Below are 60,948 nucleotides of genomic sequence, written 5' to 3'. Positions count from 1 at the left end.
CCGTCCATGCTTTTGTTCCGGCCCTCCGGTCCAGTTTAAGAACCCATTGTGGCCCTCGAGTCAAAAAGTTTCCCACCCCTGGCTAGGTTTTAACTATGAAAATAGCTCTTCCAAGTTGTTTTGACAGGGCACTAGTGCCACCTCTGCAAAGGGCCAGAGGCACCTTTGGGATTCCTGGCCCTCCTCTAGGCAGTTATTTTTGAAATCATGGTTCTTTCATATATTTAAGTACTGTATATGTATATGTATATATATAGATATATACACACATATATATAACATTTTATAAACATTTTCTGTTTTATACATATGTATTTTAAATACTTACATTGCCTGTACCACTGGCTGGCTCTCCTGATTGGCTCTTCTGCCCCTCTTCTCTGAGATGCCCCTTTCCTTCTGCAAATGGCCATTACACTGTCCACCCTCAAGAGTGTATAATGTGATGGGGGGAGGGGAGTAGAAAAATACAAATGACTATAAATGTTCATAGTCATTATGTTTATTGAGCACCTATTACATGCTCTGTGCTCTACATGTAAAATTTCATTTCATTCTTACAAGCCTTCAAGATGGTGGCATCATCCCCCATTTTATAGCTTGTTGAGAAACCTCCTTAGGGTTATACAGCTATGACAGAGCTGGGCTTCAAGCCTTGGGATTCTTCCAGAATCCATGAGCCTCCCTACAGTTCCAGAAGGCTTCCCAGTGCAGACAAAAAGTCAGACGCCATCGAAGTGACGTGAAGTTCCTAGAGGCGCTGGATCGAGAAAGGCTTTGGAAACACATCTGAGATAGGTGCACTGGTTTACGTCCTCTGAGCAGTGGCAGATAAGATGGAATTAAATGTGCAAGAGATGATTGAGGATATGCCTGTGGTGGGCAAAGGAGAAAAGGCAGGAGAAGCTTCAGATTTTGATACAGGAAGGAGGCAAGATTGGTACAAGGAGTCTCAGGTGAGATGCAGTTGTAAGAAAGTGTCGGCCAGGCGGAAGCCAAGGTCACCTGTTGAAGGAGTCCTGTGTTTTGCAGGGATGGGCCTGCAGGAGGACCCCCGCCATGCTCAGCATCCACTGGGAGCAGCCTGTGTGGCTTTCCTGGGTCCAGGGACACAGCCGGAGTGGTGGGTGTGGTGTGCTCCTCACAGCAGCGGGTGTGAACATTGCATTTTCCTGGCTGCCATAATAGGCTTAGAAGAACGGATTAAATTTCAGGGTGGCCATATTGAGAATGACATTTGGGCTAGCACACTTTCTATGGAGCACTTGTCTCGAGATCCATCTTGAAAAAATTGGAGCATATTGCATTCTCCTCTCAGAGATTATCCCTGGACAATAATTCAAAGCTCTGAGAAGTTCCCCTTAAAGAAACGGGTTAGCCTTGGTTTAACCCAACAGTTCCCGGACCTATTTGATTATAGAGCTCCTTCTATACATGTGAATTCTACTAATGCCCTATGGCCCAGTGGTCGGCAAACTCATTAGTCAACAGAGCCAAATATCAACAGTACGACGACTGAAATTTCTTTTGAGAGCCAAATTTTTTAAACTTAAACTATATAGGTAGGTACATTGTTATTCACTTAATTAGGGTCCTCCTAAGGCTTAGGAAGAGCCACACTCAAGGGGCCAAAGAGCCGCATGTGGCTCGTGAGCCGGAGTTTGCCAACCACGGCCCTATGCAATCAGTATTCAGTAAAACTCTGTGCTTAGAACATTGGGTTTAGGCCCTACTGTGGGGGCTTTAACCGGTATTTAACCTGGTGCATGGGTTGCTTTATGGAGGGTTCTGAAGAGGGGAGCCATGCACTCAGCGTTGTGCTCTCTGGCAGTGATGCGTCGTGGAGATTGGAGCAAGAGCGTGCCCCTCAAAGTTAATCACTAATTACTTGCAGCCATAACCAGCCCTCGGATTGCCCCAAGCTCCAGATATTGCATATGAATCATTTGAAAACCAACTGCTTGACTTCCAACTAAGGTCCAGGAGAATTTCAGTTTCTGGGAGCGATGATAGGTCACCCCGTATCAAACTGACCACCTCCTACAGCCAGAAACAATGGCCTGTTGTCCCTCTGGCTTCCTCATCAGCTTCCCTCTGTACTGAGTGTCCAGGTGGCTGCCGGCCAAGCTGCCCTTGTGACTTCCCAGGCCTCAGAACTCTCCCGCTCCCTCCTTCCACCGACTCCCACACCGGCCCAGAGACAGGGCAGCCGCACAGCAGACGCAGGCAGCCCTGGGATGTGCGTCATGAGACATTCTCAGCTGTGACCTGGTGACGAGTCTGGAGAAGCCAGCTTCCCTCCCCTCATTTACCTGCATTGTGGAGGCTCATGCCCTCACCACAAGCTCACGGGGAAAAGTTCTGAAGTTCTCTGCTAATGGGCCATGACAAGAATGGTTCAAAGCAGGAGACTCTGTGAATGGTCCATAAATATGATTAGTCACCCTCAAGGCTCAATGGGGAGGCAATGTGAATGGTGGGGAAGAGCTTGTGCCCTAGACTCAGACAAAGCTGGGTTTCCATGTTTTCTCCGCCACTTAAAGAACTAGCTGTGCATCCCGGGCCAGTCACCTAATCTTCGTAGGCTCGAATTTCTTATCCAACAGGTATAACAGGTATCTTTATAGTAACTGTTTCATAGGATTGTTATAAGGATTAAATAAAGCAGATGAAGCGTTTAGAGCAGTGCCTGGTGTGTGTGAGCCAAGATTATTTGTATTGTGTTTGTCATCACCAGTGGCATCATTGTTAGATACTGTGTGGGGAGGGGGGTGGGGGTAGAAATGGTTCTCACAATTAAGAATTTGAGCCCTGGATGGTGTAGCTCAGTGGGTTGGGCAGGTTGCCAGTTCAATGCCCCGTCAGGGCACAAGCCTGGGTTTCAGGCTGGATTCCCGGTGGGGAGCATGCAGTGTTTTGTGTTCATGTGGGTGTTTCTCCCTCTTCCTTTCTCTCTCTCTCTCTCCCTCAAAATCAATAAAAAAAAATCTTTAAAAAAAAAGAAAGTTTGATAGAGAAGGTAGAAGGCTTTTTTAAAAAAACATATGTTTCTCGTTCTCTCTACCTCTCTCAAATCATTAAGAAACAAAAACATGACATGTATGTAAATTTTACTTTAAAAAACATAAATATTGAGCTTTAGTTAATGATAGCCATGCTGAAGTATTTAGGGGTGAAGTGTACTGATATCTGTGACTAGCTTTGAAATGCATCAAAAAAGTAAGATGGATTGATGAATGGATACATAGATAAATATGGGATAAAGCAAATATAGAAAAATGGTAATTATTGAATCTACTTAGTAGATATATGAGTGTTCATTACACAAGTCTTTCAACTTTTCTGTATATTTGAAAATTGTTGTAAGAAAACATTGGGAAAATAGGAAATAAACCCCATAAAGTAACAAATGCCATAGAAGTTCAGAGGCAGTAGAATGACTGTGCAGCTGGTGAGTCAGAACAAACTGTGGTGGGAGTACATTTCAGATGGGATTTAAAAGGATTCAGAGGACTTAGCTCAAAGCGATGGGGTGGGTGGCATTCTAGGTGGGAGGAGCGGCACAGGCAGAGGCAGGGACACCAACTGCCTGGGGGTTGGGACTAGTCTGTGAGTCGACTTAGCACAGGTGGCAAGAGGGAAGCATGGCTGAGATGGCAGGCAGCGGAGGGTCATGGGCCATCTTCCTTTTATCAGGGACCTTGTCCTGTGAGCAAATGGGAGCCACTGAAGTTTCCTGAGCAGGAGCTTCTCTGCATTTTCCTCATCACTTTGGGCTAAGCTTTCCCATAGAGGGAGGTGTGAGCTTCTTCAAGGAACAAAGCCACGTTTCACCAGTGTTGTTACAGGTGACTAGACGATAAATAGCTTTATCTCAGAATCTGCATCAGCCCAGAATCACTCCACTGGATTATCAATTGAAAGGAACTGCATGGCGCTTGCACTTCATTTGTGTCCTGTTAAAGTCTAACTCCACTATAGGCTTTAATCATCACATACAGGGTGTCCCCCAAAATGCATACATGCTTTAGCAGCTGACAGCTCCATTGGTGTTTCTTCCTTTTCAGATTTAACCCATTGGAATTAATAAGTGTTTATACATTTTTGGGGACACCCTGTATTAAATACTAAATCAGAACGGAGTCCACCCTGCATGTGATCTGGAGAGCTTTAAATGCTCCTCCTTTTCCCTGGTCACCGCTGGGGTTTGACAGTCTAGAGCCGTGGTTTTCATGCTTCCTGTTCCGAAGAACGACAGCTCAAAGTTGCACGCGCACAGCCAGGCGCATTGTCCTTTATGCATAATTTGAGGGATTTTTCACTGGTACTGGCTTGATTTTTGAATCCAGTTAATCCTTGGATGCCTCCCACCCCCCAGCCAGGAGTCCTAACTCCCCCAAATACAGTTTAAGTCCCTGAATTCATCTGTGCTCTTCTTAGCTTTCACCCCAATGCAGTCTGTGCTTCCTTCTCCCTGGGTTGTCCTCCTGCCGCCCTTCCTGCCACCCCGTCCTACGGTGCCTCTAGAACCTCATTGTATTGTAAACAAACTACCCCACGTTTCACCACTGAATGCTCTTCCACTCTCCTCACCTTCCCAACAACTACCTCCCCCTGTGGATATGGGATCCCAGGGAAGACTGGTCATTCTCCACGGCCTCCCCAACACCAAGGCTGGACCTGGGAATGGGAAGGGTGGCTGCTTTCACTCCTCCACGCTCCTATAAAGTCACTTCCTCTGAGGTTCATGCCATCCGTTCTCCCATCCTCTGCTTCAGGGGTGGGGAGTATCTGGCCCACGGGCTGTATAAAGCCCATAAAATCATTTGGTCTGGGCCTGCCCAGGCACTAGGGGTGAATTCGTTAAATGTTTGACCCCATAAAGCAGGCTAATTTTTAAGTTGATTATTTTGTGTGGCTCCAGAATGAGGTTATAAATATCCAAATGGCCCTTGGCAGGAAAAAGGTTCCCCAGTCCTTGTTGTCCTCCTTTATGACTAGCTTCCTGGTCACTCCTGTTCCCTGGGGACTTTGGCACCTGACTCACAGTTTTCCTGTCTACCTGTTATCTTAGTGACTGCAGTATCCCTGGAAACAACCAGGGCCTATCCCACCAATGTACGTGCAGGAGGCTGCTGCAATAGCCTAGCCTCACCTGTCGTCCTTGAGCATTTCAATTCCAGTGAACCTCACTTCGCCTCCACCCTTCCATGGTCACTCACCACCCAGAATGCTCCACTGCTAAATCTTACATCCCAGCACATTCTAACCATAACCATGGCTTACAGTCCCCTCGCTCTCATCCCATCTGAATGTTTGTTTCATTTGCATGAAGATTCCCAGGCCCTAGATCCAGTATTGCCCTTAGACCTGGGCAAGAGAATTAGAGGGCCCCACTTTAACTCTTCTCAGACTTTGCCTATTCCTACAGGGTGAGGAGTCTGCAGGGCCAAGGGAACCTACACTCCAAGGCCCATGCCCACCTCTCCATATCTGGATGTAGAAGATCTGTCTCCCCTTTTGAAGCAGTTCTTAAATATATATATTTATACTAGAGGCCCAGTGCATGCATTCATGCACCGGTGGGGTCCCTTGGCCTGGCCTGTGCCCTCTCACAATCCGGGACCCCTTGGGGGATGTCAGAGAGCTGGTTTCAACCTGATCGCCGCAGGCCAGGCTGAGGGACCCCACAGGAGCATGAATCCGTGCACCAGGCCTCTAGTATGCATATAAGATCTTTGGTTAATTTCTTCCCATCCTCCCCCCTCTCCCCTTCCCTCTGAGATTCATCAGTCTGTTCCATGTTCCATGTCTGTGCATTGAGCGTCTGCACCCTGGTGGTCAGTACGCATCATAGCTACTGGTCACATGGTCACTTGGGCTTTTATATATATGTTGTGCAGGAGGCAGCCAATTGGTGATTCTCTCTCCTCATTGATGTTTCTCTCTCTCTCTCCCTCTCCCTTCCTCTCTGAGATCAATTTTTTTTTAAAGGAACTACACCTGAGAAGCCTCTTGCTGATGCTATAAAGGCTGGAGGTTTTGGGAGAGAGTTAGTGTATTTTGGGAGAAATGTAAATAATGTGACTAGAGAGCACCGACTGTGGTGATTTAAAATACATCCACAAATTCTTTGACACTCCTTTCAAAAGGCAGAGCCTAATTCCTCTCCTCTCGAATGCGGGCTGGCTTTAGTAACTCACTTCTTACCTGTGGAATGAGGCAGAAATGCTTTCTGAGGCTGGAACATAGGAGACATTATGGCTTCAGTCTCCCTCTGGGTCACCTGGTCTGGGAGAAGCCAGCTGCCATGTCCTGAGGACCCTCCAGCAGCCCTCTGGGGAGAGCCACGTGGTGAGGAACTGCAGCTCCTTGCCAGGAGCCATGTCGGGGAGCCACCTTGGATGTGGACCCTTCAGCACAGGTGACTGACCCTCCAGAAGACTACAACCTCGGCCAACATCTTGACTGCAGCCTCGTGGGAGGCCCTGGGCCAGAGTACCCAGCTAAGCCACACCCTAATTTTTGGACCCACAGAAACTTTCAGATAATAAAATATTTGTTGTTTTAAGCTATTAACTAACAGTGACTAATACGCTGTCATGACCTCACTTGACCGCTCCTCAGGATGTGACGCTGTTGACACCCTCCTCCACCCCCTGCGCTGCCCCTTTGGCTTCCAGGAAAGTACTTCCTCCTGAGCTTTCTTTCAGCCTGGGGCCCGTCTGTCAGTTTTCTTCCTTAGCTCCTCTGCTGCTTGCCCCTAAAACACCAATGCTCCTAAGGCTTCTACTCGTTTTCCTACCCCATCTCCATCGACGTCAATCAGACCCATTCGTCATAATTAAAACTAAAATTTCTATGCCAGTGTCTCCCACCCAGACCTTTCTCTTAGGTGTTATAACTGCCTATTGGACAACTCCATTTAGATTTGGTCCTGGCTCCTCATACTTACCTGAAATGGAATCATCCTCTTGACCCCACACCTGTTCCTCTTCTGGTGGCCCTTCCCACAGTGAGTGGAACCTTTGTCCTCCCAGTAGCTCAAGTTAAAAATGTTGCTAAAAAAAACAAAAACAAAAACAAAAAACAAAAAAAGAAAGAAAACCAAATAAGCCAACAAAAAACAAAAGAGAAAATGTTGCTCCCAGCCATCCCAGACTCCCCCTCACTTGCTATTTTCAGGACCTTCAGGATCTGACTCCAGTCAACATCTTTAGACTAATCTCTCAACTTTTTCTATAGGTTTTTCCATCTTAGTCACTCGTGGTTTCCAAATGATTCTTGCCACTTCAAGCTCTGCATGTGCCTTTTTCTAGGATGTTGGCTTTCCATCCTGGACCTGTTGCCTTTTTCGTTTTGGCAAGTCCTTCTTTCAAACAGTAGTGCAAGTGTCTCCTCATTCTGATCGTGCCTACATTTAGCGTTGTACTGGCAACTCATGAATTCCCCATCCTTTGCTGGTGGACAATTCTCCATGGTGTTTCTGCAGGTCTTGTCAGTTTTGATCTCAAACTGTCTTAGGAGCTAGGGGCAGTGTCTCCTCTGGGGCAAAGGGCAGATTTTATTTCCTGACAAGTATACGGCTGTCTCCCTCTGAGTCACAGGCTGGCCTGCATCCCCCTTCTGGGACACAGAGGACAAGGGGAGCTGCTTTGAACATGAAGCTTATGCTCTCTGCTAGTAATACAGTCACTGGTGCCACTAGTAATACAGTCCTTTGTCTCTGACCTTCCAGTCTCATATCTTCTGCCATAAAATCTATGAGCCTGTGAAACCACGGCAGGCTTCCTTGCTAGCTTGCAAGCAGCGTAAAATCTTAGGCCCTTCCAAGTTCTTGACACCACACAGTTGAGTGTAAGTGCCTTGAGAGCAGGAACTGAATCTGAATGGACTTGGCTTCCCCTGTGGGTGATGCAGATAATGCTGCATTGGTCTAAGGGCTTTGGCGATATTATATATATATGCACACATATATATTCCAACTTTGAAATAAATTGCCATGATTCTTTTCCTGGTTATTAGGAATTATGTAATTATGTACATTCCTTGGGTTTGTGGAGGGTGAAGCCTCAGATCAGTGTTCTGTGGCAAAGTGAACTTCTCTGGGGTTTAAAAATGCTACAGATAGCCGGCATGGCTCTGGTTGAGCGTCAACCTATGAACCAGGAGGTCATGGTTCGATTCCTGGTCAGGGCACATGCCCAGTTTACAGGCTCGATCTGTACAGGAGGCAGCAGATCAATGAATGATTCCCTCTCATTGCTGATGTTTCTATCTCTTTCTCTCCCTTCCTCTCTGAAATGAATAAAAAATATACATATAAAAAATGCTACAGATACAGTAGTCCCGCCTGTTGACTAAGAACTTCCAAACCTGTAGTGAATTTTTATGAATTTATTTGAGCAAAAACTGATGACAATGACTAGGAAGCAAGACCTCAAATGCTCTGGAGAATAACAGTTTTGCAGTCTCTTTTAGGTATTTGAAGTTAAGGAGAATTTAATAAATTTTTTAATATATATTTTTATTGATTTCAGAGATGGAAGGGAGACAGAAACATCAATAATGGGAGAGAATGATTGCTTGGCTGCCTCCTGCACGCCCCCTACTGGGGGTCGGGCCCACAATCCAGGCATGTGTCCTTGACTGGAATGGAACCTGGGACCCTTCAGTCTGCAGGGCGACACTCAAGGATAGAATTTAAGAAAGATGACATGAAGGTGGGAGGAAGTAAGGCGGGGATTGGGTTACGGGCGAGTTCATCTCTTGAAGGCGGTTACTTCTCTTGAGGATTATTGCTTCGGACATTGCACAGGTGTGGTAACCTAGATGTGTGAGAACAATGGACAAGGCTTGCCGAGGCAAAGATAAACCGTTTCCTCGGGAATTTATGATCAGATCACCCTGCGAGGTCACTTCCCAGAGAACCCCTTTTTCCTCCACACCCCGTACCCACAGGGGATACGTTCCAAGGCCCCCGGTGGATGCCTGGAGCCACAGGAAGCGCTGGGCCCCACAGACTTTTTATCCCACACAGACGCCCATTTTACAGCTTCTCTTCGGCATAACCGAGTTGCCAGCACCACTCCTGTAGTGCTTTGGGGTCATTATTAAGTAGAATAAGGGCGACTTGAATGCCAGCACTGCTCCGCCCTGGCAGTCTATCTGGTAACCAAGAAACTAAGCATGACCAGGCAGGAATAGAGGATGCACACCCAGGGTGGGGGTGAGCGAGAAAGGAGCCCGATTTCATCATCGCACTTAGAACAGCACACAGTTTAAAACACGTTTATTCCTGGGACTTTCCATTTAGTATTTTCGGACCGCGCTGGACCACAGGTAACTGAACCCAGAGAGCGAAGCCGCGGATAAGGGGGCACCTGAGTTCGCAGTGCGAGTCCTCCTGCAGGTGGTGGGGGCGGAGGTGGTGCTGATGCTGCGGTTCGATGGGAGGCTCATCTCTGCTGTTGGCCTCACCGTAGCATCCAACACCGGCCAGGCTGATTCAGACCCACCTGTCGGAGCCTGAACCAGAATTAGGGCTCCCGGTGCCTGCACTCTGACCCTCTACCTGGGTAATCCCTACCCTGACAGGCCGGATGGCGGGCGGGCTCGCGAGGGCGGGAACCCGCCCTGGCCGCTGCCACGGTTTGGATGGCGGAACCCCGGCGGCATGAGCAGCGGTGGCTTTCAGGCGGAGGAAATGGAGGAGGAAATGGGGGATCTTTCCTGGGCCCCGGCTGAATGGCTATTAGAAACCACTGCACCTCGGGGCAAGGAGGGGAAATGGGAGGCATCTGTAACACTGTCAACAGTAAATAAAATGAAAACCACTTCATCTCCTGTGAAGTTGTCATGGTGTAGACGAGAAAACTGGGGCCCGGAGAGGATGAACTGCCGGGATTGGAGGTGGACTCTGGAGCCTCGCGGACCCCACTTCTCTCCCCTTGGAAGGCTCGGTGGTTCCGGTCCCCCGGCCCCGCCCTCCTCCGCACACCGCGCGGCGGAGGCAGCCTTCCCCGGCCCGGGCCGCGGGATCCGTTCTGCAGCCGGCGTGGCTCCCCAAGACCGCTCCGCCTCGTCCGCGCGCAGAGCAGTCCCCTCGCTAGACGGAGAGGCGGCGGCAGAAGAGGAGCCCCGCGGCGGGAGCCAGAAAAGGGGGCGGGGCACCCCGAGACGCGCCCCAGTTTGTTCAGGGAGGGGCAGCCCCGGAGAGCCTCTCCCGCGGAGTCCGGCCGGGCGCCGGCAATTGCAGCGCCTGGGGAGGCGGAGGAAGGGATGGCGGGCGCCAGGGGCTGGGACGACGTCCCGGCGCCCACTCGCTTCTCCCGTGGTCTGCACAGAGAGGCTGTTTCAGAAGCGCACGTCGCCCTCGCTTGCCTCAGGGCCATGGGGACCAAGCTCATTGACCCCCGGCTGACGCCCTACCCGGGGGCGGGCTGCAGGGTTTGGGAGCCACCGCCCGGAAAGGGAGCTGGGGAGCGTACGTGACCCGCAGGGTGTGCAGCCGCGCCCAGTCGTTCCCGCGCGCACACGCGCCAGGCGCCCCGCCCCCGTGACGAGCGCGCGCGGGGCCTTCGCCCCTCCCCCCCCGCGCGGCGCCCGCCGCGTTACACCCGCCGTTCCCCGCCCCCTCGCGTCGGGGGCTGCCCGCGCAGCTGCCTGACCGGAGGGCCCGCGGCGTCTGCCTTTCCGGCCCCCGCCGACGGATCGAGGCGGCCCACCCAGGGGGCGGGGGTGCCGTTGGTGCCCGTGGCCGTTGCGGAGCAGGTTGGAGCGGGCGGCGGGCGGCGCCGTGGGGACAGGCGCGGCAGACAGCCCGGGGCTGGCGGCGGGGGCCTGGAGGGGGAGGACTGGGTTGCGGCGGGCGGAACGGTGTCTCCTTCACTTCGCCCTCCACCGCGGCAGCCGCAGCCCGACGCCGAGCGAGCCAAGCGGCCTCAGCTGCGAGCGGAGCGGCGAGACGGCCCCCCCAGGAGATCACTAGGTACCGCGGCGCCCGCCTCACTCCGACCGGGGGCCTCGGCGCCCAAACGGGAGGCCCGAGCGGGGCGGGGGTCGGCCCGGCTCCCTAAGATGGCCGCGCGGCCCCGCGGCCCCTCTCGGTCTGAGCCCCTCTGGCCCCTCCGCCCCCTTGTTACTCCCGCTGACTGCACTTCTTGTCCTTCCGCAGACCACCTCTTCCCGCGGCCTCGCCATGGCGACCTACGGACAGAGCTGCGCGCGGCGTACGTAGAGCGGGCTGGGGCGGTGGGTTCTGGGAGCCGAAGCCTGCGGGCCAGATAACCGCAACTCCTCCGTCCCCCCGCTCCCCGTTTCCCCGGGGCCTTGGGAACTCGCCCTTTGCGGTAGCCACTCCACGGGCCCAGACCCCCGGCTCCGCGGAGGAGGGGCAGGGCTGCTGGGCTTCGGATAAAGGGACTAGGCCGGGGGAGCCGGTGTGTGGCTGCATTCACCTGCAGTTTTGGGGTGTGCCTTAGACGAACTCCAAGGCAAAAAGTTATTGTGGGGTTCGGGTTTTGGGGGGACCGGATCAGTCACTTTTCTAGAGGAAGTAGTAACTCCCTGCGAGAGCGCAAGGTCATCACACGTGCTCCTAAGGGCGTGGGCGCCCCTTGCAGAATGAATGAGCTGGTGTTCGCTCCCGTTGCCTGCCCTTAAATCGCGTGGCGTTGGCCGAGGAGTATCACATGAATGTGTTTAAAATGCCACTTAATACTTAGTGTAGACAGTTTTGACTGGAACATAGACGGCTGTATTATTTCTAAGTTAAGTTTTTAAATTCCCAAAGTATAATGCACCTTCCTCTTCCCACTCCAGAATGTGTTGATCTCGGCCAGGATACTGAGGGACACGTGGAGGGGAGGACCTTGTCTTAGGTTTTCACTCTGTCTCGTTTGGTTAAATAAATGAGCCCATTGCAGTGAGTTTTAGCAGATACATCTGTAAGGATCGACGTATATGTATATGTGTTTGATTGTACTGGTCCTGTCCTAGGAGGGGAGGCTGTAGGCACTGCAAATTTAGGAATAGAAAGTCTGTGTTTCTTTCGGAAGGAATTTCCCAATTTGTATAGTCACTTACTGTGGTTATCCATTTTAGAAATAAGCTTTTGTTGGAGATTCCTCTTTATTAGAGCTAGAGGGTAGTTTATTGTAACTTCTGGTGGTGTCAAACCGCCGCTAGGATCGCGGGAGTAGGGAGACTTCACTGTCCTCTTTTTATATTTATCTACTTAATTTATTTTGTCTTTGTTTTAATGTTTGAATAAAGCTGTTGGTCTAACTCAGAAAATACCCCACATAAACAAATTAGACTGCTTCAATGTATTTTCCGTATTTTTTTATTGGACTGTTTGAATTTAAAATAGCAGTGGGTCATAAGCTAGTTCTTGGGCAGAAGTGGAGAACAGAAACATTAACACTAATGTTTTCTTCCACCAGCAATGTGTATTCCTCCATCATATGTTGACCTTGGGAAAGCTGCCAGAGATATTTTCAACAAAGGATTTGGTAAGAACTTAAAATTGTTTTTTAATTGGAGGTGAAAATGTGTGTTTGGATTGCTTCGTGAAATTATTAATTTCTACAAATTGTAAATATCTTGCTGCATTAATTATTCTTTGGATACATTTTAGATAAAATTTCTGTTAAAATAGTTCTGTAACAGTCCACATCCCCCTCCACCCCAATTTCCACCAATATTCTTAAACTGTAGTTCAAGGATTTTTCCTTTAAGAAAAAAACAGCTGTGTTTTCATTTCTTTCAGATGTAGTTTAAACCTTGGTTGACTAGAATTATTCTTGTTATTATATATTACTGTTTTGGACTTTTTCAAGGGAATTTGTTAAGTGAATTTGTGTTGTGTTTTTTTGTTTTTTTTTTTCTCTTGAAGAGTTGGGTCCACAACCCTCCTCCCCCCCTTTCTACTTTAGATTATCCCCCCAGTTATTTGGATTATTAATCCCAAGGGGGGAGATAGCCCCTTTGCCATAAAAGTTCTAAATGTTTATTGTAATAAACTATTGGCTATTCTGAGATTTGAATTAATTCTCATTTTAGGTTTTAAAATGGTTTGAAAACTTTTTGTGTGTGTGTGCCAGATAATACACCAAACACTAGGCAAAGATGCAGAGATGTTCCGTTCTTTACATGTCAGTTTACATAGAATAATTTAAAATTTTTCCTGAAGTGTTGTGTTTCAACGTATATTTTTATCCCTCCCAATATGTGAATTCTTGATTCCTTTTTTAATGTATAGTCAACTATTGTTATAATTTGCTCTCCACTTTAAGGTTTTGGGTTGGTGAAACTGGACGTGAAAACAAAGTCATGCAGTGGCGTGGTGAGTGTTAGATATCCAAATCTAAGTTCTGATGAGCATTTATATAATTTTGTATCCATAATATATTCAAAACAAAAATGTCTACCCATTTTATTATAAAGGAAAGGCAGAAGTTAATTGTATTTAAAGGGATTTATTTTGGCTTTGGCCTTTTTTCATGTGGTCTTTTGCGATACTACTTTGTATGCACAAGGAACTCAGTAAATACTGACACTGGCCATGTGGGACTCTATGCAGTAAGATTACAAGCTTGAAGACCGGGAACCTGTTAAGCATTTTCATAACCCTTTCTTTCAATACCTATTAAAAGCATTAAGAATTCTGGGCATAAAAGTGTATTCAGTGACTTAAATTGAGTGTACTAATTCTCTCCTTTGGGGATATTTTCACATGTATTTTATGAATTCAGAGAATCTTGATTTGAATATTTTAAAAAAATACATATTTTTATTGATTTCAGAGAGGAAGGGAGAGTTAGAGATAGAAACATCAGTGATGAGAGAGAATCATTGATCGGCTGCCTCCTGCACACCCCCTACCTGGAGATCCAGCCCACAACCCAGGCATGTACCCTGACCGGGAATTTAACAGTGACCTTGATGTTCACCCACTGAACCACACTGGCCAGGCTTGGTTTGAATATTTTTAAAGAGGCTAATATTTTGGTACTTAATGTCTTGATTCTGCCTAACAAATTCCCTCAAAGGGAGAAAGGTAAAATTTTGTGTAATTTTTTTTTCTCCCTCTAAAATTTGTTTTGAGATTGTTTAGGGGATGGGGTATAGTGTGCATATTGAAATTATTGGTCATTTTGATGAATTCTTGGTGTACGTATTAATTATCTTAGTTCATGTAGCTGGTTTTGAAATTAACTGTGTTATAGTTTCTTAATGCCTAGACTTGAGTTTCTGGAGTTTTATATTTGTCATGTCTGTCAATTGGTTTCTTTGGTTTGAAAAGAAGCCTGAGTATTCAGTGTGGTTCAGTGACTTATTTGTTTAAGATAACCTGTTTCAGAGCAATGACTTAGGGTTTATTTTCTTGTTTTTCCACTCTTAACCTCTTATAAACACTTGCTGCGTATTTGTTGAAACACAAAAGGCCTCCTCAAAAAAAAAAAAGTAAAGACAGTCTTTGTGTTTAAAAGCCTATTTGCTTTTTAAAGAAACAATAAACTTTAAATTGGGGAACAATTAGAGAAGTATATCTAGTACTAGATTGTTTGATATATAAAACTCTTTGTTGGAAAGGAAGGGCTTACTGTGGACAGGGTTAAGGAAAGTTTTATGAAATTAGGTTTAAGATCATGAATATAATGGAGCTGGATTATATACAGTATACTATAGTATGTTTCTGTTTCCATTTACTGTATGTAATTCAACAAGTATGGTACTGATCTTGTACTCTGTACTTGGCTCCAAACAAGTCCCATTAATGGCTGGTTCTGTTTTCTCACCTGAACTGCAGAAATGTCCAGGCCACCCCAGAACGTAGAAGCCTAACTATCTGGTGATGAAGTGAAGGGTCTAAGCTCACCAGTGGTGTCACATCTGGCCCAGTTTTGGTTCCACAGTGTGCTCTTGGTTTTGTGTCTTGAGCTCTTAATCTATGGATTGATGGATGGTAGTGGGTGGGGCCTCAAGAATCATTAATCATTGTCACTCAGGAGTAAAAATAGCTACTCATACACATTCCCCATTTCAGGTACCTGCTACAAGAACTTGCTCCATATAGTTTGAATAATGCTTTCCTTTTGTGTAGAGCATGTGAAAATGCAAAGTTTTCACAGTGTCAGTTCAGTTTAATCCTCCAGAGGATTATATTGTAACTATTGGCCAATGCACGAAATTCGTGCAAGGGGCTTGGCCCTTCGGGCTTCGTCATCAGGAAGGTCGTCTAGCTGTTTGGTCTAATTAGCATATTAGCTCTTTAGATAGGACTGAGGAAGCTGAGTCCCAGAAAAGTTAAATGTCTTCCTCAGTGTTTCATTTAGTGAGCAACAAATGCATGCTGGGCCTCCTAATTTTGCAGCCAGTGTTCTTTCCTAACTTACCAGTGTTTTTTTAGCATGGACATTGAGTACCAAGCTTTGACTTGAAATTCCTGTTTATGAAGACATTTAATTTCAGGAGATTGTGTACAAGACCTAAGGCTTTTGAGTCTATTTTACTGCAGAGCAATTTAGGCAAATGTTTCTCCCACTGCACAGTTTTTTTATGTTTCCTCTGCAGGTATCACAATTTCAGGTTGAACTTCTCTTCTTAGTTCAGATGAGCTGTCTTTTTTAGAAGTGGCTTTCCAGTGGCCAAAGCCATTATTATCAGAAAAATTGTGAGTCAGTATCCTCAGAGGGCTTTTTAAAATATTTTATCTTGGAAGATTTCAATTGCCTGCCTACACACTGAGCTCTGAAACATTACTAGATTTCTGGGTTATCAGTGGCAGATTTAAAATCTCAGATAAACCCTCCTCCATATTATGCCTTCCTTTTTAGTTGGTGTGCAGTTAGGGATTTGCACCTTATTTATATTTGCTATAAACATAAGATTATATAATGTACTTCAACTTGATTCCTGTATTAGATTTCTTCTGCTGATATCTATTGTTCATAATAGAGTTTATATTATGCATGATATAAACCAGTTGTAGAGCAAATCTATAAATCCTTTCCCCTGCTCCCCCCCCCCCTTTTTTTTTTGTTAATCCTCACCTGAAGATATTTTCTATGATTTTTAGAGAGTGGAAGAGAGAGGGAAAGACAGAGAAATATCATTGTGAGAGAAACACATCGATTGGTTGCCTCCTGCACGCGCCCTGACCAGGACCAGGACCAGGGCCTGGGCCGGGGAGGAGCCTGTGACCAAAGTACATGCTTTTGGCCGGAGTCGAACCCAGGACCCATCGGTCCACAAGCTGATGATTTATACACTGAGCCAAACCGGCTAGGGCTTTTCATCGACTTTGGGTTTTTTTTGTTTTTGTTTGTTTGTTTTGTTTTTTACTGATTTCAGAGAGGAAGGTAGAGGGAGAGAGATGGAAACATCAATAATGACAGAGAATCATTGATTGGCTGCCTCTTGCATGCCCCATACTGGGGATCGAGCCTACAATCCAGGCATGTACCCTTGACCGGAATCAAACCCAGGACCCTTTATGCTGCAGGCTGACACTCTATCAGCTCTTTCACTGAGCCAAACCAGCTAAGGCTTTCTATTGACTTAGAGAGAGTGGAAAGGAGGGGGAGAGACAGAAAGAAACATCAATGTGAGACATATCAACTGGTTGACTCCCACACGAGCCCGAGCAGGGCTGGGGATTGAGTCTGCATCTGAGGTACATGGAATCGAACCTCTGGGACCTTTCAGTCCATATGCTGATGCTCTATCCACTGAACTAAACTGGCAAGGGCTCCCTTTTTAATGAGAATGTGAAAGATGGTTGGAAAGGCATGAAACCTGGTGAAGATCCTTTTTATCTCACAGAAACAAAATATTGGGATTACTAAGAATTTAGAAAAAAATCATTTGTTCAGTGTGTGAATTCCTACAGTGGGATACTTTCCTTTAAAGGACTTCCAGGAAACAATTTGTAATAAATGCAATGTCTGTTGTTACAAATTTTTATTGTAATGATGGGATCTGTGATAACCGTAGTGGCTTATTTAGTTTTTTATTCAATATCAGATATATTGGATATAGTGCCAAAACATTCTCTCTCTTCCCCCACATTCCTCCCGCACTGATTTTTTAATCCCAAATTAAAACACCTTAGAAGTTTCCTTGAAAGGTGTACAGTTTGTTCATTTGAGAATTAGATACAGGTTAACTTATCATTGGTTGGAAATGTCAGCTGTAAGTAAGGTAGCAGTTATTCATTTACAGGCTAATTTTTCACTCTTGTGTATACTGAATAGTAGAAGGTAGGAATATTTGGCAAGCTAGAAAAAAAGGATTAGTGAAGCTAGTAAGTGTTTCAGTGGTCTGTGTGTGTGTGTGTGTGTATGTATGTAAGGTAGTGAGTGGATTCTTAAATGCGTATGAGGAAGTTCATGAAGTTATTTATTGTCTTAATAGGAATTCTCAACATCTGGTTCATCTAATACAGACACTGGTAAAGTTACTGGGACCTTGGAGACCAAATACAAATGGTGTGAGTATGGTCTGACTTTCACAGAGAAATGGAACACTGATAACACTCTGGGAACAGAAATCGCAATTGAAGACCAGGTAACATTTTGAAAATGTGTCTTAATATTAATTATTTTATTTTTGTATTTAAAAAAGGAAATAAAGCTGCAAACATTCTTTTTCTTTCAAAATAGATTTGTCAAGGTTTGAAACTGACATTTGATACCACCTTTTCACCAAACACAGGGTAAGCATGGACATTTTATCTGCTTTAAATTCAAAAGCATTCCTCTTCTGTATATTTAGGAACGATGCATATTTACTGTTTGATAGCTTACCCAGACCCCTTGTGGCAAATTTCTGTTTCTGCCTTTGGAGCATGAACACTATGGTTGCCATCACTGGCTTGCCTTCAACTGTCTGCCTGTTTTCATTGTGGTAGTAACTTGGGTAATTAATGTGTTTCAAATATACGTTTGTGATGGATTGTCAGTTATGCAAAGTAGCCTTCCTTTGGTGGTGGCAGTCTAGTTATCCCATGTTTGCCTTTGTCTTTTAATTCGTGAGCTATATATTTTTTTAATTTTTATTTTATTATTTTTTAAAGGCAGAATTTGTTTTTATTAAAAAACGCTCAAGAGACTTTAAAAAGGCCCAAAGATGTCCTGTTTTTTTGTTTGTTTTTCTTGTGTTTTTATTTATTTCAGAGAGGAAGGGAGAGCGTGAGAGAAATATCAATGATGAGAGAGAATCATTGATTGGCTGCCTCCTGCACACCCTTCCCCTCCCCCTTACTGGGGATGGAGTCCGCAACTAGGCATGTGCCCTGACTAGGAATTGAACCGTGATCTCCAGGTTCATAGGTTGATGCTCAACCACTGAGCCACAATAGTGGGGCTAGATGTCCAGTTTTAATAGAAGATCATACTAAGGTGGTGTCTGTTGGTTTCCCATTACTAAGGCATCGATTTGATCCTTGCTAATGAAACCCTGATAATTCTAGTTGGGTGGTGGTGATTTCCTGACTCCTGACATCTTTCATAAAGTGGCCATCAGCTCACCAACGGTGAAAAATGTAATACCAGAAATAATCACAAACGCTTGGCAGATTCTACTTGAATATCCTTTCTGCATCATTCTTCTGAACCAGTTCTAATGATATCAGTTTAAGTATTGGAGATCCTGATGGGTGTCATCTGCAGAGACTGGTATTAAATGCAACTTTCATGACAGAAACCAGCAAACACCCTTCAAGACAACACACACACACATATTTTGCCTCTTATATGACTATCCTGGTACTTTTTTTTATTCCAGTTATACTGCAGTTTACCTAGTCTGTCTTAACCACTCTATGCAAGAGTTATGTAAATCTTTCCCGCTGGCATCCGTTTTAAGTCCGTTTGTTCTTTTTCCAGAAAGAAAAGTGGTAAAATCAAGTCTTCTTACAAGAGGGAATGTATAAACCTTGGATGTGATGTTGACTTTGATTTTGCTGGACCTGCAATCCATGGCTCAGCTGTCTTTGGTTACGAGGGCTGGCTTGCTGGGTACCAGATGACCTTTGACAGTGCCAAATCAAAGCTGACACGGAACAACTTTGCAGTGGGCTACAGGACTGGGGACTTCCAGCTACACACTAATGTGTGAGTATTTCTTTGTGGGATTTTCTGATGTAAGATCTCAGGATGACATTGATGTCTTCTGTCATTTCTTCTTAACCTAAGTCAAACCTAAAGGATTTCTTTTAGCATATAAAGAGATCATCCTTGGGCATTTCTAGGGTGCCCATCAAAAGTGAATAGTTAAAAATGTTAGAAGAGGCTAAGACATTGCCAGATTCTACTAGTGCATTTATTTGGTTTATTTGTCCATGATGTGTGAGGTGCTGATTTGATAGGATTATCTGAAATGTATGGTGTTTTTACCTAACCCACATTAGATGTATATGTCAGAAGGACTGAAATATAATTTTCTCTCTTATGACAAAATAATGCATTGGTAAGTAATAATACAAAGAAGAAAACCAAAGTTTCCCATAATCCTATCATGTAGGTATGTAATCTTTGTTAATTGTTAATGTTTTACCTTTTTATACCAGTATGTGTATACATAAAATACATACTGAAAAGGCTGTTTTATAACCCTTTTTCTTCTTAATACTAAATATATTTTGATCATTTCCCTATAGCATTATGTATTCTACAACATGATTGGTAATTCCACTGGATTTATTTGACCAATCCTTGTTTTTGGACATAGGTTGGGAAAAGACCTTTTAAAAGGAAAATTTTCAGTGGAACACTAGAGACCCATGTGAGCAATGGCTTTTATTTAAATGTAATGCTACTACAATATCAACCTAGTGTCTTAGACATTACATTGTCTGTTCTAGATTTATTAATTTAAAATATCTTATAGCAATGATGGGACAGAATTTGGAGGCTCAATTTATCAGAAAGTATGTGAAGATCTTGACACTTCAGTAAACCTTGCGTGGACTTCAGGTACCAACTGCACTCGCTTTGGTATTGCAGCTAAATATCAGTTGGATCCCACTGCTTCCATTTCTGTAAGTACTAGTATGGGCTTAGAACATAATGGGTTTTTTGATTATGGAAATTAACCTTTGGGTCTATTGAATTATGTTGAGAATGTGAACTGTGGTTCACAGTATCCCCAGTTTACACACAGATTGGGCTGAGGACTTTGAATACTGCTTTTTTATGGAGACTGTTAGAAATTTGATAATCTAGGCCACAGTAATCCTCAAAATCATGTAACTAGTAACCCTGAGCCCCAAGGCTGTCTAAGCCCAGGGAAGCCAGTGTTTTGGGTCCTGGGTAGTTCTCATTCCTTTTGGGGAGTATATACGTCAATTGACACTCTGACTTTATCTTTTTATTCTTTGCAAAATATCTTCAGATTTGATCTCAGTGTTCAGTAGTATATATGCCATTTTGTAGTCGAAGAAACCAAAACTTGGAGAAAGGACTTAAACCCGTACTAAGAAGCAATGGAAGGGAGGAGTAGAGCCAGGATAGGACTGCATGTCTTGATTTCCTTCCTGTCTAGGGTGACCAGCTAGGTCATTCTGCTTTGCCTGGGCCTGTCCTAGTTTTATCACTGAAAGTTCTGCATCCCGAGGACTCCCCCCTCATCCCAGTTTACCTGGGTCAGATGGCCACCCTCATCCTGTCCTTAGGCTCTTTCTTCCTTCAGTCACAGTGGGTTGGAGTAGGAGGGAGTGCAGCATCTCAGGGCGTAGAGGGGCTGGCTCCAATTTCAGGCAGATCAGCAGCTGCTCCTCTATCAGTTGTTTACAGGCCAGGGACTGCCTGTACCCAATGTCCTGGGAATGAAAGAAAGTTAAACCTTTCATGAGAATTATTTGTTACATAAAGTAATCTTCATTTCTGAAGACAACGTTGTAATAATTTAGGCAGTTAAGTTTTAGCCCCATTCTTGTTTTATTTTAGCACAGTTGAAATGAGAGAGAATGAGAAGGACCCAGAATGCTTTCCCATTGGCAAGGCAGTGGTTCATTGATTTTCCCCATGTTTCTAACTGCACTGTAGCAGGATTCACACAGCACACTACTCTGTGTTAGCTCCATTGTTACTCTCTTCAGGCATATGCCTATGGCACCACCGCAGATTTAATGCCAGCAAAAGATGCAGCTCTCTTATAGTCTGAAATGGGAAGGGAATTGGGGACCTGTGTGCCATTGAGTGATTCCTGGGGATTATATTTGGAAATGTATCTACCATTTCCCACCTAAGTAGTGCTGCTGTTGCCCCCGTCAGGCATCACCCGCACGAAGTATTGCTTAATGCTGCATCACAGTTTCATGGTTGACTCTAAAGTAGTAGGAACTTGAATCTGATTTCTGAGGCTCTTAAATTTGTTGGGCACAAGATGGTCACTGGTGGTCCATTTCTTTCTGAGACAACTCACATGGTTGTTGGTGGCTCATGAGAACTTGGCTGTTGTGTCAACAGAATATAAGTGCAGTTTATGTGACAGCTGCCTGTATAGTTACATCATTTCTGTCTCTGGATTGGGCTGTGGTTTTTTTTTGGGGGGGGGGGGTGGTTTAATTTTATTGATTTCAGAGAGGGAGACAGATAGAAATAGCAATGATGAGAGAATAATTATCAGCTGCCTTCTGCATGCCCCCTACTGGGGATCAAGTCTGTAACCCTTGTTCCCTGACCAGGAATTGAACCATGACTTGCCTGGTTCATAGGTCAACATTCAACCACAGCCACACCAGCTGGGCTTGGACTGGGCTAGTTTGATGTTACACTTTGTAAAAGAGTATAGACATCAAATCATTTCTAAGTCTGTTTTGAACTCAGAGGTTTGTTATCTTTTACCATAGCGTTCTTAGGCCCTAGAGATGGCTTAATGATATTAGTGGGAGAGGATGCAGCTACTTCTTACTGTGTCTTGTTCTCCAAGGTTCCTTTCAGCCCTTGAAGGTCTGTGACTAAATCCTAAAATAATGAATTGTGCAAGGTGGGCAGGGACCTGGATTGGTAATGATGCTTCATTGATATGCCTTCTCACACAGTCTAGTTAATCCAAGACTCGAGTGTTAATGAGAATGAGGTAAAGGATTTAGTCAGTCGTATTCTTAGAGGAAGTACTTAGCATTTGGAGATTTTGAACATCGATGGTTTTGATTCTTTAGGACGACTTTTGAAAGTGCCGTGTCAAAGTTATAAATTTAAACTTCACATCCCACACTTAGAGACTGTGTGTGTCATATAGCTGGTGAGCCCAGTGGACTTCCATTTACCGCATTTTGATGTTTATTTTTGCTAGATTAGACAACAAGGATGATTCTTATGAGAATGCTTAGGCTCTTATGCTATATGGACAATTTGGGATCTGTAGACACATTCCAGTAGATAGGTGAGTGTTGTGTCCAGTTGGCAATTTGACTTTGAGTTTAATGGACAAGAATTAAGTGTTACCTGGTTTTTGTTTGGCTTAATAACTAATTACATTTTATTATGTGAGTAAAAAGGCTGAACACTATAATTGCTTGATAGGGAAACATGTAGGGGCTTTGTCTAATTTCAAAAGTTTTTCTTAATAGTGTTTGCATTTTATTTTAGGCAAAAGTCAACAACTCTAGTTTAATTGGAGTGGGCTACACTCAGACTCTGCGGCCTGGTAAGTATTCTTGATAAAGTAGGGTTTTTCTGATAGTGTTATAAAAGTTAGTTTTCATTTCTTATTTTACAAACCTTTCAATCACACAAAATTGACAAATGAGTACAATGAACGCATGTTTACTTTTGGCCAAAGTTTTGTATTTTCTTTTTTTTTGCTGGGCTGTTTGGAAGCTGCAGCTATCATGACGCCTCCCTAAATGCTTCAGCATGTCTCCTCAGAGAACATCCCCCTGTTCGCATCATTCCGTACCGTTTGCAGTGATGCCATATGATTCTCCGTTCTCTACTCATTTTCCTCACTCGTACCTGAAATGTCTTACAGTAATCTTTATTGCTTCAATCAAAGTTCACTCATTGCTTTGGTTGTTCGGTCTCTATAATCTAATTTATTTTACATTGTATTTTGAGCCTTGCTGTATTCTCTCAAGCATTACTTCTCAAACTTCAGTGTTTGCATGAATCACCTGGGGGATCTTATTAAAATGCAAATGCTGTTCTTACAGCTCTGAGGAGTTCTGTTTTTCTAGTAAGCTTTTAAGTGATGCCAGTGTCCCTGGTTCTTGAACCCCCATTTGGGTAGTAAGGTTCTAAGGCACTAGGACAGCGGTTCTCAACCTGTGGGTCGCGACCCCTTTGGGGGTCGAACGACCCTTTCCCAGGGGTTGCCTAAGACCATCGGAAAACACATATATAATTACATATTGTTTTTGTGATTAATCACTATGCTTTAATTATGTTCAATTTGTAACAATGAAATTGGGGGTCACCACAACATGAGGAACTGTATTAAAGGGTTGCGGCAGTAGGAAGGTTGAGAACCACTGCTCTAGGAGCTTCTGCCTCCAAATAGGGCTTTCCACACACTTCCCGTATCCACATTCACCACATTTATTTTCTTTCCATGTCTGTATATATAATCCTTTTTTTCACATGCCCTTATGAATTATTTAAATGTGTGTTTTATAGATATGTAGACACGTCAGCCCTAGTGTGTATAGCCCGTGTAAGACATTTTTCTTTAAAACTACAGTACCATTCTCACAGCTAAGAAGATTAACATTAATAATATTTGATATGTACTGTAGTCTATTCAGATTTCCCCACTTGTTCCCAAAATGTTTATTGTAGTTTTTCCTTTCTAGGATTCAGTTATGATTTTCTTTAGTCTGATAGTATGTTGAACATTATTGCATCTTCTAGAGCACTTTGTACTTTATAATTAACATTTTTATGTTCTGTGACTTGATACCTTACCCCGGGATGGTGCCAACATAATTCTTTCTGCTAGCTCAGGTATTCACAAGTGCCCTCTGGTGGCTGGCACTAACATGTCATCTGACAGGCTGAGGAAAAGTGATAGGCAGGCTATGGCACAGTAAAGAAGACTAGATTCTCATGAGGTGTTTCATGCATGTCCTGGTTGTCTGCTTCTGTTTACAGGTGTGAAGCTTACGCTGTCTGCTCTGGTAGATGGGAAGAGCATTAATGCTGGTGGCCACAAACTGGGGCTTGCCCTGGAGTTGGAGGCTTAATCCAGCTGAAAGCAACCTCTGGGAATGGATATCAGAAGATTTGGCCTTAATATATTTCCAGTGTGACCAGCAGGCTTTTCTCCCTCCAAGAAGGTGATCAAAACAGGATGAGCTAAACAAGAGCTGTGTTTTAAATATGTATGTAGACAGTTACTTGTTAGCTGGTTTCTAGTTGAATTGGTTATCTAGTTACCAATGCGGCAGTCCTGCAGTCACCTATACATTATTTAATGTATTTAACTGTTAAATGCGCTACCCACCAATAATGAAATAGACCTTTATGAAAACTGTACAATTGTGTGCATGTTGTTTTTATGTTCCTTTTAACATTGAATATTGCCATTGAATGAAATGGATCAGCGGATTTAAGATGAGGTTAAATTTTTCTTGTTAAATTCAACTATTAGAATAACTTTTGGTATCCGAAAATATGACAAATTATGAATAAAATAACTATACGTAATTAATGACTCCAAGTATTTGCAGAGTTAAAAATTTGCTAGCTAGGGTTAAATCTCCCTGGTTATCTAGCTAATAATTATTTTTTTCCAGTGAGCATTTTGCTCTTTACCAAAACCTGTGCCACAAACTTCTGTGTGTCCCTAGAGTAACTCCCTGAGCTTTTTAGATCACAATAAAGAGGATACATACCTTTTACATCTTCTGCTTGTAAGTTTGTGCAGAATTACATTGGATCATTGTTAACCCCAGGAGGCGTTGGAGAGGAAGTGATGAAGGCAAGTGCTAGAAGTTTTATACACACACCATACCCCTGTGAGCTATTGCTATGGATAATGAACTAGGCCCTAAGTTAGGTGGGATGAGACTAGGTGTAGGGAAATGAAATAAGGTGTAGACAGTATCTGGGTCCAGAGGGATGGTGAGAGGAGGATATAAGCCCAGTGAGAGGTCATGACTCATTTTCCTGACTGGAAAGCTTGGGCCTGAGTTTGGGACCAGTGGCAACATCTTCAGTCTCTGTCAGCCATGGGCAAACTACGGCCACGGGCCGGTTTGAAATGAATAAAACTAAAAAAAAAGAGACCGTACCCTTTTATGTAATGATGTTTACTTTGAATTTATATTAGTTCACACAAACACTCCACCCATGCTTTTGTTCCGGCCCTCCGGTCCAGCTTAAGAACCCATTGTGGCCCTCGAGTCAAAAAGTTTGCCCACCCCTGGTCTATGTGGCCCATGGCCTTCATCTGGACTTGTGCTGCATAATAGAAATTAATAGGTAATTTTGGTTGGAAAAGTACGTAAGAAGTTTTTTGATGGGAGGATTAGTTTGAAGGATGGGTATAAAAGTTAGAGAAGGGGAGATTTGTTCAACAAATTCATTATACAGACCTGAAGTACAGATAAAGAACAGATAAAATAGAGTGCTTTGAGACTCATTACCCAAAAAGTGATTGTTGCTGAAAATTTCCTGGTTAAGAAGAATGCGATGAGGAGTTAGAAGCCTAAATTAACCCCTAGAGTGCCGGGGAGCGCGATTGCGCTCCTCCTTTCACCAAAAGTGCCGGGAACACTATCAAAGCTTCGAAATGGCGTCCAGTTCTAAGTCTGCTTTTATTAGTGATGATGATATTGCTAAATATGTCAGTGTAGTAAAGGTTTCCTTACGTTTTTGAATATGTATCTTCATTTACTTGCAATTGATAATTTTTTCCCCAAACTGCTGTAAAATCAGCAAAAATGCCTTGGCAATTTTAGCATAGTTCCTAGGATATTGGTTGGCATTCAAAGGGTTAAACCCCCCTCAGGTGTGCTGGGGCACAAAGACTCCTTCTGGTTTCACTGTTTGTCCTAAGGGACTGACTAGAATGGCCCACATGAATCAGACACACATGACTTAATGGCAGAAAGCTGGAATTTGAGCCAATTTATTTGAGTCAGGACCTATTGCTACGTAAGGAAGAACTGTGGAAGCACCTCTTGTGCTTTTGGGACACATACATATGAAGCAGCCTGGCCAGCGTGGCTCTGGTTGAGCGTTGACCTATGAACCACGGAGGTTAGTTTGATTCCTGGTCAGGGCATATGCCCGGGTTGCAGGCTTAATCCCTAGTAGGGGGGGTGTGTAGGAGGCAGCCAATTAATGATTCTTTTTCATCATTGATGTTCCTCTCCCTTCCTCTCTGCAATCAATAAAAAAATAAAGATTTTTTAAAAAGGTATGAAGTAGATCAGGAAAGTCTCAAACTGCTGGTGGTGGTCGGGTGGGCGGGGAGAAACCGGGTTACGGGTCCTGGCAACACCTGCAGCCCCTGCATGGCCTGTTGCCCTTTAGCTTACAGGTGGCTCTCCCTCATGCTGAGGCTGTTCACCTGGTCCAATACTCTGGACTGGGGTGCGAGCATATGTTGTGAAGTGTGGCACAAATGAGTTACCAGTTTGTCAATGGTCTATGTACAGAAAGTTAGACCTATCCACCCATGTGCACCTATGAGTGGGAGAGAGGATGGACTTATAGCCAGGGCGCTGAGAGTTGTCTGAAACACAAGGAATACCACAGGACCTGTAGGATTATGAAAGCTGCCACCTGTGGGCTCCTGTGGCTTCTAGCCTCCTCCAGTGCTCCCACCATCCTGGCCTAACCTGGTTGTAGCAAAACCTGATTGTATTCTAGGCTGAAAAGAACACTAGCTGAACGTGCCTTCATCTGTGGCTTGGACATCCTACAGGATTTGGGAAGGTTTAAACAAGAAAATCACCGGGCTCCCTTGCCACCTCCTGCTCATAGGTGCTGGTGCTGCAAAGCCTGTCTTCCTCTGGGCACTTGTTAAAAGTTGCCATACATACAGCTGGTCTGCTTCACACCTCTGGCCAGTGATCCCACCCAGTCCCTAACCTCTAAGTCCTCTTGTCTAAGCCAAATGGCCTGGTTTGCAGAAGTGAGGCCGCGCTGACACGGCAAAACATGGGCAAGTGGCTGGCTGCACTGGTCTCACCTCGCCGGCAAGGCCTGTTGTCAGATCCCAGATACGGTTCCCCACTGGTCCCAGCTGCACGGGGATTGAACTTCAGCCACTATCCTTCCTAGGAAGGTGTCAGGGAGACCAAGGTGGCTGCACCCATCTAGCCCCGAGCCCGGAAGTAGAGGTGGACCTGAGGAGCGGGGTCCTCTATCTAATGGCATGTGGGCAGGTCAATTAAGACTTGTACCGCCCAGGCTCTAGTCAGCTGGAGGCTCCAGTGCCTGGGCCACAGCCCTGGTGCCTGGGCCGTCAGGACTGCCCGGAGGTGAACTGACCTGAAGGCTCGCTCTAGCCCAAGAAGCCGGCTGTGCTGGGCCTTCCCTTCCTACCCCACTTCAGTGGAAGCTCAGAAGGTTGTGTCTCGGACCCACTTTATTGACGGATTTAAAACGGGGTCGATGGCTGGGATTCCCAGGTCCCCTCCACCGAGGCCGTGGCTAGGGGCAGCCTTAGATTTTGAAGGCTAAGGTGAGGCCGTCGCCCAGGGGCAGGAGGCTGATGTGCACCCGGGCGTCGCGCAGGATGCGCTCGTTCAGGTTTCGGACGCACTGCGTTTCCAAGTCTCGCGGTTGGGGTTGCAACACTCGTCCCCGCCACAGGACCTGCGGAGGGGCGGGGCGTCACGGGGCGGGGCCTCCGGGGGCGGTACCCGAGCAGGAGGCGGGGCGTGAGCTGGAGACTCGAGACTAGAGCCTGGAAAGGCCTGGGGACTCGGCTTGAATACCTCGAGGGCGGGGCTTACCTGAGCACTGGGCGGGGCTTTGGGGCGGGGCCCCGGGAGGGGCCCACGGGAAAGAGACTCCCAGCCCGAGTGTCCTCCCGAGTCTCATCCTTACACTGAGGACAGCGAGGATGCCTCCGGGGCGCAGCAGCTGCAGGCACCGCTCGTAGTAGAGGGTGCAGTTCTCCTTGTCGGCGTCCACCACGGCTACGTCGAAGGTGCCAGCTTCGCCCGCGTCCAGGAGCTCATCTTGCGGGGGAGGAGGGAGGAGGGCAAGGTGGCTGAGTCCGCAGTCCCAGTGGCCGGAGCCCTGCCCGGGCCAGTTCTGCTGCTGTGACCACTCGGGGACTCCGGCCTCGAGGACGCCAGCATCGCCACCCTGCATGTGGCCGCGTACCGAGGCTGGGCAGCGGGGCTGGCATTGCCCCAGGCCCGTCCGGAGGGCCCGGTCACTAGCTGGCACCCGATGGCCCTATTTGGGAAATGGCGCCAAGGCCCTTTCACACCGGTGCTCACCCAGGGTTTCCAGGGCGGGCTTCAACCGAAGGTCAATCTTGTGTTCCTCTTCAGCCTGCGGATGGAGTGGGGTCAGGGCCAGCCGGTCCTTTCTGCCGGTGCTGGCTCCCGGGGACCTGAGAGGGACACTCACCTTCCGCCATAGGGGCCGCCCCAGCTCCGGGGGCCCCGGGTTCACCTCGCAGGTCACCACGCGCCCGGCCGGGGGCAGGGCTAGGGCCAGTGCTAGGGCCGAGTAGCCTGTGAACGTGCCTGGGGACGGGGACATGCACAGGCTCAGGCCACCGTGCGGAGATGGCCGGTGACTTGGACCCCCAGTGGTCGCGGCCGCGCGCCCTACCCAGGTCCAGCGCCTTCTTGGCCTTAATGAGCCGCGCCAGGTTGGCCAGAAGCTGGGCCTGCTCACAGGTCATCATGGACTCTCCCTGCGGCTGCTCCAGCGTCAGCTGTGTGTGTGGTGGGGAGAGGGTCGCTCCAGCTCTGCTGTCCCCCCAGGTGGAGGCCCCCCCTCCGCTGGGGTAGCTGTGGGCACCGCCCAGGGGAGCGCCTTCCCAGGGAACGCCCACCGCGCACGGCGCACCGGCCGAGGAGCGCGGAAGCCGAGTGGGTCCCCGCCCAGCCCAAGGTCATGCAACCACGTGGGACCCGCGGGGCTCGGGTGGGCGCCCGTCCCCGCCCTCGGCCCCGCTGACCAGCCGCAGGCTCCGCAGCGCTGGGTGCTCCCGCAAGGAGCGGCTCAGCAGGTACTGCCACAGGGGGCTGTCCTCGGGGGGCAGCAGGCGCTTCTCTCGCCGGGATCGCCGTGAAGAGCACCGTCTCCCTGCCGGGCGGGGTGCTGGGTCAGGGCCTGGGACTCCAGAGCGCCCGGGGTGAGCCTTAGCCGCAGCCAGCCCCGGGGACTCGGCTTTGCTCCCGCCCCGCACGCGGGACCTCTGCAGAGGGAGCCGCTAGCTCCTTCCTACTCACCCAGGAAAAGGCCGGTAGCGAAGGCAGCGCCCAGAGCAGCCGATCCCAGGGCCAGCGCGGCGGGCACAGAGAGCCGAGGCACGGGCTGGATCATGGCGCGAGGAGGGCGCGGGGGTGGCAAAGTCACTTGTGCTCGGGCTGCCGGGGCCGCGCTCGGACCCTCGGGCCTTCCTGTTCTGTCTCGTCCCCCGCACTGCTCGCCGACCGCGGCCTCGAGCACCATCTGGCGGCCGCACAGCCTTACTGCAAGCCCTGCCCGAGAGAGCCGGTCGCCATCTGGTGGCTGCGCTCGGAACTTCGCCCGGCGGGGAGCAGGACTGCGTGCAGGGTGTGGGAGCCTGGGTCAGGGAGGAAAAATTTGATACGCTTCTGCCTCGTCACTACCATTTCTGCTGAGACCCTTGGAGCACATGTGGGAGGGTGAGTGGGCCGTCGGTGTAGCAGGATGGCAAGGAGTAAAAAGTGAGGGAAATTAAAGTTCCTGAGAGAATTAGAGGAGGCCTTTGGGAGAGATGACCAAGGGCATCAGGTTGAAGGAGTGAAGGACCGGGTTTGGGGGTACACAGCGAGAGGCCAATCGGAGAGCTCTGGGCCGGGCAGGTTGATGGGGCATTGAGATGTCCTTATTTAGAATCCTGGGTGCCAAGGGGACATGAGTGTGAGATCTTGGGGCCCATCAGTCTCTCTAAGTCTCAGTTTCCTTTGTGAAAACGGGAACCAGTCTTTTTTTAAAAAATATATATTTTATTGATCTTTTACAGAGAGGAAGGGAGAGGAATAGAGAGCCTGAAACATCGATGAGAGAGAAACATCGATCAGCTGCCTCCTGCACACCTCCCACTGGGGATGTGCCCGCAACCAAGGTACATGCCCTTGACCAGAATCGAACCCGGGACCCCTCAGTCTGCAGGCCGACGCTCTATCCACTGAGCCAAACCGGTCAGGGCGGGAACCACAGTCTTATTGCAAATGGTACCAGATCCCACAGCCTGTCACACAGTAGGTACTCAATAAATGCCAGCTGCTGTTGCAATTATAGGTTGGAGTGATGACATTTTGGGGAGGAAAGAGGTCAGAGGGCAGGTGAGGCCCCTTGTAGGCTGTTCTGCAGGGACACTGTCTAGTTAGTGTTGGTTGAACACCTACTGTGTGCCAAACTCTGGGAGAGGTGGGAGAAACTGCCCTGGCTTGTATTAGTGAAGTTGGGTTCGGAGGCTATAGCAACCCCAGCTTCACAATTTCCTCTTCTGTGAAATGGGTTATTAATAGTCCCATCTGGTAACACCACAGGCTAATGTGGCCACCTGGGGCTTGCGAGGCGGGGCTCAGCGCCAGCAAGGCCCAGAGGCAGGCTTGTTGGGGGAGAGGGGCAGTTAGTGAGAGAGACTTGGCTGAGGCTGAAGAGCAGGCTCAGCTGGAGACAAACTCGGAACACTGGGCTGACCATAGCAGTTCTGGGGCGTGGCTCCAGTTAGACGCAGCCAGAGCTGCTGGTGGCCCACGTGGGGCGGTCCAGCTCCTCCCAATTCCCTGTCACCAGTCAAGCGTCCTGCTCAGAGCCGCTTCCCCATGGATCCTCTGCATCCTGCTTGTCCCTGTGACCTGACTACACGTCTCATTTCCCAGGGTCAGTCCTGAGGCTGCTGGTCCCCTTTCCCGGAGCTGAGCACACAGCAGGTGCTAAATAAATGCTCTGGATTGTGTGCTGGCGGTGCCTCGGGCTCCTTGCAGTCTGAGCTGCCAGTCTAGACGGTAAGCCTAGAAGCAGTGGGGGCTTTTATTGAGCCCCGGGCGTCCCTGTGAGGCTGTGGCACTGCTCCGTTTTCCAGAGGAGGAAACCAAAGCTCAGAGACCACCTCTCCATGCTTGCCCCCCAGGCCCTCTGACCCCACCCAGAGCCGGGACACACAGGCGGAGCGGCTCTGGCTCCATGGGCCTCAGCTGGAGCCAGCCTCCCTGGCACCGCGGCCCGCGCCCCTCCCAGGCCAGCCGGCGAGCGGGCACTGGGCTCAGCTGGGGCTGCAGACCCCATTCTCTCCCCTGTCTGGGGTCCAGGTGTGACAGGTCCCCGTCTCACACCAGAGCCTCCCTCTCTGGCCAGGCTTCAGTCTGGAGCCTGGGAAGGGGGCGGGGGCGGGGGCCCAGGGGCGGGGAGGGGAGGCATGTCACCATATATCCCCGCCAGATTAAAAAACTAATTTGAAAAGATTAATGTATTCCATTCTTGTTACGCTGGCTCTGATACCTCTGGGCCCGCGGCCGCGCTGCCTCCTGATTATTGAATTTTTATGGCCTGGTAATTAATTGCAGATTCCCTGTTTTGTTCTATTTCTTTTTCCCTGACATTTTAATTTCAACAAAAAGCAGTGGTCTCCATGCAGGTTCTCTCTGGAGATCCTAATGGTCTATAAAACAGAATGACTTATAGACGTGGCACCCACTTCAGTTGGCGAGCGATTGTTTGAAACCTTGCTGATCATGCAAAATTTAATTTTTCCACCTCCCTCCCCCATTTACTCCTCATTTCTTGTCTCTTCCATTGCAGCGCCAGCAACTCAGCTCACAGCGAGGGCGGCACAGTGTCGCCTCCGAATCTGTTACAGGGCCGTTTCCTAAAGGCCAGGGGCCCGAAGACAAAGTGGGTTTTGATTTTTGACCCGAGAAGTGGCCCCAGAAGTGGGGGAGCTGGGCCTCCCCCCAGGGCCATGTGGACTCGGGCAGCTGCCCCAGGGAGGAGGGGACCATTTCCACCTTTCTCAGCTGCCCCTTTGCCCAAGCGCAGCTGCTCCATTAGGCATCATGGCGCCCACAGGCTCATGAAGGCAGAGGAAATGGGGTGCTTCCCTTAGGTTCATAGCAGGAAGTCAGGGATATGACCTGGTCAATTCTTAGCCAAACCAGATCACTGGGAACAGCTGTCCACACAAAGGGGTCTGGAAGAGGCACCTGAATTTCTATCCTAATGCCCCCAACTTTTCCTTCTCCCAGCCCTGCTAGCATCACAGAGGCTAGGCCTGGTCCCGGAAGGTCCCCCGGGACTGGGAGGGGTAGGGGCAGCAGAGAAAGGTCATAGATCAAATTGGCCTAAGGGATTGGAGCTCATGTTTCCAGGGATGAGGCAGGTAGGAGCGGGGAGGGCGATAGAGAGCAGTGGGGACTGTGGTGCTCCAGAGCTCATGCCCATCAGAAGGCATGACTGCAGCCCATGCTGCCACGTGGAAAGATGGGCGCAGGGTGGCCAGAATGTATGATTTCTCAGGGAAGGTTGGAAATCTGGCTTTTAATGAGAAATTGAATACATCTTTTTTTAAAAAAATATTTTTATTGAAGGGAGAGAGAGAGAAAAACATCAATGTTGAGAGAGAATTATTGATTTGCTGCCTCCTGCATGCCCGCCACTGGGGATCAAGCCCACAACCCGTGCCTATGCCTGCCGGGGTCCAACTCCAGCAGGTCCAGGGGTTCCCAAAGGCGTAGACGGAGTCGGCGAAGAAGGAACGATACAGAGATAGCGTTCAGTTGATCAGCAGCCTAGCCAGGATCTCCAGCCAGGGTCTCCAGCCAAGTTCTGGTCTGGATCTCCAGAGAGGTTCTGCTTCGGATCTCCAGCCAGGTTCTGTAGCCATGTTCCCTCGCTAGGTTCTCCAGCCAGATTCTGTCTGAGATCTCCAGCCAGGTTCAGTCACCAGGTTCTAGTCAGGTTCTCTTGCCATATTTCTGTAGTCAGGTTCAGTCCAGGATCCCTTGCCATGTTTTCTCTAGCGAAGCTCCTCCATCTCCAGGTTCCGCGTTGGTTCTGTCTTCTGAATTCTGTCTCATGAGTTCTGTGTTCTAAATTCTGTCTTTTGCTGTCTTGTTGCATCTGTATTTATACCAGTTGATTCCAATCCTATCAATCTCTATTACAAAGGTTAGGGCGTTTCTTATCTCCATTCTAGGGAGTAAAGATTATGTAGCTTAAGCATGATTGTTCGTAGTTAAAGTGATTAATTACCCGCCTGGCACTTAGTTGAGGGGTTTTATTCCCTCCCTAACTTCAGGGGAAAATCCCTACCTGGGGATTCAACCTTTCTTGGAGAGGTGACCTTGGTTAAAACACAGCGCCAAGAAGGTGAGCAAACATATTAAGAACCGTATGCCATATATGCCAGGTCCCTTGAAACAGCAAGGATGGACCGGCTCCCGGCATATGCCCTGGCTGGGAATCAAACCGTGACCTCCTGGTTCATAGGTCGATGCTCAGCCACGCTGGCTGGGCTGAATATATCTTTGATCTGACTCCTGGAACAACCTTTCCCTCTGATTTAGAGCCTCGATCAGAGAAGTCGGGACATGGAAGTGATGTCCGTTAGGCCAGAAGGGCCTCAGTGGCCAGCCCCGCCCGTCCCGGCCCCAGGAATCCTCTTCCTGCCTCTGGGCCCGTCAGCCCCCCCTCACACTCAGCGGGCTCCTCCTCAGCCGCTGAGGTGCCTCTGGGTCTCCCTCCAGCGCTTGCCTTCTTTCGGCCTCTTCCCTCCTCAGGGAAGCTGAGGCCTGGAGTCCGAACATCTGGGTGAAGTCTGCTGTGTCCATCCCCCCACACCCCCTCGAGGACGGCATCTCTTTGCCTAAGTCTCCAGGACTCTAGGCGCCATTTGGAGCTGAGCTGATGCAGGAGGACTGCGAGTCAGGGGCTCCTGGGGCTCCTGAGAGGAGTTGGGGGCCCCCCGCCTGCTCCCCCTCCTGTGTGCTGAGATGCTGCAGAGCTGGCGCAGACAGCGCCCAGCCTCTACTGCCTCTGTTGCCTCATCTGGACAGGCCGATGGGCAGGGACAGCACGGGCTCAGGGCGCGCCGGGGCTTGGATCATACATTGGTCCCACCACTCCCTCTGTGGCTGTGTGAGCTCAGCGCTCCTCACCTAGAAAATGGGGCTGACACTTCCGTGTTAGGTTCTGTGCTGGGCAATGAGCTGCCACACACTTGGTGGCTTAACACACCCACTTACCACCCCGTGGTTCTGTGGGTCCCCAGCCTGGCAAGGTGAGGTCTGGCGGCCGGGCCCCCTTCCACGCTCCCTGGCTGTGGCAGATTCAGGTCCTCCCGGGGCTCCTCCGTGTCCAAGGCCAGCAAAGAACCTGGAACCTTCCAGATGCTTCAGGTCGCGCTGCCTTCCCCTCTGCTTTTAAGAGCTAATGTGACTGCATTGGGCCCTCCCAGACAGTCCGGGGTCACCTCCCTATTTGCAGGCGAGCTAGTTAGTAAGTAACCTTAGTTACACCCGCAAAGCCCCCCTTGGCAGTGACATGGGTGGTGGACATCATGAGACGAGGGCAAAATTCTGCCTGCACAGCCTCCAACCTCTCAGGATGGTCGCATGGATTAAGATACCTCTCCTGGTTCCTGTGCCCCCGCCCCCAGAACCCCGGGGTTAGGACTCCCTGCTGTGGCACCCACAGAATGGGAGGGGAGAGGCTTCCTCCTGGCACCCCTCTCAGCAGCTAGCACTGTCTCCATTTTCCAGATGTTTAAACCAAGGCTCCCAGGTGTCAGGTGATATGGAAGTGGCAGAGTGGGATGTGAACTGGTCTCTGGCTCAGCTTCCATAAAAGCTTGTTATCTCACCCCTGGGCCCCGGCCCAGAGCCCCTGGAGCCTCTGGAAATGCATTCAGCTCTTGGGAGGCACCCGCCAGGTGCCAACAACTGACCTGGGAATCAGTTTATTGGCTCAACCCAGGTGCTTCTGGGAGTCCCCAGTGCATATCTGGGTGTGTTTTTCATGGTGTCACGTGTTTCTCTCCTCCTTTCTCATTGGGGTGGTTCTGACGGACACCTCGGCCCACCCTCAGAAGCCTTCCAACGGTGGACTTCATGGGGCCCTTTGCGGACTGGCTGAGAACGTGTCCCTGGAGCTTCTCTCCCCCCATGGAGACACTGGCCTCACGGTGAGTCCTTCCTTCCCCCAGAGAGCAAGCACACGGACTTCCCAGAAGGCCCGGGGCCTCCGTCCACCCATCAGATGGGGCACAAGACAACGCAAATGCAGGCCGTGGGTGAGCGCTGCGTGTGGAACGGTGCTCAGCAACCAGCGTGCGCGTGGCGCCCGTGTCTGCCGGTCGTTGGCGCTGCCTCGGGCCGGCGGTGGGCCTCGTGGTGGGTGGCACAGGCTCCGGCCGGCGGTGGGCCGCGTGGTGGGTGGCGCGGCCCCGGCCGGCGGTGGGCCGCGTGGTGGCTGTGTTCTCACCAGACGGTCCTGGATGCGGTGGGCGGGCTTCCAGCTGCGCAGCTCCTGCTCATGACGCACCAGGCCTGACTCTGGGGCCTGATTCTCGGGCCTGGCAGAGGCTGCTGCCTACAACAGAGTGGGTCTGTTTTTGCCACAAAGTAAAAGCTGCTGTTTGCAGGGAGCAGCTCCCATGGTTTGCAGTGAAGGGCCCCGCCTGGCACTGCTCCCCTGTGGGACCGATGCCCCCTCCTCCAGCTGGCACTGCTGCTGTCTGTCCCTGAAGCGTCCCTCCCCTGGCCTTGCCAACAGGAACCTGACACTCACTGTTCAGGCAACAGCGTGCCCAGCCCTGGGCGGCGAAGTGTGATCCCAACCACCCCAGTCCTCTTTGCAAGGGTCTGCTCTCACCCGCTCCTGCAGTTCATTTCTGGCCGGAGATGAAGGGGTGCCTCTCAGGACATTTTCCTCCCTGATAATAAGAAACCCCTGTTCTTGCGTAGCCTCTCTTACCTTGAATGGGGTTATGTAAGATGAAATGGTTGGGACCATAGCAGCCATCTTGTGGCCATGAGGCAACAAGGTTAAGGCTTAAAACACCAGCCCTGGCTGGCGTGGCTCAGCTGGAATGTCATCCCTATACTGACAGGTTGTGGGTTCAATCCCCGGTTGGGGTGTGTACGAAAGGTGATCAATCAAAATTGATGTCCTCTCTCACATCGATGTTCCTACCTCTCTCTCTCTCTCTCTCTCTCTCTCTCTCTCTCTCTCTCTCTCTTCCTCTCCCTTCTCCTCTTTAAATCAATAAGCATGCCCTCAGGTGAGGATTAAAACAAACACACACAAAATCCCCAAATCATGCCCCCCAAAGTGAGGATGGCAAGAGGAAAGGTGGCGTGTTGGTCCTTGAAGACATCACTAGCCATTGAACCACCACCAGCAACTGTCTACCTCCAAACTACTCATCACATGAGAAAATGGAGCCTTTGTGTTTAAGCATTTTTTCCATTGATTGTTTTTTTAGAGAGAGTTGGAGGGAGGGAGGAGTGGGTAGCGAGAGAGAAACATCGATGAGAGAGTGACATCAATCTGTTGCCTCCTGCTCCTGCCCCGACCAGGGCCAGGGATTGAACCTGCAACCAAAGTACGTGGTCTTGACTGGGAATCGAACCCGAGACCCTTTGGTCCTGGAGCCGACACTCTACCCACTGAGCAGCCCGATTAGCTGCATAATGTTTTACTTGACGCTCAAAATGTTCCTGACTGATACAGGCCCGGAGTAGGCCTGGCCTGCGTGGTGGGGAGGCTTAGAGTTGGTACTGAGGTAACCCTGCTTGCTTTTCTTCAGGCACAGGGCCAGGCTCTTGCCTGAGCTTGAGATCATGCCCTCAAAGCGAGGCCTCGTTTTCCCTGGGAGCGAGCTTTCTCGCAGGAGACGCCCCATCCAAAGACTCCGGGCAGGCCAGCCCTCCCCACCCGGCGCATCCACATGCCTGCGCTGGGCACCCCCTCTGTGCTGCTGGGGCCCCGCGGCCTCTCCTCAGGCCCCATCCCTGGTGAGGAAGGGGCGCGCCCACACTCCACAGGGGGCTCTCAGAGGAAGGGACTCACCCAAGGCCCCACAGCAGGACGTGGGGGTCGGCTCCAGGTCTGTGTGGCCCTCAGCGGGGGTCTCACCCCTCCGGGGGGCCTCCCTGTGCCTCAGAGCCAGGGGGCAGTAGACGGCCAGCTGGGTGGGAGCTCCCGGGCAGCTTGCTGGGGACGGGGCTGGGGAGCCCATGTCCTCCTGGCATCGTAGTGGGGCCGTGCCGTGGACATCTGCATACCAGCCCCACGTTTGGCTTCTAGAATAAGCACCTCATTTTCTCGCTCGTGGCTCAGAGGTCAGCCGGGGTGCTGCTGCTTCAGGTGGTGGGTTCAGACATTCCAACCCGGGATGCTCTTGCCCAGCGGACAGTGCAGGTGCGAGGGGCCCACCGCGCCAGCTTTTAAGGCCACAGCACCACCTGGCCAGGGTGTGCGCTCTCCCCTCCGTGGGCTGGCCCTGAGAGGGCGCAGGGCAAAGGGTGGGGACGTGGAACCCTGCTGCTGCTGGTGGAGTGCAGTCGGGGGCAGCAGGCCCATCTACACACAGATCCCAAGGGCCCCATGGTGTCCCCCATGCTCAGTGCAGAGACCCCCCCTGGGCACGGCCTCTGCTGGGGCAGGCAGGCCAGGGCGGCTGCCGGATGCAGGAGCTAAGATTTTCCCATCAGCTTAGCCTCAGAGGAAGAACCTGATGATCTGGAGTGTTGCCCGAGGTTGCAAGGCTCCCCCGCCTCCACCCAGGCTGCGAGCAGGGGACTGCTCAGCGCTTGTTTACATCCGCAGCCCCAGGCTGGCCTGGGGACATACTTTGTTTTGCTTGATGAGTGTTTGGTTTATTTGCATGGAGCCAAAGCTAAACAGTCAGAAAATTTCACAAAGAATTGAGATTTGATTTCCATTTCCGTTGAAAACGCGGAATATTTGACAAAACTGGGCCCATTTTGCTGCATGGCGAGTCTGCCAGGACTGACTGCATGTTTCTGCCCCCATCCCCACCCCCACACGGGTCCTGGGCTCATGCCCCAGTCCCCACCACTCCCTGCTGCCTCCAACAACGGATTTCACTCATATTCCTTACTGGCCTTTGTGCTGCTGGCACGGGAGCTGTAACCTCTGATTTAATCCACTCCCAGCGAGGGAGGGCCCAGCGCGGAGCGATATCAGCCCGGGGTACGCGGTCAGCGGGTTTTATTTCCCTTTTCTCTTCCTCAGTCAGAACTTCATCTGGAGCCCAGAGAGCAGTCCTCCCGGCCCCACCAGGAGCCCCGTCTCTGCCGCCCATTCCCATTGGTTCAGATTGGGGTCCTCTCCCTCGAGGCGTCCTGACAGGTTCACAATTGTCACCCTGAGGGGAAAATCCAAGTTGAAATGGATGGAAGCTTTGGGGGAGGTATGGAGACCCAGGTCCTTGAGCCACCAGTACATTGGGATGCCCCCTAAATGTGTGAACATGCGATACTAGCTGCTGCTGCTTACATAACACTTGCTGTGTGCCAGCCGCTTCTTGTAACTTCACAGGAAGTCACTTCATTCTCCTATTTATCCCCGGGTTACAGGTGAGGAGTGGAAGCACAGAGAGATGAAGCAACCTGCCTGAAGTCGCACAGTTTATAAAATGGAAGCGTTGGGATTTGAACTCAGATCCTCTGATTCCTGGGCTTACAGTTCTTACCCACTGAAGTATCCTAGAGGAAGTGCCTATTGAGACGGCTGCTTTTCCTGTAATGTCGCATTTCATTCTCAGACTTGCTCAACCAAGCCAAGTAGGGTTTGGCGGTGACAGAAAACTCCAAAAGGCCAGACTTAACCCAGAGAGAAGTTAATTCCTATTTTAGATACAACCTGGAGGTGGTAAGGAGGCTCCAGGGCCAACAGGGACTCAGGCTTCTACTCCGTTGTGCTGCCATCCTCGTCATGTGGCTTCTCCTCACGGAGCAAAATGGCTGCTTGAGCTCCAGCCATCGCACCTTTATCCCAGTTTTCAGGAAAAAGGAAAAGGGAAGATAGGACTCACCCCCTTCCTTTAAGGACCTGTGTCCTGAGTTTCACAGGGTACTTCTACCCGCATTCTCTTGACTAGCACTGGGTCACATGGGCACGCTTCAGCCTCGAGGTAGTCTTGATTCCAGAGGGTCATGTGCTCAAGGAAAAACCAGTTCTGTCATTAGACTCCAAGGGGAGAGTGGGTCCAGGGAGCATGTGGCTTCACGGCTGCACTTTACAGGTAAGGACACTGAGACTCAGCGAGGTGAATGCCCTGCTGGAGGTCACAGCCAGGAGCTGGAGCCTGGGCCTCTGTGCCCGGGCTATTTGGAGCAGGTGGGCTCCCCAAATACGCTCTACCAGTTTCCTGGGGGACAGGGGCACTTAGGAGGTCTGTGCATATGTACACAAGCCTTCCCCGAGGTCCCAGGTCCTGCCAGCTACACCCTCCTGTGCCTCAAGCCCTGGCAGCCTCTCTGGGCCCAGATCCATCATCCCTTCATCCCGGCCCCGGCCCTGCACGGGGCCTGACTCCATCCATCCCACTAATGCCCGCATCGACTGTGCTCGGGCACATTCCTGAGGCGGCCTCCGAGCGCTGAATAATTCAGGCCTGTGTAATGGGATAATGAATTCACTGGCAACCCAGTGTGGTCTCAGGACTTACCTTTCAAGACATACTGACTCTCCGGGCCGCTCAGCAGGCTGGGAACGCACACAAACCAAAACACTTGCTTCTGCCCACCTGGTGGGGTCCAGGGCTGTTGAGTGGAGATGTGGGGACCCCACTTTGTTCTCCATGGTTCTTTTTTTTTTTTCAAGATTTACTTAAATTGTCAATTCGATTGGGGTGACATTGGTTAAGAACCTTAGGTAGGTTTCAGGCGTGCCATTCTGTAATACTTCACCTGTCTGTGATGTTGTGTGTGCACCGGCCCAAGTCCAGTCTCCTGCTCTCAGTGGGTCAGCGGGCCCCCAGCTGGGACGACTTTCTGATGCAGCTCGCACCCCTTTCCTCTCCTGCACCCTCACCTCCCGCGTCCTCAGAGCCTCCCCAGTCCACCATCTGACTAGGAATCCCCGACGCAGGCTCTGATTCCGGGGAACCCACCCGAGACCTGTATTTCCTGGTCCAAGCCCCCCTTTCTGAGGACCCCGCCCCCAGAGCGCTAAGGGGGCTCAGAGCCAGGGCTCCTCAGCCCCGGCTCTGCTGTGTGGACTGTGAGGCAATCACGTCGCTTCCCTGGGCCTCTGTTTCCCCCACATGCGGTTGGGTTGGGGGAAGGTCCTCAGGTTCCTTCCAGCTGGAAGGCCTGTGATGGGCCTGAGGTACCAGAAAGCCTTCTCCTGCCTGCCTAGCCCCACGTGTGTGCGTGTGTGCATGCATGCGTGTGCGTGTGGGTCCTACCAGCGGGGCACCGCCTGTTCTGTGGAGGCTTTTTTAAATGTAAAGGCATCTGATACAGGCATCTGAGGTGGAAATGAGTTTCCTGTTGGGCAGTCTTGCCACAGGGCAGAATCTGCCCAGGGGGGGAGCCTTGAATCCCCTACAGCGGGACCCACCCCCTGAAGGGGGTTTACTATGAATATATCCCTTCTTTCTTTTGTTGTTGTTAATCCTCACCTGAGGATATTTTTCCATGATTTTCCCCCATTGATTTTTAGAGAAAGTGGAAGGGAGAGAGGAAGTGGGTAGAGAAAGGAAGGAGGGGGAAAGAGAGAGAAACGTTGATGTGAGAGAGACATAGATTGGTTGCCTCCCACATGCGCCCGACACGGGCAGGGGAACAAGCCTGCAGCCGAGGTAGGTGCCCTTGACTGGGAATCAAACCTGAGACCGTTTGGCGCTGGGACCGATGCTATACCACTGAGCCACACCAACCAGGGCTCCCTTCTTCTTTTGTTAACCCTCACCAAGGATATTTTTCCATTGATTTTTAGGGAGAGTGGAAGACAGGGAATGACAGAGAGAAACATCTATGTGAGAGAAACACATCGATTGCTTGCCTCCTGCAGGAGCCCTGACCAGGGCCTGGCTGGGGAGGAGCCTGCAACTGAGTTACATGCCCTTGACCAGAGCTGAACCTGGAACCCTTTGGTCCGCAGGCTGACGCTGTATCCACTGAGCCAAACCAGCTAGGGCCCTTCTTCTTTTGAACGTGGTACATGACATCTGGAGCTGCAGCAGCTATCTCTCCACCACGAGGAAACAGCAGGAGATGTAAATAACAAACTAAGCATGGTGAGTACACACATAGAAAGAAACTGGTTTTCAATAGCATTTCTGAATCATTGCACAAAACCTAAAACCTCCTACTCCTACTTAAGTGTCTGTATTGCTCAAGCAAGTCTTGGTTGACTTTTCTGTTATTTGCAGTTCAAAGCATTCCAAACAAATCAACAGTCTTTATCTAATTGAATCATTTTTTTCTTTCTTTATTGATTAAGGTATTACATATGTGTCCTATTTCCCTTGACAGGAAAGCGGCCTCCACAGACTCAGCATAACTAGAAATGCACGTCTCCTTATGAACAGGGTGGGGTGGGGTGGGGTGTGGGTGAGGAGAAGATTCTGTCTGTCTATCTAAATCAATTAAATTTATTGGGGTGACTGGTTAATAAAATTATGCAGGTTTCAGGGGTACAGTTCTGTAATACATTATCTGTACGTTGTATTGTGTGTTCACCAAGCCAAGTCTCCTTCCATCACCATTTATCCCCCTTTTACCCTCTCCTACCTCCCCACCCCCTTTCCCTGTTGCCCATGCTGTTTCTAAAGACTCATGAGAAGGCAGAGAGTTGGTTAGCTGGGGGAGTGACGGCTGCAGACCCTGGGACTGAGCCCCCACCTCAGGGCGGTTATCCTCCGTGGGGAACCTTCTCTGAGGGCCTCTTTGTTGCTCAGGTTAGTGGGGAAGGCAGGGTCAGAAAAGGCCTCAGACGAAGGGGGCAAAGACGGGTCTCTGTCAGGAACGCAAAGCACCTGAGCTTCTCCACCCTTTGGGGGTGATGGGCAGGAGGAGCCCCTAGGGGTGACCGTGGGCAGAGTCTGGGTCTCCAGGGCCTGGCCCAGAGTCTCAGCTGAGGGAGTGAGCCCAGGGCCCCAGCAGTCCTGGGGGGTGAGGCCTGAAGGGGGTGTGTTCCAGCCTGGGCTGGGAGGGGCAGGAGCGGGGTGGCTCCGCTCCCTGGCACCTGCCCTGTTCACGGGGCTAAAGCCTTGTGCCTCGGGGTCCAGACAGGCAGACATGCTGTCCCCAGGGAGCCTCCGCCATCCCCCAGGCCAGGTGTCCCCCGACCCAGCTAGTGGGTGGTTTTCGCACATGTCCATGAATTCTTAGGCATTCCTCTCATCAGGAGGTGGGGTCCGTGTCTCCTCACCTTGAACCTGGGTGGGCCTCTGGGAACAGAATGAGGTGAAAGGAATAGTCTTTGATTGCTGAGGCTGATTAGAAAAGGCCAAGTCGTTCCTCCCAGATTCTCTCTTGGGACCTCGCTCTGGGAGCTGTCAGCCGCCCTGTAGGAAGGACACCTCCCCTGAGGCCGCCACGTGCAGAGACCACATGGAGCGAGATGCCCGAAGGGCCCACTCCTCCAGGCGCATCTGTCTGAGTCCTCCCAGCCCCGATGGCAGGCGTGTGGTGAGGAAGCCTTTGAGATGAGCGCAACCCCAGCCACCGAATGCCTGCCATGCATGGCCGCCCCCGAGAGAGAACTGCCTGGACTCCTGGTACCCTCTAGACTCAGGAGCAAAAGAAATGATCATGTATGAGTTCCTAGGGCTGCCTAGTAACAAGTGACCACAAACTGGGCAAAACAACAAACCTAGCCTCTCGCAGCTCTGGAAGCTACAGTGTAAAATCAAGGTGTTGGCTTGTTCTGCGGGCTCCGAGGGCTCCGAGAGCATCTGTCCGCTGCCTCTCTCCTCGCTTCCTGTAGCAACGCTTGGTGATTCCTGGCGTGTAGTGCATCATCCCAGTCGCTGACTCCATTTTTGCATGTGTTCTCCCTGGGTTTCTGTGTTCAAATTTCCTTCTTCTTGTAAGGACACCAGTCATGTTTGATTAGGGGCCCACCCTACTCCAGTATGACCTCATCTTAACGAATTACCTCTGCAATGGCCCTATTTCTCAATAGTACTGAAGTACTGAGGGTTCAACATCTCATTTGAGGGGACATAACTTAACCCCAAACATATCGTTACCATTTTAGCCACTGTGTTGGAGTGATTTGTTATGCAGCAATAGCTACTCAGAACACTAGAACCAAGGGATGGCTAGGGGAGCAGCTAAGACATGAGTGGAAATGTAAGGAGATAGAAACATTTACCAGAACATCCCTCCAGGAGGTTACTCTATGTGGTTGGAGTAATTGATTTTCTAAGTAGGTTGGGTTTGGGGTGGGGGCTCGGTCCTTCCCTGAAAAGATGTGTGTTGCAATCATAACATGTGCTCAAATAACGAGAGCTTCCCTATGCTTCTGATGCAGGAAAAGAACTTGGGTTTTTGCTTCGTAATTACCTTACGAAGCAAAACCCCCCCTTAAATAAATGTTTCCCCCCTTAAATAAATGTTGGATATTTACCTAACGAGAGAATCAACTTAATTATGGGAGTGGTTTTGGTCTCCACATAGCTCAGCATGGACGTGCTGACCAACGCCTGCCCCTTCAGAGCATACTGATTCACTGTGGGGTTCCTGGCTTCTCCAGAGACCACAAGTAACCCCGAGAGCAGGGCAGGCTCTGTTTTGTTCTCACCCAAGTCCCCAGCACCGTTATTGGCATATGGTAGGTGGTCATAGTTATTTTCTGAAAACATGGACGTTGGAAAAGGGATTTGAAATAGATATGACTAAAGGTTTATAAATAAATCAGCTAAAAAAATCATATAATGATGCTAGAAAAATATTTTTTAAGTTCTCTGCAGTTAATGGAAGAGCCTGTGGGAACACAAGTGAATTACAGGAGGCCAGGAGCAAATGGGAAAATCTAGTCCAGGGAAGTAAATGATTACTGAAACTACTGCACGTCCTGAGGACCCCCACGTGATTGGGCAGCCTACAGCTCCACAACATGAGCCTCTGTGGCACAAGAAAGAAGCCAGGCATTGTAAAAATGACCAGGCAGATTTGAAAAAAGAACCAAACAGAGATTCTAGAAATGTAAATATATCACATATGAAATGAAAAATTCAATGGAACAGTTAAATAGAGCAGACACAGCTGGAGCGGGAATTTGTAAACTGGAAGATAGATTTGAAAGAATTACACAAAATCCAGCACAGAAAGAAAAATGAAAAATATGAAAAAGAGGTATAGAGAATGGAATGAAAAGGTCTAATACATTTCTAATCAGATTTTTGGAAAATGATTATGGGAATAATGGGAGAGAGACAATATTCAAAGAGATAAGTAGCTGAGAATGTCCCATGATTATTAAAAACCATGAATCCTCAAATTCGAGAATTCCATCATGGGGATGTAAAGTACAGTATAGGAAATATAGTAAATAATACTGTACTAACTATATGGTGCCAGGTGGGTACTAGAATTCTGGGGGGGGGGGGCTGTCACCTTGTAAGTTATATAAATGTCTAACCACTAACACCTAAAACTAATATAATAAAATATTGAATGCCAACTGTAATTAAAAAATTTAAAAAAGAATTGAAATGAATCTCAAACAAGATAAATAAAAAGAAGTCTATACATAGATTCATTATATTCAAACTGAAGAATACCAATGACAAGGAGACGATTTTAAAAGTAACAGAAAGAAAAATTGTTGTTTTTTGCAACTTCTATAATTATAAGAAATTAGACTAATGACTACAAGAGTAGCAATGAAAAACAGAATAATAATAATTTTAAAGGGATTTCGAAAAGTCACACCAACTAAGGACTATACCCCAGTTCCTAATAAGACTGAAATAATTTCTTAAAAGATAAATATCCATTAACTTATGAATGAATAAAAATGTGGTATATCCATACAATAGCGTATTACTTGCCATAAAAAGGGATAAAATTTTGACATGCTACAACATGGATAAACATTGAAAACATTATGCTAAGCAAAAGAAGCCAGACAAAAGGCCACAAATTATATGATTTCATTTATATGAAACTAGAGGCCCAGTGCATGAAATTCTACACTGCGGGGGTGGGGGGTCCCTCAGCCTGGCTGTGCCCTCTCACAGTCCGGGAGCCTTCAGGGGCTGTCCATCGATTGGACATCCTTTGCGCTGCCACATAGGTGGGAGAGGCTCCCGCTACTACCGCTGCATTTGCCAGCCATAAGCCTGGCTTCTGGCTGAGTGGTGCTCCCCCTGTGGGAGCGCACTGACCACCAGGGGGCAGCTCATGCATTGGACGGGATTGGGCCGAAACCGACTCTCTGACATCCCTCAAGGGGTCCCAGATTGCGAGAGGGTGCAGGCCAGGCTGAGGGACCCCACCGGTGCACGATTGAGGCTGGGGAGGGATGTGGGAGGTTGGCCAGCCAGGGAGGGACTGTGGGAGGGCTCCAGGGTGTGTCTGGCTCAGCTCGCTCAGTCCCAATTGGCCGGACCCCAGCAGCAAGCTAACCTACCAGTCAGAGTGTCTGCCCCCGGTGGTCAGTGCATGTCATAGTGAGCGGTTGAGCAGCCTTAGCATATAATTAGCATATTATGCTTTAATTGGTTAAAGGACTACTGGATGACCAGACACTTAGCATATTAGGCTTTTATTATATAGGATGTCCAGAATAGGCAAATCCATAGAGACAGAAGGTAGATTCATGGCTGCCAGAGGCTGGGGTGAGGGAGGGGGAATGTGGAGTGACAGCTAATGGGCATGCAGTTTCTTTTTGGGGTGATGAGATGTTCTGGAATTAGATAGCGGTGTTGTTGGTAAAATGTTATGAGTATGCGAAAACCACTGCATTGTACACTTTCAAAGGATGAATTTTATGATATGTGAATTATATTTCAATAAAAATGCAAAAAAAGAATAAGGGTGAAAATAAAAGATTTTTATTTATGCCAAAATCGAGAGAATTTTATAAACAACTGACCCCTCATTAAAGGAATTTCTGAAGAATGAACTTGAGAAGAAAAATGACCTCAGAAAGAAAGTCTGAGACCCAAGAAGGGTAAATTTATTTATTTATTAACATATATCTTTATTGATTTCAGAGAGGAAGAAGTGCGAGAGATAGAAACATCAATGATGAGAGATAATCATTGATCAGTGTGCAGGTTGATGCTCAACCACTGAGCCATGCTGGCAGGGTGTGATGGGTAAATTTAAACAACACACTGTCTAAAACAATGTCTACCCCATGGGGTTAAATAAGAGATGGAGCTAAAAGGCTGGTCCTTAACTAAATGGAATTAAAGCTTTCAAAGTACTTTGCATTGTTCAGGAGAAGGGTAAGATATTGATTAACTTTAGACTAAGTTAAGTTAGGTAATCATTTCAAAATGCTGAATCACCAATAAAAGAATAAGAAATAGAATGCCTATCTTCCACACTAATAGATGGAGTAAAAAACTGCAATGAGTAAAACACCTCAATCAATTCAAAACACTGCAACAAGGAGGACAAAAAGAAACCCTTAGGAAGCAGAACAAACTTAAACGCAAAATAAGATCATAGAAATAAAACCAAATATATACTTAAACTCTATAAATATAAAGAAACTGAACTCTCCAGTTAACAGATTGGATTAAAACAAGAATGGCCAAATGCCATTAACATAAAGCACATCTAAAATATGAAGACAGACAAAAAGTAAAACAGTGAAAGAATACAAGAAAAATATTAACCAACAGAAAATTGGCACAATTATATTAATAGCAGACAAAATAGACTTTAAGAAAAATAGGTCAATATATGAAATTTAAATTCCTCAGGAGAAAATAGTTCTAAATTTATGGATACTTAGTAATATAAGTCCCTTATCAGATACATGATTTGCAAATACTTTCTCGAATTCTGTAGGTTGTCTTTTTACTTTATTGATAGTGTCCTTAGAAGACAAAAGTTTTCAATTTTGATGAAGTTCATTTTATCTATTTTTTCTTTTACTGATCATGCTTTTGGAGTTATATCTAAGAATACTTTGCCAAATTCAAGATCATGAAGGTTTACCCCTATGTTTTCCTCTGAGAGTTTTATAGTTTTAGCTCTTAAATTTGGGTCTTTGATCCACTTTGAGTTAATTTTTGTGTATGGTGTGAGGTAAGAGTTCAATTTTATTTTTTGCATGTAGATAACCAGTTGTCCTCGTATCACTTGTTGAAAAGACTATTCTTTCTCCATTGTATGGTCTTGACACCCTTATTTAAAATTAGTTGACCATAGATATATAGGTATTTCTGGACTCTCAATTCTAGTGCATTGATCTATATATCTATTTTTTTGTGTGTTCTAGTACCACACTATTCTGATTACTGTTGCTTTGTAACAGGGTTTTTAATTATTATTTATTTTTAGAGAGAGGGGAAGTAAGAAGGAGAGAGAGAGAGAGAGAGAGAGAGAGAGAGACATCGATGTGAAAGTAAAAGATTGATAGGATGCTTCCTGCATGCCCCCTACTGGGGATCAAGCCACCAAACTAAGCATCGAGCCTGAAACATGGGCTTTGGTTTGACCCAGAATTGAACCAGAAACCTTTCGGTGCATGGGATGATGCCCAAGAAACTGAACCACACCACCCAATTTCAGATTGAACAGCAGGTGTTGAAATCAGGAAGTGTGAGTCTTCCTACTCTCTTCTTTTTCAAGATTGTTTTGGGTATTCCTGGTCTCTTGTCAATTTCTACGAAGAAATCAACTGGGATTCTGACAGTGGTTGCATTGAGTCTTACATCACTCCTCTGGGTTAGAACAGCTCCAATCAGCCTGTCCACCAGAGTAGAACCAAAGGAAAACCTTCTTGCCTAAACTGGTCTGGTGTGGCCTCCTGTGTGTGTCCTCAAGAGGCCACATCAGCTTGGGTATCCCTGGGACTGACTGTGGGTGGTAAGAATGCCGATGGCTAAAACAGGAACCCAAGGCTTTGAGACCCTTCCAAGGTTGTCGCCATGACTGTAGTAATGGATGATCTTAGGTTGGGTGCCCCACAAAGCAGACCTTGAGATAAGGATTTTTTTAAAATTAAATCTTTATGGTTCAGATTATTACAGTTGTTCCTCTTTTTTCCCCCCATAGCTCCCCTCCACCCAGTTCCCCCCCCTCCACACTCACCCCCCCCGTCCTCATCCATAGGTGCATGATTTTTGTCCAGTCTCTTCCCGCATCCCCCACACCCCTTTCCCCCCCAAGAATAGTCAGTCCACTCCCTTTCTATGCCCCTGATTCTATTATAATCACCAGTTTATTCTGTTCACCAGATTATTTATTCACTTGGTTTTCAGATTCACTTGTTGATAGATGTGTATTTGTTGTTCATAATTTGTATCTTTACCTTTTTCTTTTTCTTCCTCTTCTTAAAGGATACCTTTCAGCATTTCATATAATACTGGTTTGGTGGTGATGAACTCCTTTAGCTTTTCCTTATCTGTGAAGCTCTTTATCTGACCTTCAATTCTGAATGATAGCTTTGCTGGATAAAGTAATCTTGGTTGTAGGTTCTTGGCATTCATCACTTTGAATATTTCTTGCCACTCCCTTCTGGCCTGCATGGTTTCTGTTGAGAAATCAGCTGACAGTCGTATGGGTACTCCCTTGTAGGTAACTGACTTTCTTTCTCTTGCTGCTTTTAAGATTCTCTCTTTGTCTTTTGCTCTTGGCATTTTAACTATGATGTGTCTTGGTGTGGTCCTCTTTGGATTCCTTTTGTTTGGGGTTCTCTGTGCTTCCTGGGCTTGTAAGTCTATTTCTTTCACCAGGTAGGGGAAGTTTTCTGTCATTATTTCTTCAAATAGGTTTTCAATATCTTGCTCTCTCTCTTCTTCTGGCACCCCTATAATTCTGATGTTGGTACGCTTGAAGCTGTCCCAGAGGCTCCTTACACTATCTTCGTATTTTCGGATTCTTTTTTCATTTTGCTTTTCTGGTTGGGTGTTTTTTGCTTCTTTGTATTTCAAATCTTTGACTTGATTCTTGCGCTCCTCTAGTCTGCTGTTGGAACTCTGCATAATATCCTTTATTTCAGTCAGTGTATGCTTAATTTCTAGTTGGTCATTTTTCATAACCTCGAGGGTCTCACTAGTTTTCTTGAGGGTCTCACTACATTTATCAGTGGTTTCTAGAAAGTTCTTGAAGACCTTAAAAGTGTGGTTTTGAACTCTATATCCAGTTGTTTGCTTTCTTCCATTTCTGTCATTTGTGACCTGTTTCTTTGTCTCCGCATTTTTTATGCTTCCCTGTGTTGGTAGAGTGGCTTTGTGTGCTAGGTGTCCTATAGGGCCCAGTGGCTCAGCCTCCCCAGTTATCTGAGGTGGACACTCTTGGTGCACCCCTTTGTGGGCTTTGTGCACAGTCTTGTTGTAGTTAAGCCTTGATTGTTGTACATATCACTGGGAGGAATTGACCTCCAGGCCAATTGGCTGTGAGAGTCAGCTGTGTCTACAGTGGGAGAACTTCTGTGCTGAAGACACCCTTATGAGGCAAGACTTGCTTCAGTGGGGCTTTGGTGCACACTGAGTCTGCCCCCTGAGTGTGTCCCTTATGGATCTGAGGAGTTGTAATTGGATGGTCCCACTCTGACCACTGGTACACTGGCTCTTAGATCTAAGGAGGTACTAATTTAGCCTCTGCCTGAGGCTACCCAGCAGGAGCTACGAAGAGATCTGCAGATTCCCCTTCCTTGTTTGGGGTTTGGAGGTGCCCAACTGAGGCCCAGCTGTGAAGCAATGCAAGCTGCTGTGGGTCCTTGGGCCTTCTCTTGGAAGTTCTCGGTCTGTCTGGCCCAGCTGTAATTTGTTAGGTAATTTTCAGATTGCAAAGGGCCAGGGCATTCAAATGCAAAAGCCTCTGTGGCAGCTTGGGTGGGGCGGGGTCTCAGGAGATCAACAGGGCAGAGCAAGCAGCTATGGCTGATCCTCAGCCCTGCCCTAAGAGGCCCCAAGTCTCAGTGTCCCAGTAATCGCTGCAAGCACCTTTGAGAGAAAGCCGCCCTCGAGCCCTGAATTCTGCCCGCTGCCAGACAGTCCAGTTTCTCCCTGTATGAGTCTGGGTTCCCAGAGACTCACCCGGAACTGGAGTTCAGAGGAGTTGGGGGCTTGTGACTCCCTTCCAATTCAAAAAGACAGCCTCGTCCTCAGTTGCCAGCCTTTGCCACTTGCACCTCCGTACCTTTGCACTTCCGCACCTCCTCTGAGTCTCAGTGTGCTTTTCTCTTTCCTTCTAGTTGTAGAATTTCCACTCAGCCAGCCTTCCTGTGGTTCTGGATGATGTCCGTTTTGTCTTTTAGTTGTATTTTTGAATTTGTTGTGGGAGGCAGCAATTTCCTGTGTTTACCTATGCCGCCATCTTGGTTTCTCCGAGATAAGGATTTGAATAAAGTAGTTATGTGGGGGGTGATCTTAGGAGGTACTGGAAGGAGAGTGGGGAAATGGACCAGGTTGGGGAGAGACGCCAGGAGAGTGAGCCTAAATGAGCAGGTTATTGCTGTGGGCATCTGGAGCTCAGTCCCATTGGGGACCTCTGGGAGAGGGAATAGAACGTTGGCACTACTGAGATTTTTTATTAGATAATTATTGGTTGGGGGGTGTCTGTCCTGAGCATTGTAGGATGTTTAGCACCATCCTAGCCTCTACCCACCAGGTGCCAGTAGCAACCATCCAACCAAAATGTCTGGACATTGCCAAATATCTCATTAAGGGCAAGAATGTACCCAGTTGAGAACAGCTAGGTAGAACGGGTCTCAGAATTGTCCTGTCCAAGAGGGGAAGGAGCTGGGGTATTTACACACCAACCCCCACTCATCTGGATTTCAGGGATGCTCTGGGGGACATCAGTCCCTGGTACCCCTGGCCTGTGCTGAGGGTCCACCATGATTCCAGGCCACAAAAAGCTCCCAGGCAGTGTTGCAGGTGCTCATAGTAAGAAACCACCAGCATGCGTGGAAATAATGAGAGGATGTGGGCACACACAGTGCAGCTCCGTGGATCATGCTGTGTGCGGCTTTGGGGACCCTAATCCCTCCCAGATCTGTAGCTCAGCTTGGAGTCCCTGTTCCTGGGGCTTTGCAGCTTCCAGTGTGTATACAGTGTTGAAACTAACCCACTCTGGAGCAGGGTTTTGGCCCCTCAGCCTGATTCCCGGTTCTCAGCTCAGTCACAGGTCTGGCTCAGCTCCTGAAAGATGCGGAAAGATGGCCTGCGAAGAATTTTAGATTGAACAGCCCTGAAGTGATCTTGTTTTCAGAGGTAGAAGGCATTGGGCGGGGTGTTGGGGGCGGGGGTTGGGGGCGGGGGGCGGAGATGGGCTGACAGAATCCACCTCCTCTCCCCATCTCAGCTCCACAAAATGAGTCCCAGCTCCTTGCAGGGTCTACTGAACATGAGGATCTGCAGCCTCTAAGGATGCTCTCCTTTTATTTTTATAAAATGTTTTTATTTATTTTGGAGAGAGGGAGGGAGGGAGAGAGAGAAAGAGAGAGATCGATCCACGTACCTCCTGCATGTCCCCTATTGGGGATTGAGTCAGCAACCTAACCGGGAATCAAACCTGTGACCTTAACGTGCGTGGAGGATGCTCAACCAACCGAGCCACACCGGCCGGGGCTGGGGGCTCTCCTTTCTGAGTGTGCTGTGTGGCTGTGGGCAAGCGTGCCTCCTCCCTGGGCCTCAGTCTCCTTTCTGTGAAAAGTGGGGTGCGGTGGGGTGGACCAGGTGACCTTGAAATGTCCTTCCATCTTGAGTGACTGCCGAGAGCTCAGAGAGGCCGTGAGGAGTCACCAGGCAGCCCGGGCCTGGGGGCAGACGGAAAATGTGACTTCGTGACAGCTCGGCCCCCAGTGGCGCCGCTGGCCTCTGATCTCTGCGCATTTCCACTGCGCGCCTGACACCGGGCGGTCACAGCCCAGCGCGGCCCCTCGCTCACTCAGGAACATCTGCTACAGCACTTACCACGTTAATAGATTAGCTTTGAGAATCGGGCAGGTGCTTTCCACCCAAGCCAGAAAACATCAAAATCAGATTGCTCTCCAAGCCTTTCCGCACAGGCAATCGAGTTAGAATGACTCATACGGTCTAACAGATAATAAAACACACATAACATTTGCTTTAAGGTACAGGCGGGGGTATTTTGTCCCGCGCTTAGGAGAAACAAAAACTCACTCTATTTGGGAATAGGGTAATTGAATACAGATGGGAGGAGGTAAATGAAAGAATTTAGCAAATATCTCAGTGGAATAGCTAATGGGAATGAGACAGAATAGGAAATTAAAAATTATTCGAAGCAGATGGACCATTCTTTGAGTTTTTAAAAATTTATTAGGGCCGCAAAAAAATGTGTCTGTTTATTTTCTATGGCCATGAAATTAATGACTTGGTGAGTTTTGCTTGTGCAATTTTATGACTGCCATGTCATCTGTCATAATTTGGGGGCTGTTTGATATGGATTTATGAAGCTCCCCTACCTCCACCCCTCCCTGATTTATTGGTGTGGGTCACATGTGAATTAGGCTGTCCCGCATCGAGGCTGCAACACCAATGGCAGCCTAACCCTGCAGGCCCTGGGCGGGGTGGGGTGGGGGCTTCAGGGATTCTTGGCCCAGAGGTGAGTGGACAAGCTGTGGAGGGTCACCCCAGGGCTGTGGGAAAGAGCAGGCTTGACCTGGCTGAACTTCCCCTGTGAGGATGACCCCAGCCAGCACGGGGGGAGGAGGAGGTATTGGGGAAGGTTCTGGAAACCTGCTGGAGGCAGGAAGCCAGCCCAGGCTGCTTGAGCTTGGCTGGGAGTGGGGTGAGGGCTGTTGCTGCAGCCTCAACCCCGCCTAAGGGCCACCTGGCTCCCTGTCCCTGCAGCCCCCATAGCTGGGCTCACCTGCCCACAGACCTGAAGCTCAGGGGAGGAGAAAGATATTCGCTTTGTTGGGAATCTGTTGGTGCCTGGCCAGGTGCTGGGGGCTTAGATGCACTCTCTAGATCAGCCGTGGGCAAACTACGGCCCGCGGGCCGGATCCGGCCCGTTTGAAATGAATAAAACTAAAAAAAAAAAAAAGACCGTGCCCTTTTATGTAATGTTGTTTACTTTGAATTTATATTAGTTCACACAAACACTCCATCCATGCTTTTGTTCCGGCCCTCCGGTCCAGTTTAAGAACCCATTGTGGCCCTCGAGTCAAAAAGTTTGCCCACCCCTGCTCTAGATGGTGGTTAAAATGGGACTTTATAACCACAGACCTGAGTCTGAGTTTTGCTCTGATTCTAACCAGCTGTGTGGCTTTGGGCTGGTCACTGCCCTCTCCGAACCTGTTTTTTCCTCTGTAAAGTAGGAATAGAAATATCTAATGCTAGGAAAGTTTTGAGGGTCCAAGGAGATCCCCTCGCACATGGCAAAGTGCTAGCTAGTAAAGGGTAACATTATTATTCTTAATTAGAGGCCTGGTGCATGAAATTTGTGTACAGGTAGGGTTCCTATGCCAGGCCAGTGATTAAGGCTGATCTGTAGGGCAACCAGTGGGGCAATCGGGGGGCCCCCACTGGCACCTGCCTTGGTCGGCCTGGGACCTGCATACTGCAGGCAGCTCCTGCATTAAGCGTCTGTCCCCTGGTGGTCAGTGTGCATCATAGCAACTGGTTGTTCCGCCGTTTGGTCAATTTGCATATTAGGCTTTTATTATATAGGATAATCGCCCTGTCAGCATCTTGAGGTAGATATTATTAGCCATCTGACAGAGGGGACACTGAGGCTCAGAGAAGTTAAGTGAGTTGCCTAAGGGCACACAGGTAAAGGGATGGAGCGGGGTTTTCCACAAAGACTTGCTCTTTCCTTCATAACTCAGGCCCAGTGTATTCTGGATTGGGAAAGGCCCGGCCCCTGGAGGCACAGTTCAGGCTACACTCATGAGCCTGTTCTCTGGTTCTTTGGCCTGGGGGTCCCCCATGAACTCAGTCCTGGTGACCAGTCTCTTTCGATGCTCTGGCTCCCTAGAGGGACAGAGAGCCTCTTAGGAACCCCACTATTGGGGCTAGCTGGGTACCCATCTAGGACCAGGCCTGTCTCAATCCCCTTCCCACCCTGACCCACTCCCAGAGGACCCTGGAGGCAGGGCTGGCAATGCTGCTCAAGGCCCCCTCAGGCTGGGAGTTCTCTGATGGATAATCCCTGCCTTGGCTAAATGCCGTGGTCTATGAGGTTTGGCCTCAGAACAGGCTATGGGTGGTTCTGAGTCCCATCTGAGCGCTTCTCCTTAGCCACATCTGTTCCCAGGAGTCCAGGCCCCTCATGCCTCTCTCAGCACTTCCAAATTAGTCACAGTAATAACTCCCATTGCCCTAGCCAGTTTGGCTCAATGGATAGAGCATTGGCTCGCAGACTGAAGGGTCCCGGGTTCAATTCTGGTCAAGGGCACCAAAAAAAACCCCAAAACCACACACACACACACACACACACACACACACACACACACGTAACTGACTTACTGAGCACCTGTGAAGGGCCAGGTCCTGTGCAAGGTGACTTGTTCATGCAATCAGCCATCGATTCTTCCACTAGTTAAATATTTGTTGAGTGCCTTCTGTGTGCCTGGCACTGTCCCAACACTGGGGGGTAGAACAGGGAACAAAACACACATGGTTGCCCTAGCAGCTAGGGCCTAGCTGGTTTGGCTCAGTGGATAGAGTGTCGGCCCGAGGACAGAAGGGTCCCGGGTTTGATTCTGGTGAAGGGCGCATATCTTGGTTACAGGTTCCCTGGCCCTGGTTGGGGTGCATGCGGGAGGCAACCAATCGATGTGTCTCTCTCACATCGATGTTTCTCTCTGTCCCTCCCTCTCCCTCTCCCTTCCACTCTCTCTAAAACTCAATGGAAAAATATCCTCAAGTGAAGATTAACAAAAAAACCAAACCAAACCAAACCAACAAAAACTCACACCTGGTCCCTGCCCTCAGGGAACCTACAGGCCAGTGGGAGGGCAGGCAGTCAATAAACACATTGCTCTCTACCCTGCTAGGTAGTGTTAAGGGCTCCGAAGAAAATGAAGGCGCGCAAAGGCTAGAGAGGCAGGGAGGTGGTGGTGGGTCTGTTTTACGCAGAGGGACGGAGGAAGGCCCCTCTGAGCGAGACCCGAGGGAAGCAGCCATCCGTCTGGGTATCCAGGAAAGAGTTTCCAGGGACAGTGCAGGGCTCCCAGGTGGGAGGGTGGTCGGAGAGGCTAAGGAGCAGCAAGAAGGCTGAGCAGAGTCAATGAGGAGCGGGTTTTCAGTACTTTATCTCGTTTAACCCGCCCACCGTGCCTCCAGGTGGGTTGTTAATCGCCCTTTTACTGACGAGGACATGGAGGCTCAGCGGTCAGGCCAGCTGGCCAAGTCACACAGCAGAGAAAGGTTCCCCGCCTGGATCTACGGGCTCCCTCTCTGCCACACTACTTCTGCAGGTAGTACAACTGGGTGACCCAGCCGAGGGGGCCCAGGGCCCAGGAGTAGCGCGAGGGCCGGCGGTGTCTGAGTGTGCAGCCTGCATGCAGGCCGGGCTTGCTCCTGTGGTTGGGGGGCCAGTGGCAGCCCCAGTCCCCCAGGATTCTTTAAGGCTGGAGTGCTGGGCACCGACAGGGCAAGATGAACGAAAGCTCTGGGCTTAGTACCCCGGCCGAGTTTCTTGAATGGTTTTCGTCCAGATGGTCTCTGGGAGGATAAGGTTTAAGAAGGCTGATTGCCTGGGAAGGGAGGACGGGAAGGCGAAGGGCTCCTGGTGGGCCTCCCACAGTGGAAACATCTCTTGTCTTTGCATAAAGGAAACTACTGCTTTGCAAGGTGTGACTGCCCGGGCTTAGCGACCTGCGTGATTTGCAGGCCTCAGGAGTGGGGTGGTGGGACCGGAAAGGAGTGGTGTCCTGCCTGGGAGGAGGACAGAGGGAGCAGCTCCCATCCCTCGGGGCAGGGAGCCTGCAGCCACTACAGTGTCATCCAGTCTCCTCAGCTCCCCCGGATTTCTCCATCCCCAGCTTCCTCACCTCTGACTGACTTAAGGATTCCTGCTGATCCCATGCACTCACAGCCGCGTGCCTTGGGGCCTCTGCTCATGCTGGGCCTGGGCTTGGAAGGCTGCCATTCATTATTCTGTGGCAGGGTGGCCAGCGAGGGGGCACTGTGCGTGCGTGTGTGCGCGCGCGCGCGTGTGTGTGTGTGTGTGTGTGTGTGTGAGTGTGTGTAGAGTAAATGATACATTAACTCCTATCATTGAGGAAAGCTGCTATCAGAGGCCTGGGAAAGGATCAAGACTCCAACTCGTTTTGTGTACAACTTGAAGGTATTAATTTTTAGAATGTGTCTGTGATAAAGGCCCAGTGGCAATGTTCTGAATATGGTTGTGGTGGTGGCTGTACATATCAGTGATTATACCAAAACCCACTGAATTGCACATTTTAAATGGGTGAATTGTGTGATTTGTGAATTATCTATAATAATAAAAGCATAATATGCTAATTAGACCAGACAACTGAACGACCTTCCGGATGTCATTCCGGATGAAGCCCAGGTGGCAGGGGCCGAGGCAGAAGTGGTTAGGGGTGATCAGGTAGGCAGGCGAGAAGTTAGGGGCAATCAGGCAGGCAGGCAACTGCTTAGGGGTGATCAGGCAGGCGAGCGGTTAGGAGCCAGCAGTCCTGGATTGTGAGAGGGATGTCCGATCAGGCCTAAACTGGCAGACATCCCCTGAGGGGTCCCAGATTGTGAGAGGGTGCAGGCCAGGCTGAGGGATCCCCTCCACTCCCCCTTCCCCCTGTGTATGAATTTCATGCACCAGGCCTCTAGTATCACAATAAAGTAGTTATGAAAACAACTACAAAAAGACTCAGTAGCAGGGATGGCTATTGAGGTCCCTGAGATAAAACCACCATGGACAGGCAGGGGACAAGTGTGTTGGCTGGTAGAAAGGGGGTGGCTCTGGGTAGGGCGGGGAAGGGAGCGGAAACCGAAACCTGCCTTGGTCTAGTCACCTTGGATTGTGTCCTAGGATTTGTGTGTTGTGAACTTGTTTTTAGAGAGAGAGGAAAGCAGAGAGAGGAACCTCAACCATTTGCCTCCTGTATGCACCCCAACCAGGGATTGAACCCGCAATCTAAGTATGTGCCCTGACTGAGACTTGAACCCATAACCTTTTGGAGTACAGGAAGATACTCAGCCACCCTGCCAGGGCATTAAAAAATATTTTTAGAAAATTTCAAACAGACAAGGATACTAAAGGACTCTTTAAGAAAATGTTGAACAGGAATTTTCAAATATCCAAATGGAAAGAGAATAGTACAATGAGCCCTTGTGTACTACCCATTATCTAACTTCAACAATGACCAACTCACCCTGACCGGGTTGGCTCAGTGGATAGAGTGTCGGCCTGCAGACTGAAAGGTCCCAGGTTCGATTCCGGCCAAGGGCATGTCTCTTGGTTGCGGGCACATCCCCAATAGGAGGTGTGCAAGAGGCAGCTGATCGATGTTTCTCTCTCATTGATGTTTCTAACTCTCTATCCCTCTCTCTTCCTCTCTGTGAAAAATCAATAAAATATATATTTTTAAAAAAACAACAATGACCAACTCATGGGCATTATTTTTCATTGACATCCCCATTCCCTTCAGCCTTTTCTGAAGCAAATCCACATCTCATCATTTCATCTGAAAACATCACTACACCTAAAAGAATTAATAAGAATTCCTTAAGATCATGAAATATCTAGTCATTATCCACATTTCCAAATGTTTCATTAATGTCATACTTTTAAAAAATGTATTGTCTGTGTCAGGATCTAAATAAGGCCCATGCATTGTGATTAGTTGCTATATCTCTAAGCCTTTTTCTATTTATAAGTTCCTTCTCTATTATTTTTCCTTGAAGTTAATTTTTTTTCTTTTTCTTTCTTTTTTAAATTTTATTTTATTTTCTTGTTTAAAGTATTATAAATAGTAGTACATATGTCTCCATTTTTCCCCCATTGACCTTCCCCCAGCCTCCTCTACCCCCCCCCCACATGCCCTTACCACCCCCACCCCCCACCCCCCGCAGTGTCTTGTGTCCATTGGTTGTGCTTATATGCATGCATACAAGTCCTTCAATTGATCTCTTACCCCTCTCCAACATTCCCCAGCCTTCCCGCTGTAATTTGATAGTCTGTTCGATGCTTTTTTGCCTCTGTATCTATCTTCTGGTTCATTAGGTTATAATGTTCTTTATTATCCATAAATGAGTGAGATCATGTGGTGTTTTTCTTTCACTGCCTGGCTTATTTCACTTAGCATATGCTCTCTAGTTCCAACCATGCTGCTGCAAATGGTAAGAATTCCTTCTTTTTTATAGGAGTATAGTATTCCATTGTGTAGATGTACCATAGTTTTCTAATCCACTCATCTGCTGATGGGCATTCAGGCTGTTTCCAAATCTTAGCTATGGTGAATTGTGCCGCTATGAACATATGAAGTTAATTTTTTTAAAAAACTGGATTATTGTTAAGAAGATTTTCCCACAGCCTAAATTTTCTAATTGTATGTTTAGCAAGCTTCTGGACTCTGAATTTCCTATAATTTGGAAGTGGTATTTAGAGGTTTGATTAGTTTCAGGTTTTTTTGTTTATTTGTTTGTTTTTTTGGGAGGGGTTTGTTTCTGTTTTTGGCAAGGCTGCCTTAGTGGTAGGGGCGTATCTTCCATCAGGAGACACATCTGGTTGTCTCTATTTTTGTGATATTAGGGACCATCAATATCTAATGCCCAGATCCATGAATTCATATGGGGCTGTAAAAACTTTTCTTTTTGCTTGTATAGAGAAACTTCTGGACTATTTGGTTACCCAGTGGTACAGTTCATATAGGAAAAGGCAGGAGAAGGCTGGATTCATCTTTTTATTTACCCGTCTTCAAAAGAACACGTTAGTTTACTATAACCCTCCTGGGTTTGTTGTTTTGTTTGCTTTTAGTATCATATGAGATTATAGATTTAAACACATTTGATAGATTTCAACCCATTGCAGTTAGTTTTCGTATTGATGCCCAGCTTGTCCTCTCTTTGACCAGTGGGAGCACTTGCTGGCACTACCCTAGTGGTCTTTGCAGGGTCCTTGCTAGATGTTATGACAAGGCTCACATTGTACTCTTCCTGCCTTAGACCCGGGATTGGCCACTTCCTGTGGGTGAATAAATCTAGGTCCATTTGAGGGAGGGATGTCCTCTCTCACATCGTTATACCACTTTATCCTCGCACTGCATGACCCGAAGAGGTCAACCCTGTCCCATTGCTGTGGACAGAGCAAGTGGCAAAGGTCTCAGCATAAATGACACTTCCTCAAGAAAACCCTCCCTGCTCAGCAGACCATATCAGCAGCTCCTTGTTACTTTTCCTGCTTTACTAGTTTTTCTTTAAACAGTCAGCAGTCTTAATTGCAAGCAACAGAAACTGCTCTAAATGAAAAAGGGGTTGATTTTAAAAAAGTATTTATTAGAATATTGGTTTGACTACATTGACAGATAGCTAAAGATGAGAGTTTATTTTTCTCTTACCAAAATATAAGGTAATAGGCAGTCAAGGCAGAGGAGGCTGTCAGATGACTCGGCTTTTTAAAGTTGTCCAAGGACCCAGGTTCCTTCTGTGTTGTTGCTCTGCATCCTCCAGGACAGTGCTGTCCAATGTAACTGCTGGTGATGATGGAAATGTTCCCTATTTGTGATGTTCAATACAGTGGCCACTAGCCACGTGTGTCTGTTGAGCACTTGAAATGCTGTTAGAGTGACTGAGGAACTGAATTTTTTATTTTATTTTATTTTGATTAATTTAAGTGGGCACACATGGCTAATAGCTTTGATGTTGGATGGCATATCTCTAGAGTGTTGCCCTTATCTGCTTGGTTAAAATAGACTCCACAAATCCACCTTGTATATTTTGGAAAGGGGAGCAGAAAGGGGAGGGCAAGCAGCTTCCTTCTGAGGACACACATCACTTCCTCTCACACTCCATTGGTTGCAATTTAGAAGGCCATGCCTAGCTGCAAGAGAGTCTGGGAAACGAAGTATCTGGTTGAAGAGCAGTGTGTCCAGCTGACACTCAGCAGTTGCTGCAGCTAATGCTGCTGCTGATCCTGTATCTTGTTTACCATGTGTCCCAGTATTGAGTGCCCTGGGACACAACTGAGGCGTTCATATTGCCACTCCATATCTTAAAGCAAAATCTCGAGTTCCACAACTAACTGTACATTCATTTCTTTATTTAATCCTTAAAAAAATCTAGGAGGAAAGAAGGAACTGTCACTATTCCCCCTCCAATCTTGGCTTCCATCTTCACATCACCTTCTCCTTTGTGTGTATATGTCTTCTCCTCTTCTTGTCTGTCTCAAATCTCCCTCTGCCTCTCTCTTATAAGGACACCTGTCATTGCCCTTAGGGTCTATCCAGATAATACAGGATAAGCTACTCTGCTCAAGAACCTTTACTTACATCTTTTGCCATACAAGGAAATACTCCCACGTTCTGGGATTAGGACACAGACATATCCTTTTGGAGTCTCCATTCATCCCACTACAACTCAATTCACACACCTGGGAAGTGGGCCCCAGGGTTGCACAATTTCAGGGACACGGTGTTTAACACAGCAGCCCAGCTGGTGACAGCAGAGCCAGAACTTGAATCCAGGCCAGCCTGATTCGAGAGCCCAGTTTCCATCTAG

General features: G+C 48.4%; 2 protein-coding genes and 1 long non-coding RNA gene across 3 annotated transcripts; 1 reads left to right on the top strand and 2 right to left on the bottom strand.

The window, feature by feature from the left end:
• Positions 1-10,639: 10,639 nt before the first annotated feature.
• VDAC2 (voltage dependent anion channel 2) lies at positions 10,640-24,656 on the top strand. The gene is given in 11 exon segments (XM_059662288.1): positions 10,640-10,773; positions 11,177-11,231; positions 12,447-12,515; positions 13,299-13,348; positions 17,422-17,574; positions 17,670-17,722; positions 18,894-19,121; positions 19,897-20,047; positions 22,602-22,659; positions 24,102-24,166; positions 24,168-24,656. Coding segments are annotated over 10 exon segments (981 nt in total). The 5' UTR covers positions 10,640-10,773; positions 11,177-11,200; the 3' UTR covers positions 24,291-24,656.
• On the bottom strand, positions 23,553-26,827 carry LOC132214800 (uncharacterized). The gene is made up of 2 exons (XR_009448353.1): positions 25,373-26,827; positions 23,553-25,162 (listed from the first exon to the last, which is right to left on the bottom strand). It is a non-coding gene; the product is annotated as an uncharacterized LOC132214800 (long non-coding RNA).
• Positions 26,828-27,531: 704 nt separating this feature from the next.
• COMTD1 (catechol-O-methyltransferase domain containing 1) lies at positions 27,532-29,592 on the bottom strand. Its single transcript, XM_059662286.1, has 7 exons — positions 29,381-29,592; positions 29,107-29,234; positions 28,755-28,860; positions 28,548-28,666; positions 28,415-28,469; positions 28,014-28,147; positions 27,532-27,779 (listed from the first exon to the last, which is right to left on the bottom strand). Exons 1-7 carry the CDS (start codon positions 29,472-29,474, stop codon positions 27,627-27,629), a joined length of 789 nt encoding a protein of 262 aa, XP_059518269.1. The 5' UTR covers positions 29,475-29,592; the 3' UTR covers positions 27,532-27,626.
• Positions 29,593-60,948: the final 31,356 nt, after the last annotated feature.

Source organism: Myotis daubentonii, chromosome 13, assembly GCF_963259705.1.
Source record: "Myotis daubentonii chromosome 13, mMyoDau2.1, whole genome shotgun sequence".
In the NCBI taxonomy this organism is placed as follows: domain Eukaryota; kingdom Metazoa; phylum Chordata; class Mammalia; order Chiroptera; family Vespertilionidae; genus Myotis; species Myotis daubentonii.
Note: the sequence above shows the minus strand (reverse complement) of the source record. Positions and strands in the feature narration are given on the sequence as shown.

Coding starts and splice junctions, on each gene's coding strand:
- COMTD1 (XM_059662286.1), bottom strand. CDS start 29,474: ATGATCCAGCCCGTGCCTCGGCTCTCTGTGCCCGCCGCGCTGGCCCTG. Junction 29,235..29,380: donor CGCTACCGGCCTTTTCCTGG/GTGAGTAGGAAG, acceptor CCCGCCCGGCAG/GGAGACGGTGCTCTTCACGG. Junction 28,667..28,754: donor CAAGAAGGCGCTGGACCTGG/GTAGGGCGCGCG, acceptor CCCCGTCCCCAG/GCACGTTCACAGGCTACTCG.